This window comes from Salmo salar, chromosome ssa21, assembly GCF_905237065.1.
Source record: "Salmo salar chromosome ssa21, Ssal_v3.1, whole genome shotgun sequence".
Taxonomy (NCBI): Eukaryota; Metazoa; Chordata; class Actinopteri; order Salmoniformes; family Salmonidae; genus Salmo; species Salmo salar.
In genome coordinates, this window is record NC_059462.1 from 15102799 (window position 1) to 15174887 (window position 72089).

General features: G+C 42.3%; 1 protein-coding gene across 2 annotated transcripts; it reads right to left on the reverse strand.

Moving 5' to 3' along the window:
* Positions 1–2856: 2856 nt before the first annotated feature.
* Positions 2857–56508, reverse strand: LOC106581803 (potassium voltage-gated channel subfamily H member 7). Of its 2 annotated transcripts, XM_014164130.2 has the most exons (15): positions 56151–56508; positions 55462–55692; positions 45447–45602; positions 41633–42088; positions 41398–41418; positions 40660–40874; positions 35249–35674; positions 19652–20051; positions 19317–19516; positions 18036–18288; positions 9942–10147; positions 8064–8535; positions 6493–6649; positions 4748–4931; positions 2857–4535 (listed from the first exon to the last, which is right to left on the reverse strand). In XM_014164130.2, the coding sequence occupies exons 1-15, from the start codon at positions 56224–56226 to the stop codon at positions 4278–4280; spliced, it is 3711 nt and encodes a 1236-aa protein (XP_014019605.1). In that variant the 5' UTR covers positions 56227–56508; the 3' UTR covers positions 2857–4277. The 2 variants fall into 2 exon arrangements, with proteins under 2 accessions (XP_014019605.1, XP_045560587.1); XM_045704631.1 differs by lacking the exon at positions 41398–41418.
* Between the last annotated feature and the right edge of the window lie 15581 nt (positions 56509–72089).

A 72089-nucleotide genomic window follows, 5' to 3' on the forward strand; every position in this document is an offset into this window, starting at 1 on the left:
TCAATTGTCATTTCCACTTTACTTTACTGACTTTACTGTTCCTGTTGGGAAATGTTGTTGCAGTATCATGTACACGTTTAAAGTGGTGTTTAAATACAGTAGACAATACAAAATGAATAACAGTTACAGTAGATAGATACAGTATACATTGATGAAAGAAGACCAGCCTGCTGGCCTTACTGGGTGGATAGAAACATTAACCTGAGCTGTTTAGGAGGGATATCACATCTGGCACAAATTATTGTCTAGTTCTGTTTTTCCTGCCGGGGGGTGCCCTATACCTGCACCCAAAGGGGAGTTGTTCAAAGTCCAGGTACAGGGGGTGGCTTAGGTCTAAAAGGATTTTGTGAGCCTGATGAGGGCCCTGACCTTAAAGATCTCATCCAAGCCTGCCTGTTTGACTCCAAGTAGTTTGTTTGCTGTGGTGATAATCCTTCTTAGCATCTTTTTCTGTCTGACAGTGGCATTGCCAAACCAACAAACAATACAAAAAGTAAAAATTCTCTCATTGAAAGATTTCTAAAACAGAGTCAGTATAGTACAGTCAACATTAAAAGATCCCAGCTTTTTGAGAAAGTACAGTCTCTGCTGACCCTTTTTGTAGATCCGGTTTGTACATTTACTCCACTGAAGCTTATTGTCCAAGAGGACACCCAGATATCTCTATGTTCTGACCTCTGATAGATATTCAGTCAGTATAGTACAGTCAACATTAAAAGATCCCATTAAGTAAAAACAGCTCTTAATTGCCATTTCCACTCTAGTCAGTCAAGTTCGTAGAGTGTATGGGGCACGAGATAAAGCGCGTTGAAGTGCAGGCATGGAATCGATATTGCGCTCAACACTACAAAGTGTACCTTTTAATTGTTTTCTTGTGTTAATTGTGCAGTGGGACTGTCTGAGGAAGTGCTATGACGCGAAGGCAAAACAATAGTGTTAAGTATAAACCTACGTCCCGGAATACAAGCAAATTGGGATTACTTACGACTCGACTTTATCGCTTGAGAACCTTGCAAACCATGAGATGGAGGCGGATAGTGGGAGTTCAGAGATCGAATCTGACAAAAGTGAAGAGGAAGAACCTGCTTTGACAGGTGTGGGGAAGGCTTCTGAGCCTCACCCCAATGAGCAAGAAAATGCCCGAGATGACTCTGGCCCAGTGGGAGTGCATTTTGTGGAGAAAGTGGAGTCATGTCTTTTGGCCGACCCATTTGTGGCATCTGGCGGAGTGGAAAAGCAGTTGGCTGTTGTTAACACACTCAAAGTATCCAGAAGTGGATTTTTTGTATGTCTTCCCCCAAGAAGAAGCGGGCGCTCTGCCTCGCGCCCTCAGGACAAGAGCTGTATATTGCTTTGCTCTCAGGAGCAGAGTACCACTGAAAGGAATGAATTCCGGGGTGGCTTTGAGTGTGAAGATGGATCAACTGAAGTTGAGGATCCATGGAGTCTGTAATGCATGCAGTTTGGTGAGACGCAGACCTGGTGGCGAGCGTGAAACTGAGGAGACCACGTCTATCCTTTAGAGTTTTGATATTGAGTGCCTGATAAAGTCATGCTATGATATATGGAGTTATCCATTGAGAGCCTTTGTTCCAAATCCACTACGATGTTTCAGGTGCCAAGGCTATGGTCATGTAGCAGCAGTGTGTAGGATGAAGATGCTGAGGTGTGAGAAGTGTGCAGGAGGGCATCGGACAAAGGAGTGTGTAGGTTTGGAAGAAAAAGTAGTGTTTCAATTGTGGGAGGAGCCCATGTTGCTGGGGATCAGAAATGTCCTGTGTGAGTGAGACAGGTTGAGGTTGCCAGGGTTCGAGAAGGGCAGAAAGTGTCATATGCTGAGGCAGTGAGGAAAGTAGAGGATGATGGGCAAAGGGTGAGGGATCATGAGAGGATACCACTAAGTAGTAGACCAGGTCTGAATGACCCGAACAGTTTGTGTTTTATCAAGGTTGGTTTCTTGGCATTCATTGCTATGGTAATTAACTGTACTGCAAAGTGTGGAAAGGAAGTCGCAGAAGCTAAAAAGTAGCAGCAGCAGAAAAGTTATTGGAAGTGAAAGATTTTAAGGCAGAAGAGTTACAGGAGGTGTTGAAGGGAGGAGTCCTGTCCCCCCAGGCTGGTGGCCAGGAGTAGGAACGATTAGGGCAAAGTAGTGGGATAAGGGAGGTGTTTAGTAGTTTTGGTTTTATAGTTGCAGGGTTATGTGTGGTGCAATTTTTTTTCTTCTTCCCGTTCTTTTTCTTTTTTGTTTTGTCACAATGTGGAATGTACATTCCGAACTGAGAAAGGCAGCAATTCACCAAAAAACGTCTAGTCTGCCGGAAATTCACACGAAGAAGAATTTTGCCGGTATTTTTAATTGATTGGCTATACACCTGTTCTTGATTGTTTGAACTCTTGGAGCTTGCAAGTTCAGACTGGGGAATAATGTGTTTGAAGAGAAAGGTATGAATGCTGTCCATCTTTTGTAGACAAGTTTATAGCATGTTAAACTTTTATCTTTCGGTTTGTTTTTACCTGTCTTCTGAAAATATCCTAAACTTTTGATATCTTGGTCCTTTTGATTTTAAACCTCTGAAGTGCACTGAGCGACTTCAGTCTCCAATCCATTGACTGTGTTAAAACATCTGTCCTGGCCAATAAACAGTTCCATGGATTTTATGTTGCAGGCCTTTTGGTTGTTGTTTTGCCAAATAGGGCCTACCTGTGAGTTCCTTGAAAAACATTGCATTATGTTCTGAATTCCTGTGCATTAGCGCCATCAATATGAAGAGTTAAGGCTTTACACAGGATGGTTGATGTGCATTGATGACGACCATCCATGAAAAAATGATAAAAGACATGGTACACCTGACCTTGTATTAAATATACTTTTTATTTCTTGAAATAGGCAAGATAATTAGCTAAATCAATTGTACTCTATACATTGTGTCTGTAATCACTTCAGCGCAGAAACATTCCAATTATTTGTAGTGGAGTGTAAAAAGCATGACACGTTGAAAATCCATCAAAACATAATAAAAAAAAATAGACCAACTAATTGTTTCTCTTTCCCCCTAGTTTGTGTGAATCAGGCCAAATTTCTGCAAAAGCTTACTAAGGACTTTACCACGTATTTACTTTCCATGCAATACCTAGGCTACTCATTTCAGGAAATGTAAAAATAAACATTCATTAGTTGGAATATTGTGATTATACGTTTACTGTCTGCTACTCTGTTATATGTGTCCTTGTTTGGAAATGGACTAATGTGACACACTCGTTCTATAATTATAATACAGTAATCATGGAACCTAAATCCTTCCACTGCTTGAACATTTTAGTGCTTTGGACATGCAAGTATACTGTCTTGTCTTCATTCATTTATATTGAAGAGAGAGCAAGGGCATTTGTTATCCCATACTGTAAATACTACAGTACACCATTGATAATGGATGCTAAATGCATGCATGAGACAAAATAATTGCATTGCTGAATATTCAAGCAGCTTTTAGTGCAAAATACATTTCCCCCACGAAAAGATATGGTGGACCAAATCTTTAGAAAAAAGGTCAACCAATTGGACGTTCTTCAAAAGTAAATGCTTCAGTTTCATTTTATTGCTCCCATAGATTCAGGACAAACATATGGTACCACTAACATTTCAATTGCACCCCATCCTTTAATGTATTCCTTAATAAATAAAAATACATTTACATATTTGTACATGTCTTTCCTATAAGATTTTATTCATGTGCATTTACTATGAGAGCAGAATACATTGGAAAACAATGTGATTGAGTTGATGTTGAGAATGAGCAGAGTGAGGCTACATAAAGCTACTGATTTGATTTTTGGATTTAGTTATAGGCACAATACACCATCTATATTTCCTGGGCCTATTGATAAGCTAACATTATATCGCTCCATGTGCTACATAACATGTAATACTATGTATGCATAATCATTTAGTAAAATAAGCTGCAATCTAAAACAAAGTCTGAAGTATATGGACAATGCCTTTCTCATACAGCTACTTGTGGTTCAAATAAGCAGTGCAAATAAAAGAAACATACTACGGTGAAAATAAATGTACTGCCTTGTAAACCTACCAAAATCACACTTGCCTGTCAGAGGTCTGAATCAACGCTACCATGCAACGTAAACAATCTGTCATGCAAATCATTTCAGGAGGAAAACTACAAGATACTTCACATATTGCAACGCAATTAAGAGAGAATGAAACCCTGAGTCACACTTCAGAGAAGACAGGCAAAATGAAAATAAGAGATCTTGCTCTATGGCCTTGGAGGTCCTGGGTCTGAGACTGGCCTATGAAGTCCTGTGTTGGGAGATGAGTCTGATAGTGGAGAGGAGTCCTCAATAGGAAGAAAGAGAGATTTGGAATGCTGATGCCCTGCAGGTTTGTTCTGTGTGTGTCTTTGTACAAGCAGTACTGTAAGGCTGTCCTCTATTGGTGAATCATCCATGTAAGCCAAGCCTGACAGCGAGTCTTTGGATTCCTGATGACTCCTCTCCAAGTTGAGTTCAGGACTCTGATAATGTAAAAGAAATAACAGCAAACACACACACACACACACACACACATTTCAACGTAAGTGTGTGCTTTGACCATTAGAAAGTGCCTCAGAACCCTTGGAGCTGGTCATCACTTTTCAAAAATGATATCCATTCCGTGTTTAAAAAGTCTTAGTCCTTGATTTCCATTGTCTGTCTGTTCTGTGGAAATCAACAGTTCAGTACGTACTTGTGATGATGAATGGCTGAAGCAATGGGTGCTGGTCAAAGCAGCAATTGGCTGGACCCTAACAGCTGGCCTTTGATAGTCTGGACTAGCGGTCACAGTGCTGTAGGCAGGAGGTCCCAGTGTGGACTGCCTCTGCAGGAGCTGCAGGATGGTCTGAATATCTGATGTCATCTGGGACTCCAGCCTGCAAACACAGAATGCAGAAAATGAACGGCTACTCTTGGTTATAGGGACTGGAGGCTAATGGAAGACAAGTTCAACACCAATCAATAACCATACTGTCTCTAGGCTATCGTTGTTTTGTTTTTATTGTACAGTTGTTGTATGTGTCACATTCTAGCACTAGGGGGCGCTTGTGATCTATGTTGACATTACAGGATCATCATGGTTGTCAATTAAATCAAAAGGCTTGGGAACATGTTCTATCGGCTCTCTATGTCTAATAGTCCTACCGATTCTCTCTCTGGGAGTCATAATGAATCAGTAAGGGTGGGGTAACAATGTCTGGCTAACTCACATTACCGGTAGTCATAATGGATGCATATCCTCCTGCTGCTATATATAGAGCATTATCTGTGGTAATGCTGATGAATCATTGTAATTGCCCTTAGCAGCCATCCGACAATCAGAAATAGTGCCATTATGCACATGCTTGGTAAAATGCCTTCATCATTTCTTCAGCAGGCCGTCACTCTTGACACATACGGGAAGACGGATTCTCTGCCATTCAAATAACAGACAACCTTGTTTCGTTTAGTGTAATATAATGGCTGTGTTGAGGAGACCAGCAATTAGAAATTATTTTAGCGCTGCTCCCCCCCCTTTGAACGATGGTCATTAGGCTACCGCTGAAATAGAGCCTAAATGGTGGAGACATGTTGCTAAAACCACACAAAAGGTAGCTGCTAATGGTTGGGTAAAACCCAGGGTCAGAAAGAGTGCACTGGATAATGTGAGTCTTTTGGAGACAGAAAAATGGGCCACCCGGATGCAGGAGCCCTCCAATGCGTTGTCTCCTATTCTGTGATAATTTCTGCTAAAAATACGGTACCACCTGCTGTTTGACTGTCTACTCTTGGCAGCCTGCTGGCTGCAGGTGTGTTATCTCTCCACTCAACCTGTTTGTCTGCCTCAGGAAATGAAGGGGGTTCAAATGTACTGTATTAATGCACATGGAACAAGTAGTCCATTTACATGTAATGTTGACATGGATGGAAATGAAGCTAGCTCGCTAGCCCGAGGCTAGTACTTTTCAGACCAGGCTAGTAGAAAATGTGCCAAACTAGCCCGAGATCCAGATGAAATGTTGTCTTTTCCATTATCGCATAGCAGATTTCAGACCAGGCTACTTTTCAGACCAGGCTAGTAGAAAATGCAGTCTACTAGTGCCCAAAATACTTCTAGGAAAATTATACTCAAACTATATTTTGGTATTTGTTTCATTAATCCACTGTTGATACAGTCCCAATATGTTTTGCATGTCAACAATCAAGATTTCAAGATATAGAACTTTCAAAATACAGAAAGTGTCACAGTATGAGGCATTTTACAAATACTATGATAGTTTTTGTGTGGTATTTTCCTTTAAGTTCCATCACTGGATGTTATCAAATGTTGTCTCCCTTCTGGCTCTCACATCTTATTATTGGTCTTTATAGCTGGAGTGAAGCTAGATGTTCATGAATGTTTGACATTACATTGTAGATGTCAGAGACGGCCAAAGGAGTGCAGTACAGTAGGCCAACCTGTTCAAGTGCTCTTCGAGCTGATCTAAGCGTTGCTCCACCTCTCCGTATGTGATTTCACTGGCATCGCCGTCCTCGCCCCTCAGGTCCTGCAATTGTGCTGACTCATCCAGGTAGTCTCGGGGCTTCTTGCAGACCCATTTGTCATTGCACAGATCTGGCAAGGGAGGGAAATACACATCCTTTATAAGCTCACATGTGGGTCAGAGCACAGGTGCCTGGTAATCACTAAACCATCCAACCATTGAAAATAGAACAACACTATTCTATTCATCTTTGGGTGAAAAGCTTCTGTATGTTGTTCCTTGTGTTTGTAATTTATTAGCCTAGCTAGTGTTTCAGGAGACAATGGTTCTATGTCGTGGTGGGACATTCGGGCTAACTCTGGTGTTATCTCTGCTAAACACACTGCTAATACGTGCTGTATACACTGATTAATGCTGGTGTGGGTAAAAGCAGCCTTTTTTTATGATTTGAAACAACTGACAGGCTGATAATGAACTTTAATCACGTTTATCTGTTGTAGCAGGAGCCTTTGGGATGCCCAGACTGAAATACACACTCCTCTTTCTGTGGTCTCTATTGTAAACATCAGGCCATTCATAGAACAATGTGAGCCTATTGGAATAGTCATCATCGCGAATTCTACGTGTGACTTAGTCAGCGACACACTGTTGTGTGTGTTGTAAAGACGCGTGAGTAACATTGATTTTCTCCATCAGAGCATGGAAATCAATTGCTGTTCTCCTATAGACACTCATCTACAGTCACCCCAGGTAACGCTGTAGGCCTATTTCTTATAAGGTATTGAACTTCTGGGATGAGAACTAACTAGGACGTACCGTGCACATTTGGAGGGCGAACATCTGTGCGAAAGCAGTGCAGCAGCTTTCCCTAAAGTCTCTTAAAAAAGGCTGCCTGTGACTTAAGCTGGTGAAAGAAACTGTTCCACTGAGACTCGTTTTGGTACACATTTCAGCTCCATGCACATGGCTCTACTCAGGGATTTACAGTGGGGTGGGGTTTGATTGATAGGCCTATATTGTCTTTGTGTCTTCGCTCTTAGCCTCCTACACAGGTGCATTTACTGTCTCACTGTTTCTGGATACTTCGTCTTGCACCCACCCACTGACATGGTGGGGTGTTTTTGGCTGTACAGTACGTGGTACTTTTCGTCACCATGTAGCTGAGGCAATGACCAAATCAGAGGCCTATCTTAACAGTATGACTGTGACAAGACAATGATGGGGGGGGATAAGTGGATGATGTTCTATGATCCTCTTAAAAGGGATGTTTTACAGCGGTGGTCATCTCCCAACTGATATGAAGTCATCCCTCTTAGAACTCAGGGGCCCAATCAATGACCTTAACAGCACGTGGCCCAGGGACCGTACAGGCCGTACCGTACAGCTCCTTTGAAATCCACTAATGAACTGTAGATCATTCTAGAAAGTAGTATGAGTAGAAAGATCTGACGATTAATGTGGGGACATTTAGTTCCTGTGCTCCAACAATAGACTTGGGTGTTAATGTGTGAGCACAGAAAGGGTTACGATTGTATTGCTGCTCACCAATGTTATCGTCATAAGAGGGAGTTCTCTCCATGATGTCTCCAGGGGGATTGGAGTCGAGCCCCAGTGCAAGGTCTTCCACCGAGGGACACCCCTGGATGGCCGACCCCTTGGACATCTGCTCCTCCTTCCCTGATTGTTTCAGGTCAACTGAAGTTCTCTTTAGGCACAAGTAGGACTCCCTCTCCCTCCCGGAGTCATTTTCTGTTTCCTTGTTGCTTCCCCCTGTGGAATTGTAATCAAGACGAGGCAGTGGAACACACCGTGCTCTAGTATTACAGAGAGAAAGCACTGAACTCCTCTGGGACTGAGAGAGCTGCTCAGTGAAAAATGACAAGAGGAAGTGCTCGTGCAAAGTGTGGACACAGAACTCGCCTTTAGTTGGATGTGGTGTGAAGGAGATCCTTCTTGTGATCTTTGTGCTCTTAACGTCTTCCTCTGGATCTGAGTCACTAGCGTGAGAATACGCGGCCTGCAACGATGGAAACGTCAGAACATACAATCACTGAAACTAGGCCCACCTCGCTAATGTAATATCATGCAATAAATATTACATAATTTGCTACAGCAACATCTAATTAAAGCCACAATGTAGCATCTCTGTTTAATAGCGGTGGCCGTGAGCATAGTCAATGAATACTAAGTAATGTCAGTGTAGTCACATACCCTCAACATACACATTAACATAACGTCATAACGCATAATTGTCATCGTCATGCAATGACCTTTCCGAACATATAGTTAAGAAATACTTATGAATACAGGGAGTGAGCTTTTAAAATATTATTACAGATTATATAACGTTTTGTTTATCACAATCTCATATGGTAATTATAATATTTTTTTGTTATAGTCGGGCCTATTTCATTGTCAAAATATGCTACAGAATACTGTATGTTTATTGACCATACAGTTTCGACAGAGGACCCAACAGGCTAGTGTTATGACCATGTGCACTGTCTGACGTACAAAAACATAAGCGCAACATGTAAAGTGTTGGTCCCATGTTTCATGAGCTGAAATAAATGATTTTCCATATGCACAAAAAGCTTATTTCTCTCAAAATGTGTGCACAAATTTGTTTACATCCCTGATAGTGAGCATTTCTCCTTTGCCAAGATAATCCACCCACCTAACAGATGTGGCATATCAGGAAGCTGATTAAACAGTATGATCATTACACAGGTGCCCCTTGTGCTGGGGACAATAAAAGGCCACTCTAAAATGTGCAGTTTTCTCACACAACACAATGGAACAGATGTCTCATGTTTTGAAGGAGTGTGCAATTGGCATGTTGACTGCAGGAATGTCCAGGAATGCACAGAGATACCGTGATGAGATCCTGAGGCCCTTTGTCGTGCCATTCATCCACCACCATCATCTCATGTTTCAGCATGATAATGCACGACCTGTACACAGTTCCTGGAAGCTGAAAATGTCCCAGTTCTTCCATGGCCTGCATACACACCAGACCTGTCACCCATTGAGCATGTTTGGGATGCTCTGAATCGACAGCGTGTTCCAGTTCCCGCCAATATCCAGAAACTTCGCACAGCCATTGAAGAGGAGTGGAACAACATTCCACAGGCCACAATCAACAGCCTGATCAACTCTATGCGAGGGAGATGTGTCACGCTGCACGAGGCAAATGGTGGGCACACCAGGTACTGACTGGTTTTCTGATCCACGCTCCTACCTTCTTTTAAGGTATCTGTGACCAACAGATGCATATCTGTGTTCTCAGTCATTTGAAATCCATAAATTAGGGCCTAAATCATTAGTTTCAATTGACTGATTTCCTTATATAAACCGTTACTCAGTAAAATCGTTGAAATTGTTGCATGTTGCGTTTATGTTTTTTGTTCAGCGTCGATATACCTTGCCATTCTCGTCTCTGAGGTTGAATGTCAGCTCCAGATTTGTCAGGAAGAAATCGGCAAACTCAGGGTACATGTCAAGCACCTCTAAGAGATCATCTCTCTGTATGGTATGCAGGTCACAGTAACTCAGGGCTCTGACGTCCGCATTGGACTTTCCAGGTTTGGCATACAGATGGATCATTTCTCCAAAGATGTCATTCTTTCCTGGCGAGTAGAGAGAGAGAGAGAGAGAGAGAGAGAGAGAGAGAGAGAGAGAGAGAGAGATTGGAGATGAGGTTAGGTTCTTCTTAGAGAAAATTATCAGGAGAATACACCAGACATCAGGAGAGCTGGTTGGAGTCTCAGCGAATAAAGGATGGTCATATAATCTCAGAAGATTAGGAGAATTGCTCTGGTCTGTCTGTGTGTAGACTAATGGATTGGACTGATGTAGAGAAGGACGTCCTGTCTGGGTTTGCCTTTTGAGGATACGAATGCCTATCGAGTGCCTATTCTGTCTGTCTAACCGCCTGTTGTATATTTTTGTTAGTGTATCATCCACCCTTCACCAAATGTCATAATGTAAACACTTTTAAATGGACATGCATCCATAATTTCAAAGCTCCTTACATTGAATCACATCTCATTTAAAAGCCCATTTCATAGAGAATGTTAAAAACTGGATTATATGTAGTAACATCTGTAAGTCCGGTCCTGGAGTGTCTTAACAAAATTAAACCAAAAATATTTAGGCCTATTAGGGTGTGGTGCCTGGCCTTAAAGGGCATCTTAAGAGACCTTTCAGTGGTGTCAATTCTTAATAAATGTCAACCCCTGTGCAGCATTTTGTGTGAATGAGATGCAATAGGTTGGACTGCTGTGTGGCTTTAAGTGACTTATGAGGAGTGGTCTCCAGCCTTAGTGTTCCAACTCAGCAGGGACCAGACACCTCCAACATGGAAGCCTACACATAGCTCACACACCAGGGCTTTGTACCAGGGTTACAATAGAACAATAGTCTTCAATGGAATATTAGCATACAAACAATCGTCATTTTGGAGGGTTTTGGTTCTCAAAAGCATTCATTATACATACAAGTTGATTTCCCTATGGCTCATTGCAGTTTCACTTTCTTAAAAGTGTTCCCTGGGCAGATGTGCTCTAGTGGCAGAATTCATTTAATTGGCTTTTGGAACGTTGCTCTGATATATCAATGTATTGTTTCCAAATATGCGGATCTATGAGATATGCATCTTCCAGTGTAATTCATATTATTGGTTTTGTATTACACAGCAGCTTTGGCCTGGTTCTGGCCTTATTATGTCAGGTCTTTCATGTGATGAAAGATGCTCAATTTAATCTAGGCTTAGCCTGCAAAACCTGGTAGTCAGTGGGTTTCAAGTGTGATATTACTGTATGGAAAACAATTCCTTACTACTCTCATGTGTAGGCCATTTTAATAACTACTAACCAATATTACCTCAGTGCTTCCCCCTAAGATTTTTTCTTAGCAATGGAAGCTAATTTCCAATTGTACACATTTTGCCATGGCTTATGCCGTGTTCTTATGCTATCTGAGTGACTCAAACATTAGAACAAAAATCGATGGGGGCCCCATGCCATGACATTTTTGTAAATGTAGATTCTCCCTGACTGTTTAGTTTTGATTTAGGTGATTGTCGGTTCTCGAAGATAGTCTTATTTAAAATTATATTGCTCCATTAGATTTTGTAAATACTTTATATCTGGTTATAGTCGGTTAGGTTTACACAAACGTTTTACCATCACAAATGTGTAATATTTTATTTTTCCTTTTAAGTGGCGGCCACGATTTAGCAGTGGCGGTGTGCTGCTGCCAAATGCATATAGGTGAAACACTATACCTATAAAACAATACTGTTAAGAACTGTTGACAATCAGATAACAGAAGATAACATCTCCTCCTTCTATTGTTTCTTATGCCTCTGCTATGCCTCTGTTGTGTTCCTTCACTTTTGCAGCTATTAAAAGAGCAGTGGTGCAATGCAATGACAGCTGTTTCACTTTGCTCTTTGAAGTTGCCAAACAGTCTCACGCGGAGCCACTTAATATAAATGTCAGAGCCTCCATTCTGTCAGATGAACAATTCTAATGCAATAACGCTGTACCTACATATACAGAGCACATGTGTAAAAGAGACCGAGGTCTCAATATGTCTTCCCGGTTAAAATAAAAGGTTAAATCAAAGAAAATAAAAAATAAGACCTTAGGAATGGAGGTTTTACTATTATTGTTTAAGAATAATAAGAGAATAAGATAAGGCAGCTGGTATAAAATACATTCAGGTGTTCACGCTTACGAGTCCGGGTAGATGAGACAGAACACATTGTTGCAGTCAGTTGTCAGATTTGGACAAGAGAACTCCCACTGCAGGTCTGCTGCAGTGGGTCGGTGTTTAAATAACCAGCCATCTTTCCTCTGGGAGGTGACACTGTGTATCTCTGCCTGAGTTGACATCTAGCTCTACACATTGCCAAATATCATATGAGCACGAAACCCTACACTGGCTAGGACGGAATAATTCAAATCAATAATTAAATTCAACCCATCCAGCAAACATGCCAAAACATGCTTAAAAAGCTACCAATCCGCATTAGCTGTCTTCCAATCAGCATGTATAGAGCCTTGAGTTTTTCCTGCTCAGATCACATGGTAAGAAAAACCCCCTGCCCCTAACCAGGCTCCGAACTAACCTTTCCCCTGGTGGCACCAGCCCATAAAATCATTCACAATGATACTTAAATAGTTTGATTCAAGAAATACGTTGTTTCATCTAACACACAGGTGTCAAACTCAGTCCATTGAGGGCCATGTGCTGCGCGTTTTCACTCCCCCTTGTGCTTGATGGATCAATTCAAGTTCACTGATTAGTTAGGAACTCCCCTCACCTGGTTGTCTAGGTCTTAATTGGACACATATTGAAAGCAAATAACAAAAACCAGGAGACACTCCGCCCTCCATAAAATGCATTTGACACCTGTGATCTAACATGTCCAAGCAGCAGGAATGCATAATTCAAGATATTGTATTGATCGTCGCAATATGAGCCACATTACGATTCCCACTTCGTGGGTTAACCCTATTGGTGCGGGTGGGTGTTTGCCTTTCATGCCAGCGACCTGGGTTTGCTTTTCAGAACCCACCTTTTGCTGCATTGGTGTAAGAAGTGAAATGGTGGGCATGAGTCATAGGAAGGCACAGCCCGGACGTGTGAGGGGGTTGAGTATTCAATGCAGTGGAACTTGCCTCCCTGTTTGGAGTGGGCAGTGTAGTGATTCTTGCTATATATGCCACCTTACAATTCCCACCAAGTGAGTTGACCCTATTGGTGTGATGTGTAGGGTGTTTACCTTTCATGCCAGCAATGTGGGTTCGCTTCCTTGCTCCACTATGGCTACATTATTTTGATGAGCAACCAGTGATTTTCATGAATTTGGGGATGACAATTAGGCCACTGTTGCGATATCAAAATAGGGCTCCAGAATTTGACTCCTTTGTTCAATAGATTAATTTGCTTATATCTTTTTTTGTGTACTCACATCACATAGGCTAATTTTTTGGGGGAAATTCATCATCTGAGGAAGTGGAACGTGCTGACAATGTACATTGACACGGTCGCCAGGTGTACGGTGTTTCCTCCGACACATTGGTGTGGCTGGATTCCGGGTTAAGCGGACAATGTGTCAAGAAGCAGTGCGGCTTGGCTGGGTTGTGTTCCGGAGGATGCACGGCTCTCAACCTTCGCCTCCCCCGAGTCCGTAAGGGAGTTGCAGCGATGGGACAAGACTGTAACTGCCAATTGGATACCACGAAATTGGGGAGAAAAATGTGTAAAAAAAACGAAATAAAAAAATTCTACTTGAATGGGTAGTAGAATAGGCTAGAATAGAATCAGAACAACAGTTTTCAGCTGTGCTAACATAATTGCAAAAGGGTTTTCTAATGATCACTTAGCGTTTAAAATGATAAACTTGGATTAGCTAACACAACGTGCCATTGGAATATAGGAGTGATGGTTGCTGATAATGGGCCTCTGGACGCCTATGTAGATATTCCATAGAAAAAGCAGCCGTTTCCAGCTACAATAGTCATTTACAACATTAACAATGTCTACACTGTATTTCTGATCAATTTGATGTTATTTTAAATGGACAAAAATGTGCTTTTCTTTCAAAAACAAGGACATTTCTAAGTGACCCCAAACTTTTGAACACCAGTTTCTTCAAACAGTTGAAGTCGGAAGTTTACATACACCTTAGGCAAATACATTTGAACTCAGTTTTTCACAATTCCTGACATTTAATCCTAGTAAAAATGCCATGTCGTAGGTCAGTTAGGATCACCACTTTATTGTAAGAATGTGAAATGTCAGAATAATAGTAGAGAGAATGATTTATTTCAGCTTTTATTACATACACTCAATTAGTATTTGGTAGTATTGCCTTTAAATTGTTTAACTTGGGTCAAACGTTTCGGGTAGCCTTCCACAAGCTTCCCACAATAAGTTGGGTGAATTTTGGCCCATTCCTCCTGACAGAGCTGGTGTAACTGAGTCAGGTTTGTAGGCCTCCTTGCTCGCACATGCTTTTTCAGTTCTGCCCACAAATTTTCTATAGGATTGAGGTCAGGGCTTTGTGATGGCCACTCCAATACCTTGACTTTGTTGTCCTTAAGCCATTTTGCCACAACTTTGGAAGTACGCTTGGGGTCATTGTCCATTTGGAAGACCCATTTGCGACCAAGCTTTAACTTCCTGACTGATGTCTTGAGATGTTGCTTCAATATATCCACATAATTTTCCTCCCTCATGATGCCATCTATTTTGAGAAGTGCATCAGTCCCTCCTGCAGCAAAGCACACCCACAACATGATGCTGCCACCCCCGTGCTTCACAGTTGGGATGGTGTTCTTCGGCTTGCAAGCCTGCCCCTTTTTCCTCCAAACATAACGATAGTCATTATTGCCAAACAGTTCTATTTTTGTTTCATCAGACCAGAGGACATTTCTCCAAAAAGTACAATCTTTGTCCCCATGTGCAGTTGCAAACCGCAGTCTGGCATTTTTATGGCGGTTTTGGAGCAGTGGCTTCTTCCTTGCTGAGCGGACTTTCAGGTTATGTTAATATAGGACTCATTTTACTGTGGATATAGATACTTTTGAACCTGTTTCCTCCAGCATCTTCACAAGGTCCATTGCTGTTGTTCTGGGATTGATTTGCACTCTTCGCACCAAAGTACGTTCATCTCTACGAGACAGAACGCGTCTCCTTCCTGAGTGGTATGACAGCTGCATGGTCCCATGGTGTTTATACTTGCGTACTATTGTTTGTACAGATGAACGTGGTACCTTAAAGGCGTTTGGAAATTGCTCCCAAGGATGAACCAGACTTGTGGAGGTCTACAACTTTTTTCCTGAGGTCTTGGCTGATTTCTTTTGATTTTCCCATGATGTCAAGCAAAGAGGCACTGAGTTTGAAGGTAGGCCTTGAAATACATCCACAGGTACACCTCCAATTGACTTAAATAATGTCAATTAGCCTATCAGAAGCTTCTAAAGCCATGACATCATTTTCTGGAATTTTCCAAGCTGTTTAAAGGCACAGTCAACTTAGTGTATGTAAACTTCTGACCCACTGGAATTGTGATACAGTGAATTATAAGTGAAATAATCTGTCTGGAAACAATTATTGGAAAAATGACTTGTGTCATGCACAAAGTAGATGTCCTAACCGACTTGCCAAAACAATAGTTTGTTATCAAGAAATTTGTGGAACGAGTTTTAATGACTCCAACCCAAGTGTATGTAAACTTCTGACTTCAACTGTATATATATATATATATATATATATATATATATATATATATATATATATACTGCTCAAAAAAATAAAGGGAACACTTAAACAACACAACGTAACTCCAAGTCAATCACACTTCTGTGAAATCAAACTGTCCACTTAGGAAGCAACACTGATTGACAATACATTTCACATGCTGTTGTGCAAATGGAATAGACAACAGGTGGAAATTATAGGCAATTAGCAAGACACCCCCAATAAAGGAGTGGTTCTGCAGGTGGTAACCACAGACCACTTCTCAGTTCCTATGCTTCCTGGCTGATGTTTTGGTCACTTTTGAATGCTGCCAGTGCTTTCACTCTAATGGTAGCATGAGACGGAGTCTACAACCCACACAAGTGGCTCAGGTAGTGCAGCTCATCCAGGATGGCACATCAATGCGAGCTGTGGCAAGAAGGTTTGCTGTGTCTGTCAGCGTAGTGTCCAGAGTATGGAGGCGCTACCAGGAGACAGGCCAGTACATCAGGAGACGTGGAGGAGGCCGTAGGAGGGCAACAACCCAGCAGCAGGACCACTACCTCCGCCTTTGTGCAAGGAGGCACAGGAGGAGCACTGCCAGAGCCCTGCAAAATGACCTCCAGCAGGCCACAAATGTGCATGTGTCTGCTCAAATGGTCAGAAACAGACTCCATGAGGGTGGTATGAGGGCCCGACGTCCACAGGTGGGGGTTGTGCTTACAGCCCAACACCGTGCAGGACGTTTGGCATTTGCCAGAGAACACCAAGATTGGCAAATTCGCCACTGGCGCCCTGTGCTCTTCACAGATGAAAGCAGGTTCACACTGAGCACATGTGACAGACGTGACAGTCTGGAGACACCGTGGAGAACGTTCTGCTGCCTGCAACATCCTCCAGCATGACCGGTTTGGCGGTGGGTCAGTCATGGTGTAGGGTGGCATTTCTTTGGGGGGCCCCACAGCCCTCCATGTGCTCGCCAGAGGTAGCCTGACTGCCATTAGGTACCGAGATGAGATCCTCAGACCCCTTGTGAGACCATATGCTGGTGCGGTTGGCCCTGGGTTCCTCCTAATGCAAGACAATGCTAGACCTCATGTGGCTGGAGTGTGTCAGCAGTTCCTGCAAGAGGAAGGCATTGATGCTATGGACTGGCCCGCCCGTTCCCCAGACCTGAATCCAATTGAGCACATCTGGGACATCATGTCTCGCTCCATCCACCAATGCCACGTTGCACCACAGACTGTCCAGGAGTTGGCGGATGCTTTAGTCCAGGTCTGGGAGGAGATCCCTCAGGAGACCATCCGCCACCTCATCAGGAGCATGCCCAGGCGTTATAGGGAGGTCATACAGGCACGTGGAGGCCACACACACTACTGAGCCTCATTTTGACTTGTTTTAAGGACATTACATCAAAGTTGGATCAGCCTGTAGTGTGGTTTTCCACTTTAATTTTGAGTGTGACTCCAAATCCAGACCTCCATGGGTTGATAAATTGGATTTCCATGGATTATTTTTGTGTGATTTTGTTGTCAGCACATTCAACTATGTAAAGAAAAAAGTATTTAATAAGATTATTTCATTCAGATCTAGGATGTGTTATTTTAGTGTTCCCTTAATTTTTTGGAGCAGTGTATATATATACATATATATATATATATAACATTCTATCGGTTGCAAGAGTTGTGTATAATAATTGAAATTGAAAAATTCAAAGTTTTGAATCCGGCGTCGTTTTGCATAACAGTTCATAAACAACGTGCCATAGAATCAGTACATCAAAAATCTATTTTTAAATCTAAATGGCACAGCTTTCAATTTGTTGGTCCTTAAATGAAACTGCTTTGTTTAAAATGTAAATGTTTTATTTAACCTTTATTTAACTAGGCAAGTCAGTTAAGAAGAAATTCTTATTTACAATGACGGCCTACACCAGCCAAACCCGGACGACGCTGGACTAATTGTGCACCGCCCTATGGGACTCCCAATCATGGCCGGTTGTGATACAGAAAGCTGAGGCCCTCCTCTCTTCAACGGTTAAAAATAAAAAAACAGAACATTTTGAGTGAGCAGATAGAATTTGCAGCTCGCACAGATGCAACCAATTAAGATATGTACTCTCACAGCCAAGTCAAAGGGTTGCAAAATGTGACTAAATGGTCGCAGTCTGGAGCCCTGCCTAATAATAGCATATAATTTAATTTTTCCTGACCACATGACCAGGGAAAAAAAACCCAGTTTCTATAGTTCACATGCATTTACCCAGAATGGCTACCACAATGTCATCTTTCAGGATCTCTATGGAGCCCCGAGACAGGAAGTAAAGTGCAGTTAGGACGTCTCCGCTGTGGACCAGGGTGTCCCCTGGGGGGGCGTGGGTGGTCTGGAAGCGCATGGCCAGGGCTCTCAGGCAGCCCTTGGTGGCTCCGTGGAAGGCCTTGCAGCTCTCCAACAGAGCCTGGTTGAGGTGGAGGCAGATATCTGCCTGTAGACACTCAGGGAAGCCTTTTAACACCTACAGTGTTTGTAGAGAAATGAAACAATTATAGAATGCAACCACGATGGATTCACCTCAGGAGTCAGGAAACAGTGTTTCACATGTATGTTGTCATTGTTATTATCACCCTTCTCAAATGGTTAGTATTTCAATATGTTTTTATCTCCTGGAATTTAAAATAGGCTTCCGGTTGTGACAAAAACAATAACAGAATATACTTACCTCTACAATACATGCGAATGAATCTGGGCTAAACTATTCCCCTGTTGCCCCACTACAGTGTTTCAGTGATGCAAATGCACATACTATAAAACACACGCCGTTAGGACCTTTTTCACAATGAAAGATGCAGTAAGTTGTCCAAAGTTTTTCTACAGTATGCTGTACTTGAAAAGGAAAAAGCACCACTGTATCCTTCAAGCAAGCTCATGCATCCACATGCACACTTTTTAGTATTTTTTAAAAATCGTTTTGCCTGTATATCGTTGTATTTGTGTGACTGTCCTTGTCTATCAGTGTTTTGTTACTTGTCATGTTTTTGTGTTTTTTGTGGACCCCAGGAAGAGTAGCTGCTGCTTCTGTAAAAGCTAATGGGGATGCAAATAAAGCCAATCTGTGACATATGCCCTTGGCCTCAGCTCAAAGCACTCGGGTAATTGTAATCTGGCATGCATGTGGAAGCTCAGCTTTGGGCTGTTGGCACACAGGAGATGGTATGGAAACTCAAACACCTCACTCTAAAACTGAATAGAAAAGTGATGATGATGGATTATGGTGTTGCTGGTTGTCTACTGTCTACACATGGGCTAGTATGATATTATGATTTAAAAGCCAAACAAAAATGTAAAGCAATTAAGCTTAACATGGAAATGGTTTACATTCATACTTTCACATATGTACCTCCTGCTCTTACCAGCGTAGATGTTATTCCATTTGAAAAGCAGAAATGAAAAAAAAGTTTTTTTTTACATTTTGCATGAGGATCACATTGGCAAGCAATAGGATTGAACTATGTTGGTATGCTGAATTGAGGTTTTGCTGCTTACCGTGTTCATGTCGATGCCATTCGTGTAGGTCCAGGAGTGTTGGAAATACTCCTCCAGCCGCTGCTTTAGTGGGTTGGGGATCTGGTGGAAGCGGATGAACTCTCGAACCCGGAGCATCTGGGTGTGGTACCTGGCCGTGCCCGAATACAGCCGCTGGATGATAGCTGACACGTTACCGAAGATGCTGGCATACATGAGGGCTGCACAACACACAGACAAAAGTAAAAGTCACCAGTCCTTTGTGCTAGCTATTAGCACAATGAATCTTGTGAATGCTAGTTAATTCTAACATTCCGAGCAGCTTAGTATAAGGAAATAGGAAGTATCAGACTCACAGCCAATCAGCATGACACAGATGGAGAAGATCTTTTCTGAGTTGGTATTTGGGGAGACATTCCCAAAGCCCACGCTGGTTAGACTGCTGAACGTGAAGTAAAGTGCTGTGACGTATTTGTCCTTGATGGAGGGCCCAGAGCTAGGGTCACTGAAGTTATACCTCTTGCCAATGGATACCCCAAGATTGTCGAGCCAACCAATGTTGTGCTCCAGGTAAGGCTTCTCCACATTGCCAATGGCGTACCATATGCAAGCTAGCCAGTGAGCGATGAGTGCAAAGATGCACATGAGTAGTATGAGTACAGCCGCTCCGTACTCAGAGTAACGGTCCAGTTTCCGGGCAACACGCACCAATCGCAGAAGTCGGGCTGTCTTCAATAGGCCAATCAGAGTGGTGGTCTAAAGAGACAAGACATGGTACATAATTAGCAAGGTCTCCAGTAATAAGAGAGACATGATCAGACGTTGTGAAACATGTTCCTTGCATTCACCTTTTACCAAATATGAATAATACATTTTATGCAAAGTTGGTACTGATTTACTGTATTTGATATCACAAAGATGCATTGGAAATATATTTCAGCGCTCAGCCATTACCAAAAGATGTTTTACCAAAAAAGAGTCAACGTCACTTCATCAACATTAGTAATGACTTTTCTCTAGACTCCTCTCAACAGTACAATTCAAAGATTCTTAATCTTGGCAACTTTCTATATAATGGCTCTGGTCAATGTCAAACTAACACGGAACTGTGAAACAAAGAGCACGCAGATAAAATCTGCTTTATTGATGTCTGGGCAGGAGGAAAGTAACACAATGAACGAGTCCCAGGGAGGTTGCTGCTCGCTCTGTCTCATCAACAATGGCTCGAGCAACATTTATACAATTGTCACCTCCAAGGAGATCATTTATTTACCTGACAATTATAATATGGCCCTGGAAAGTGAGGCTAGTAGCTGCGTTTGGTTATTTTCAGAGGCTCTTTAACGGATAAAACTGACAGTGATTCTTATGTGCAGTCAAAAGGGTGGACACACCTACTCATTCAAGGGTTTATCTTTATTTTTTACTATTTTCTACATTGTAGAATAATAGTGAAAACATCAACTATTAAATAACACATACAGTTGAAGTCGGACGTTTGCATACTAAGGTTGGAGTCATTAAAACTCATTTTTCAACCACTCCACAAATTTCTTGTTAACAAACTATTGTTTTGGCAAGTCGGTTAGAACATCTACTCTGTGCATGACACAAGTCATTTGTCCAACAATTGTTAACAGACAGATTATTTCACTTATAATTCACTGTATCACAATTCCAGTGGGTCAGAAGTTCACATACACTAAATTGACTGTGCCTTTAAACAGCTTGGAAAATTCCAGAAAATTATGTCATGGCTTTAGAAGCTTCTGATAGGCTAACTGTCATCATTTGAGTTAAATGGAGGTGTACCTGTGGATGTATTTCAAGGCCTACCTTCAAGCTCATTGCCTCTTTGCTTGAAATCATGGGAAAATCAAAAGAAATCATCCAAGACCTAAGAAAAATAATTGTAGACCTCCACAAGTCTGGTTTATCCTTGGGAGCAATTTCCAAACGCCTTTAAGGTACCACGTTCATCTGTACAAACAATAGAATGCAAGTATAAACACCATGGGACCACACAGCCGGCATACCTCTCAGGAAGGAGACACGTTCTGTCTCCTGGAGATGAACGTACTTTGGTGCAAAAAGTGCAAATCAATCCCAGAACAACAGCAAAGGACCTTGTGAAGATGCTGGAGGAAACAGGTACAACAGTATCTATATCCACAGTAAAACGAGTCCTATATTGACATAACTTGAAAGGCCGCTCAGCAAGGAAGAAGCCACTGCTCCAAAACCGCCATCAAAAGCCAGACTACCGGCACGTGGGGACAAAGATCATACTTTTTGGAAAAATGTCCTCTGGTCTGATGAAACAAAAATAGAACTGTTTAGCCATAATGACCATTGTTATGTTTGGAGGAAAATGAGGGAGGCTTGCAAGCTGAAGAATACAATCCAAACTGTGAAGCACAGGGGTGGCAGCATCATGTTGTGGGGGTGCTTTGCTGCAGGGGGGACTGGTGCACTTCACAAAATTGATGGCATCATGAGGGAGGAAAATTATGTGGATATATTGAAGCAACATTTCAAGACATCAGTCAGGAAGTTAAAGCTTGGTCGCAAATGGGTCTTCCAAATGGACAATGACCCCAAGCATACTTCCAAAGTTGTGGCAAAATGGCTTAAGGACAACAAAGTCAAGGTATTGGAGTGGCCATCACAAAGCCCAGACCTTAATCCTATAGAACATTTGTGGGCAGAACTGAAAAAGCATGTGCGAGCAAAGAGGCCTACAAACCTGACTCAGTTATACCAGCTCTGTCAGGAGGAATGGGCCAAAATTCACCCAACTTATTGTGGGCAGCTTGTAGAAGGCTACCCGAAACGTTTGACCCAAGTTAAACAATTTAAAGGCAATGCTACCAAATACTAATTGAGTGTATGTGAACTTCTGACCCACTGAGAATGTGATGGAAAATTTTTTAAGCTGAACTAAATCTCTCTCTACCATTATTCTGACATTTCACATTCTTAAAATAAAGTGGTGATCCGGGTTGGCGCTCCCCTTGGCTTGTGCCATGGCGGAGATCTTTGTGGGCTATACTCGGCCTTGTCTCAGGATGGTAAGTTGGTGGTTGAAGGTATCCCTCTAGTGGTGTGGGGGCTGTGCTTTGGCAAAGTGGGTGGGGTTATATCCTGCCTGTTTGGCCCTGTCCGGGGGTATCGTTGGACGGGGCCACAGTGTCTCCCGACCCCTCCTGTCTCAACCTCCAGTATTTATGCTGCAGTAGTTTATGTGTCGGGGGGGCTAGGGTCAGTCTGTTATATCTGGAGTATTTCTCCTGTCTTATCTGGTGTCCTGTGTGAATTTAAGGATTCTCTCTCTCTCTCTCTTTCGCTCTCACTCTCTGTCTCTCTGTCTCTCTGTCTCTGTGTGTGTGGACCTGAGCCCTAGGACCATGCCTCAGTACTACCTGGCCAGATGACTCCTTGCTTACCCCAGTCCACCTGGCCTTGCTGCTGCTCCAGTTTCAAATGTTCTGCCTGTGGCTATGGAACCCTGACCTGTTAACCGGACGTGCTACCTGTCCCAAACCTGCTGTTTTCAACTCTCTAGAGACAGAAGGAGCGGTAGAGATACTCTGAATGATCGGCTAGGAAAAGCCAACTGACATTTACTCCTGAGGTTGCACCCTCAACAACCACTGTGATTAGTATTATTTGACCGTGCTGATCATCTATGAACATTTGAACATCTTGGCCATGTTCTGTCATAATCTCTACCCGGCACAGCCAGAAGAGGACTGGCCACCCCTCATAGCCTGGTTCCTCTCTAGGTTTCTTCCTATGTTCTGGCCTTTCTAGGGAGTTTTTCCTAGCCACTGTGCTTCTACACCTGCATTGCTTGCTGTTTGGGGTTTTAGGCTGGGTTTCTGTACAGCACTTTGTGACATCAGCTGATGTAAGAAGGGCTTTATAAATACATTTGATTGATTGATCCTAACTGACCTAAGACAGGTAATTTTTACTAGGATTAAATGTCAGGAATTGTGAAAAAACTGAGTTTAAATATATTTGGTGTATGTGTATGTAAACTTCCGACTTCAACTTTATAGATGTCACGTCCTGACCATAGTAAGATGTGATTTTCTATGGTAGAGTAGGTCAGGGCGTGACAGGGGGTGTTTTGTGTTTTTCTATGTTTTCTATTTCTATGTTTAAGTTCTAGTTTTTCTATTTCTATGTTTTTGTTTTTGGGGTTGATCTCCAATTGGAGGCAGCTGGTCTTCGTTACCTCTGATTGGAGATCTTATTTAAGTAGGGGTTTTTCTTCCTGGGTTTTGTGGGTAATTATATTTTGAGTAGTGTTTGTTTCTCGCTGCGTCAAGGGTTGTTGTTTTGTTTATTCAGTTATTTGTGTTTAGCAAAGTTTCACGGATTTAATAAAATGTGGAACTACAACCACGCTGCACTTTGGTCTGCTCCTTTCGACAGCCGTGACAATAGAACCATGTAGAAACCAAAAAAGTGTTAAATAAATCAAAATATATTTGAGATTCTTCAAAGTAGCCACCCTTTGCCTTGATGACAGTGTTGCACACTCTTGGCATTCTCTCAACCAGCTTCATGAGGTAGTCACCTGGAATGCATTTCAATTAACAGGTGTGCCTTGTTAAAAGTTAATTTGTGGAATTTCTTCCCTTCTTAATGCGTTTGAGCCAATCAGTTGTGTTGTGACAAGGTAGGGGTGGTATACAAAAGATAGCCCTATTTGGTAAAAGACCAAGTCCATATTATGGCAAGAACAGCTCAAATAAGCAAAGAGAAATGACAGTCCATCATTACTTTAAAACATGAAGGTCAGTCAATCTGGAAAATTTCAAGAACTTCTAACATTTCTTCAAGTGCTGTCGCAAAAACCATCAAGTGCTATGATGAAACTGCCTCTCATGAGGACTGCCACAGGAAAGGAAGACCCAGAGTTACCTCTGCTGCAGAGGATAAGTTCATTAGAGTTACTAGCCTCAGAAATTGCAGCCCAAATAAATGCTTCACAGAGTTCAAGTAACAGACATCTCAACATCAACTGTTCAGAGGAGACTACGTGAATCAGGCCTTCGTGGTCAATTTGCTGCAAAGAAACCACTACTGAAGGACACCAATGAGAAGAAGAGACTTGCTTGGGCCAAGAGACATGAGCAATGGACATTAGACCAAAGGAAATCTGTTCTTTGGTCTAATGAGTCCAAATTCACGATTTTTGGTTCCAACCGCTGTCTTCGCTAGACGCAGTGTAGGTGAACGGATGATCTCCGCATGTGTGGTTCATGGAGGAAGTGTGATGGTGTGGGGGTGCTTTTCTGGTGACACTGTCTGTGATTTATTTAGAATTCAAGGCACACTTAACCAGCATGGCTACCACAGCATTCTGCAGTGATACGCCATTCCATCTGGTTTGCGCTTAAAGTGACTATCATTTGTTTTTCAACAGGACAATGACCCAACATATCTCCAGGCTGTGTAAGGGCTATTTGACCAAGAAGGAGAGTGATAGAGTGCTGCATCAGATGACCTGGCCTCCTCAATCCCCCGACCTCAACCCAATTGAGATGGTTAGGGATGAGTTGGACCACAGAGTGATGGAAAGGCAGCCAACAAGTGCTCAGCTTATGCAGGAACTCTTTTAAGACTGTTGGAAAAGCATTCCACGTGAAGCTGGTTGAGAAAATGCCAAGCGTATACATAGCTGTCATCAAGGCAAAGGGTGGCTACTTTGAAGAATGTAAAATATATTTTATACATTTTTGGTCACTACATGATTCCATATGTGTTATTTCATAGTTTTAATTTTTTCACTATTATTCTACAATGTTGAAAATAGTAAAAATAAAGAAAAACCCTTGAATGAGTAGGTGTGTCCAAACGTTTGACTAGTGCTCTATGTGTGGCTGAGTCCGTGGTGTGGCTGAGGGAATGTATGTTTGTTGAATGGCCTTAGATTTCAGAGTTGAAGCTGCAGTGAGACATAGCTGCAGGGCATTATGTGAAACAGGTACAATTGAAAACATTGATAATTTCCTCCAATTCTATGGATTTTGCCATGTTCTTTTGCTGACAATTAATACCAAAATGTTTTTGGAATTTTCAGTTCCACTCACTGTCTAGCTGATTCTTTTATTTAAAATGATATAGGTCCATGATCTTTTCTACATACTTTATATCTGGTTTTTACACTGAAAACTTTTTGGCCGCTAGACTAATTTACCAATCTACATTTTTTTTAATCTGACATGGGCTAATTCCGTGGCTATCAATTACTGACATGAAAAGAAGAAAAACTGCTGATGCACTTGCAACAAGTTTTTTTGTTGTTGGGGGGGGGGGGCTTCAAAAGGGGTGCGGCTCGCAGGCCACCAGTTGCCCATGCCTGATCTAGCTCCACATAGGGCTTATGTAATCAACCTGGTCTGAGCTAATGTTAACGTTAGCTAGCACTAGGGGGTAAGGTTAGGTTTAAGGTTAAGGAGTTAGGTTAAAGGGTTGAAGTTAGGGTTAGGGAAAGGGCCTAGAGTTAGGGGAAAAGTTAGCTAACATGCTAAGTAGTTGCAAAGTAGCTATTTAAGTAGTAAGTAGCCTAGTTGCAAAGTTGTTCAAATGCTAAAGTTGTCTGTGATGAGATTCGAATGTGCAACCTTTGGTTTACTATAGACCCATCCATCCACCCTGACCAACCACCCTCCTTTGCCTTAAGTAACCTTCTATCTTATGTAACCATACCAAACATAACATATAATATTAATGTGAGTGTCCTGGATTTAAGTTTACTATGTTACGTCTAATCTATGAGACCACTATGATATAATAGCACAACAAGTCCTTTACCAACATAAAATAGACTCCATATTAACATGCCCTCTAAAGCCCAATTTTAATAACTCGTCAAGGAGTGCAAGTCAGGCCAAAATACACAATGCAACATGCAACAATTTCAAAGATTTTACTGAGTTACAGTTCATATGAGGAAATCAGTAAATTCAAATACATAAATTAGGCCCTAGTATATGGATTTCACATGACTGGGCAGGGGCGCAGCCATGGGAGGGCCTGGGAGGGCATGGGCCCACCCACTGGGGAGCCAGGCCCAGCCAGTCAGAATGAGGTTTTCCCCACAAAAGGGCTTTATTACAGAGAGAAATACTCCACAGTTTCATCAGCTTTTTGGGTGGCTGGACTCAGACGATCCAGCAGGTGAAGAAGCTAGATTGTGGAGGTCCTGGGCTGGTGTGGTTAAATGTGGTCTGCGGTTGTGAGGCCAGTTGGACGTACTGCCAAATTCTAAAAACCTGTTTTTACCAAACATTCTAAAAACCTGTTTTAACTTTGTCATTATGGGTTATTGCGTGTAGATTGATTTATTTAATCAATTTTAGAATAAGGCTGTAACGTAACAACATGTGGAATTAGTGAAGGGATCTAAATACTTTCCGAATGCACGGTGTGTGGATATATATACACTACCGTTCAAAAGTTTGGGGTCACTTAGAAATGTCCTTGTTTTTGAAAGAAAATAAAAACATTTTGTCCATTAAAATAACATCAAATTGATCAGAAATACAGTGTAGACATTGTTAATGTTGTAAATGACTATTGTAGCTGGAAACGGCAGATTTTTAATGGAATATCTACATAGGCGTCCAGAGGCAATTATGTTAGCACAGCTGAAAACTGTTGTTCTGATTAAAGAAGCAGTACAACTGGCCTACTTTAGACTAGTTGAGTATCTGGAGCATCAGCATTTGTGGGTTCGATTACAGGCTGAAAATGGCCAGAAACAAAGAACTTTCTTCTGAAACTCATCAGTCTATTCTTGTTCTGAGAAATGAAGGCTATTCCATGCGAGAAATTGCCATGAAACTGAAGATCTGGTACAACTGAAGATTTTGTACTACTCCCTTCACAGAACAGCGCAAACTGGCTCTAACCAGAATAGAAAGAGAAATGGGAGGCCCCGGTGCACAACAGAGCAAGAGGACAAGTACATTAGAGTGTCTAGTTTAACAGACGCCTCATAAGATCTCAACTGTCAGCTTCATTAAATAGTACCCGCAAAACACCAGTCTCAACGTCAACAGTGAAGAGGCGACTCCAGGATAAGAGTTCCTCTGTCCAGTGCCTGTGTTATTTTGCCCATCTTAATCTTTTCTTTTTATTGGCCAGTCTGATATATGGCTTTTTGCAACACTGCCTAGAATGACAGCATCCCGGAGTCGCCGCTTCACTGTTGACATTGAGACTGGTGTTTTGCGGGTACTCGTTTTTGGGGGTATCTGTACTTTATTTTACTATTTATATGTTTGACTACTTTTACTTTTACTATATTTTTACTACATTCCAAAATAAAATCTTGTACTTTTTACTCCATACATTTTCCCTGACAACCCAAAGTACTTGTTACATTTTGAATGCTTATCAGAACAGGAAAATTGTGAAATTCACGCACTTCATCAAGATAACATGTGGTCATCCCTACTGCTGTTCTGGCGGACTCACTAAACACAAATGCATCTTTTGTAAATAATGTCTGAGTGTTGGAGTGTGCCCCTGGCTTTCCATACATTCTTGAAACAAGAAAATGTTGCTGTCTGCTTTGCTTAATATAAGAAATATGCAATTATTTATACTTTTACTTTTGACAGTTAAGTATATTTTAGCAATTACATTTACTTAAAGTATATTTAAAACCAAATACTTTCACTCAAGTAGTATTTTACTGGGGGACTTTCACTTTTACCTTTTAATAGAAAGTTATTCAAGTATCTATACTTTTACTCAAGTATGACAATTGGGTACATTTTCCACCACTGCATATTGACATGGTATAAGTTATGGCAAAATGAGTATAAATGCAGGAAATTCGCTTTAAAACAGAAAAAATAAATATCCACCTCATGCCAAAATGGATAGAATTATCTGTAAAACTGCAACTTTTTTCTCTCTGCCCCATGGCAAAATGAGTAGAATTGCATTATATTTGTTATAAAATTGTTACATGTACTCTATGCCCGATGACAAAATGTGTAGAATAGGCCTTAAACACAGCGCGGGAGCCTGCTGGCTTGGTTATGAAGCTCCCTGATCATTCTGTTAGACACCAACATTGCTTCGAAAGGGTAAAGATGTGAATCCATTAACACTTGCAGGTTGTGATAAAATAGCTCAATAAAGCAAATTGATAAAAATGGTCACCAATTACCCCTAAACACAGGCTGTAGGTCTACTGAACAACCTGTTTCATAGGCATGGTGCAGTTTCATCCAACACATACAGTGCATGAAAACATCTGTAAAAAAAAGGTGAGACAACCTTGGTGGCATAGAAGACAATGGGGCTAAATTGAACAGTGAACGATTTTGTATTAAAAAAAATTGTGACATGCTGAAATGAAACAATGACTCGGCACCGGTTTTTATTTTGATTTGTTGTCAATATTCACTGACTGACTTTAAAAATATACAGTGAGGGAAAAAAGTACTTGATCCCCTGCTGATTTTGTACGTTTGCCCACTGACAAAGAAATGATCAGTCTATAATTTTAATGGTAGGTTTATTTGTACACTGAGAGATGTTATAAAATAAATGTTATAAAATGATTTGCATTTTAATGAGGGAAATAAGTATTTGACCCCTCTGCAAAACATGACTTAGTACTTGGTGGCAAAACCCTTGTTGGCAATCACAGAGGTCAGACGTTTCTTGTAGTTGGCCACCAGGTTTGCACACATCTCAGGAGGGATTTTGTCCCACTCCTCTTTGCAGATCTTCATTAAGTCATTAAGGTTTCGAGGCTGATGTTTGGCAACTCGAACCTTTAGCTCCCTCCACAGATTTTCTATGGGATTAAGGTCTGGAGACTGGCTAGGCCACTCCAGGACCTTAATGTGCTTCTTCTTGAGCCACTCCTTTGTTGCCTTGCCCGTGTGTTTTGGGTCATTGTCATGCTGGAATACCCATCCACGACCCATTTTCAATGCCCTGGCTGAGGGAAGGAGGTTCTCACCCAAGATTTGACGGTACATGGCCCCGTCCATCGTCCCTTTGATGCGGTGAAGTTGTCCTGTCCGCTTAGCAGAAAAACACCCGCAAAGCATAATGTTTCCACTTCCATGTTTGACGGTGGGGATGGTGTTCTTGGGGTCATAGGCAGCATTCCTCCTCCTCCAAACACGGCGAGTTGAGTTGATGCCAAAGAGCTCCGTTTTGGTCTCATCTGACCACAACACTTTCACCCAGTTGTCCTCTGAATCATTCAGATGTTCATTGGCAAACTTCAGACGGGCATGTATATGTGCTTTCTTGAGCAGGGGGACCTTGCGGGCGCTGCAGGATTTCAGTCCTTCACGGCGTAGTGTGTTACCAATTGTTTTCTTGGTGACTATGGTCCCAGCTGCCTTGAGATCATTGACAAGATCCTCCCGTGTAGTTCTGGGCTGATTCCTCACCATTCTCATGATCATTGCAACTCCAAGAGGTGAGGTCTTACATGGAACCCCAGGCCGAAGGAGGTTGACAGTTCTTTTGTGTTTCTTCTATTTGCGAATAATCGCACCAACTGTTGTCACCTTCTCACCAAACTGCTTGGCGATGGTCTTGTAGCCCATTCCAGCCTTGTGTAGGTCTACAATCTTGTCCCTGACATCCTTGGAGAGCTCTTTGGTCTTGGCCATGGTGGAGAGTTTGGAATCTGATTGATTGATTGCTTCTGTGGACAGGTGTCTTTTATACAGGTAACAAACTGAGATTAGGAGCACTCCCTTTAAGAGTGTGCTCCTAATCTCAGTTTGTTACCTGTATAAAAGACACCTAGGAGCCAGAAATCTTTTTGATTGAGAGCGGGTCAAATACTTATTTCCCTCATTAAAATGCAAATCAATTTATAACATTTTTGACATGCGTTTTTTCTGGATTTTTTTGTTGTTATTCTGTCTCTCACTGTTCAAATAAACCTACCATTAAAATTATAGACTGATAATTTCTTTGTCAGTGGGCAAACGTACAAAATCAGCAGGGGATCAAATACTTTTTTCCCCTCACTGTATATATACTTAACCTTTATATAAATAGGCAAGTCAGTTAAGAACAAATTGTTATTTACAATGACGGCCTACCCAGACGAAAACCTAACCCAGACGACACTGGGCCATTTGTGCACCGCCCTATGGGACTCCCAATCCCGGCCGGTTGTGATACAGCCTTGAATTAAACCAGGATCTGTAGTGACACCTCTAGCACTGAAATGCAGTGCCTTAGACTGCTGCACCACTCGGGAGCTGACTCAGTAGTAGAGGTGGAATAGGTGATTATGCTTTATAATGAATCGCAAGCTGTCTTTCTCTCTCTCTCGTGTTCTGGTGAGCCCATAGAAGCCTGTTCTATTCATTCTTATTTCTATGGGTGTGCCAACAGAGCATGATAAAGCACTGAAAGGATATTCCCTCATTAACAAACAAGCAAACATGCCGGCCTGCCCAGGGCTGGATTAATGCAGGGGCTTACAGGGAAGCCCCTGGACCAAAGCCCACAGGAGCCCACTCTCAATGTTCAAAATACACCAGAAAGCATAATTTAGCCACAGAGAATCAATAGTTTCAAAAAACATAACTGTGAATTAAGTTTTATCACAATCACATACATGTAACTGCTAAAATAAAGGAAACACCAACATAACGTGTTTAAATAGGGTGTTGGGCCACTACGAGCTGCCAGAACAGTTTCAATGTGCCTTGGCATAGATTCTACAAGTGGACCTAAACCATGGCAGGAAAATGCACCCAACACCATAACATATACTTTGTATCCCTCATTTACTTATTTCTTTTATTTTGGCAGTTACAGGTATGCCTACCGTCAGTAAGGCAGCAATTTGGGCAGAATGCCAGCCAAATATAGAACACCTTGTTGTGTTGTGGCCATAGACATATAATTCATAGAAGGGTTTTGGAACTTCTTACCCTGGTAATTTGATTGTTAAACTCATGGGTACACTACAGTAGCAATGGCTGCCATTCCTGACTTGAATGGGAACTGCTATCTATGGACTATATTTATATGGTTGGTTGCAGCTGTCAGTTTGCCTTTTAAAATGTTTTAAATACATACATTAACATTTTAGTAATTTAACAGACACTCTTATCTAGAGGGATTTGCTGTGACAACGTCAGATTATCATCTAGTCGACTCAGGAATTCGATCCAACAACCTTTTGGTTATTGGCCCAATGCTCTTAACCTCTAGGCTACAATCACGAGAAAAAAGTACAGTTTTTAAAGCAAATGCCTACTGCTGAAAAGAGAAGACTAATCTGCCTGTAGAACCAATAACAGAACAAAAGTACTCAACAACTCCCAATTTTGAGCGAACAACAGCATTGTTTTTAAAAGTAGCTCATCTTGAGATAAGCTATTGCCACGGGGAGCGCAGCGGCCATCACCGGTGAGTAGCCTATGGCTTCATCTTCATCACTGGGTGAGTCAGTGTGGCACTAAAAAGTTTATTTAGTAGCTTACTGTAGTATGTATATACAGTGCATTCTGAAAGTATTCAGACCCCTTGACCTTTTCCACATTTTGTTACGTTACAGTCTTATCCTAAAATGTATTAAATATTTTTTTTCCCTACACGCAATACTCCATAATGACTTATTTGGCTTCCAAAGCAAAAACAAGTTTGCACATTTATTTTTTTTAAAAGACTGAAATATCACATTTACATAGGAATTCAAACCCTTTACTCAGTACTTTGTTGAAGCACCTTTGGCAGCAATGACAGCTTCGAGTCTTCTTGGGTATGACGCTACAAGCTTGGTACACCTGTATTTGGGGAGTTTCTCCCATTCTTCTCGGCAGATCCTCTCAAGCTCTGTCAGGTTGGATGGGGAGCGTCGCTGCACAGCTATTTTCAGGTCTCTCCAGAGATATTCGATCGGGTTCAAGTGTGGGCTCTAACTGGGCCACTTATTGACTTTCAAAGACTTGTCCCAAAGCCACTCCTTTGTTGTCTTGGCTGTGTGTTTAGGATCGTTGTCCTGTGGGAAGGTCAACTTTCGCTCCAGTCTGAGGTCCTGAGCACTCTGGAGCAGGTTTTCATCAAGGATCTCTCTGTACTTTGCTCCGTTCATCTTTCCCTCGATCCTGACTAGTCTCCCAGTCCCTACCGCTGAAAAATATCCCCACAGCATGATGCTGCCACCACCATGCTTCACCGTAGGGATGGTGCCAGGTTTTCTCCAGATGTGACGCTTGGCATTCAGGCCATAAAGTTCAATCTTGGTTTCATCAGACCAGAGAATCTTGTTTCTCATGGTCTGAGTCCTTTAGGTGCCTTTAGGCAAACTCCAAGCAGGCTGTTGTGCATTTTACTAAGGAGTGGCTTCTGTCTGGCCACTATCATAAAGGCCTGATTGGTGGAGTGCTGCAGTGATGGTTGTCCTTTTGGAAGGTTCTCCCATCTCCACAGAGGAACTATGGAGCTCTGTCAGTATGACCATCGGGTTCTTGGTCACCTCCCTGACCAAGGCCCTTCTCCCCCGATTGGCCAGTTTGGCCGGGCAGCCAGCTCTAGGAAGAGTCTTGGTGGTTCCAAACTTCTTCCATTTAAGAAGGAAGGAGGCCACTGTGTTCTTGGGGACCTTCAATGCTGAAAACATTTTTGGTACCCTTCCCCAGATCTGTGCCTCCAAATTTCTAAAAACCTGTTTTCACTTTGTCATTATGGGGTATTGTGTGTAGGAAAACATTTATTGTATCCATTTTAGAATAAGGCTGTAACGTAACAAAATGTGGAAAAAGGGAATGGGTCTGAATACTTTCCGATGCACTGTATATATACTGAACAAAAATATAAGTGCAACATGTAAAGTGCTGGTCCTCGGTTTCATGAGCTGAAATAAAAGATCCCAGAAATGTTCCATACACACAAATAGCTTATTTCTCAAAAATATTGTGCACAAATTTGTTTACATCCCTGTTAGTGAGCATTTCTCCTTTGCCAAGCTCATCCATCCACCTGACAGATGTGGCATATCAAGAAGCTGAGTAAACAGCATGATCATTACACAGGTGCATCTTGTGCTGGGGACAATAAAAGGCCACTCTAAAATGTGCCGTTTTGTCACACAACCCAATGCCACAGATGTCTGAAGTTTTGAGAGAGCAAGCAATTGGCGAGTTCATTTCTCTACCATAAGCTGCCTACAATGTCGTTTTAGAGAATTAGGCAGTACATCCAACCGGCTTCACAACCGCAGACCACGTGTAACCACACCAGCCTAGGACCTCCACATCTGGCTTCTTCACCTGCAGTATCATCTGAGACCAGCCACTCGGACAGCTAATGAAACTGTGGGTTAACACAACCGAAGAACTTCTGCACAAACTTTCATAAACCGTCTCAAGGAAGCTCATCTGCTTTCTTGTTGTCCTTACCAGGGTTTTGACCTGACTGCAGTTCGCCGTTATAACCGACTTCAGTGGGCAAATGCTCACCTTCGTTGGCCAGTGGCATGCTGAAGAAGTGTGCTCTTCACGGATGAATCCCGGTTTCAACTCTACCTGTCAGATGGCACACAGCGTGTATGCCGTCGTGTGGGCGAGCGGTTTGCTGACGTCAACGTTGTGAACAGAGTGCCCCATGGTGGGGTTATGGGTTGGGCAGGCATAAGGTACGGACAATAAACACAATTGCATTTTATCGATGGCAATTTGAATGCACAGAGATACCGTGACGAGATCCTGATGCCCATTGTCATGCCATTCATCTGCCGCCATCACCTCATGTTTCAGCATGATAATGCACAGCCCCATGTCGATCTGTACACAATTCCTGGAAGTTGAAAATGTCCCAGTTCTTCCATGGCCTACATACAAGACAATGTCACCCATTGAGCATGTTTGTGATGCTCTGGATCGACGTGTACGACAGCGTGTTCCAGTTCCCGCCAATATCCAGCAACTTCACACCGCCATTGAAGAGGACTGGCACAACATCCCACAGGCCACAATCAATAGCCTGATCAATGCGAAGGAGATGTTGTGCTGCATGAGGAAAATGGTGGTCACACCAGATACTGAGTGGTTTTCTGATCCACGTCCCTACCTTTTTTTTTGCTTTTCCACGGCCCTACCTTTATATATATTCATTCATTTATTTCCTCCAATTATTGTCAAATCTGTGTGTCCCTTCATTGGCCTGGGCTATTGTTTTAATTCAAGACCAGATCATTTTTATTGATCTCAGTTTGTCAGTGTCAGAGCAGCCACTCATTTCATTCATTTGTGTGGTATAAAAAAGTATTCTACTAATGTCTTCTGCCATGTAAATGAAATGCATTTATAAAAAGCCCCCCAAAAAATCCCAACCCTGCTTCAAATTTTCCCCCATGTCTAGAAATCCTAAAAATGCCTCTGCTCAACAGTAGCCTATGTCACATCGCAAGTGTTATGGCTTTATTATAAAGGGGCTTTATCTTCAACCGTAAATTTACCATGCACCGATTTGCAACTTTGTGCGCAGATTTGTTTACAGAAAATTAGGGTGTGTCAGGAGGGGGGGGGGCATAAAAATCCTAAACCATGGGGCCTATGATTTCTTAATCCTGCCCTGGGCCTGCCTGCCAATGGGCCTTTCACATCTGTATGTCAGCTGTGCACACAGCACTGCTGGGCTCTGCTGGCTCGCTCCTCATTTAAATGCATCATTGAAGCCATTAATCCACGTAAATGGATTTTGGAACGACGGCCATTCAAAAAAAAACAACAACAACAACATGCAATTTAATACAGTAATCCTTTCAGAGCCGAGACAGAAAAATTCAGCCTTTAAGAAGTAGCCCACGGGCATAAGTCTGAGCTTAATAAATGGGAAAAGAGTGGAAGCACTGCTGAAGTGATATGCAATAAACCTCCCAGAGAGAAAAACACAGGGAAAGACATGCATTAGGGATGACTTACTTCATCTGATCCTGAACCGAAGATAAGCAGGTCAAAGGGGATCGCAGCCACCATGTCTATAAGGAACCAGCCTTTGAAATAGTGAATGGCGATCTTCCCTGGCTGGCTGACCACTTCCTCGTTCAGGTTCACATAGGTGGTCCGGAAGTTGATAACGATGTCAACGATGAACATGATGTCCACCATGAAATCCACCACGTTCAGGGGATTGCAGGAGTATCCACACTCGCGCCTCATTTGCTCCTCGCGGTCATTGAGTAGGAAAGCAGCAGAGTAGGGTGTGAGGATGGCTGTATAGATGACCAGCAGCAGGATGAGCCAGTCCCACATAGCTTTGAACGGGCTGTAGTGGAGGATGGTGAATCTGTCCATGCGTGGAGTCTGGAGCTTGTATTCTGGAAGGACATCAGCACCCAGTGACAGTACCTGTAGTAGCAGAGAGAAGAGGGGACAGCAATCACCAAGAGCACTAATTTAAACAAATTCGGACAAAAAGTTTTACTCTGTAGATTTGAGTGTCGAACATTTCTCTAAGTGGCAATATAATAATCTATCCGAGGCAGCTTTTAACTCCCTTATCTCAGTAGCTGGCTATTGCCGGAGCAATCGAGGTAATGTGCCTGCCTCAAGGACTTGACAGCCGCTATGATTCAGCTAACCTGAGAGTAAGTGAGGTACAGTCCAACTCTATTAGGACAAGTCCTCTCCTCTCATTTGACAGACAGGACGATTGCCACCGTCTTGGGATGTGAATAATATGATTTCCAATATCAAATGTGTTCCACAGGATCACAAGTCTGGGTAACAGTCTTTTTAGCTAACATCCCACTCCTGTCTTTGGCAAATTACAAGGAGTGGATTGTAATTGCTGAACAGAGACGGCAACCAGGCTACAGAATCACTGCCTTACCGTCTAACATTCTGGTAGTAAATTCATGTATAGATTTTTGGGGGTAGAACATTTTGAAAATGCAATTTGATTTAATGATAGAATTGAGGGAGGATAATCAGGTTACATATCCTAGCAATATATCTTTTGAAAATAGTACCTTTTACAAAAGCTTTTTACATTTGCAGTGCTCTATTCATAGCAATGGTAGAGCTACAACAGACAGTGTCCATTATTCAACAGCTTCTGGGTTAGCTTCTCTCCATGGTTGGACTCTGACTCTGGGGCTTATTATGGCTATCTAAACAATGTTGTACTCTATTTAAGCAATAATGCCCTTTGGGGTGTGGTATATGGCCAATATACCATGTCTAAGGGCTGTTCTTAAGGACGACGCAACGCGGAGTGCTTGGACATAGCCCTTAGCTTAGATATATTGGCCATGTATCACAAATCCCCGAGGTGCCTTATTGCTATTATAAACTGGTTACCAACATAATTAGAGCAGTAAAAATAAATATTTGGTCATTTCCGTGGTATACTGTAATGACTGTTTGATAACGCTCTCCGTAGCCGATTTGAGCAAGACCTTTAAACCGGTCAACATCCACAAAGCCACGTGGCCAGATGGAATACCAGGACATGTACTCAAAGCATGTGCAGACCAACTGGCAAGTGTCTTCATCGACATTTTCAACTTCTCCCTGACTGAGTCTGTAATACCTACATGTTTCAAGCAGACCACCATAGTCCCTGTGCCCAAGGAAGTGAAGGTAACCTGCCTAAATGATTACCGCCCTGGAGCACTCACGTCGGTAGCCACATGAAGTGCTTTGAAAGGCTGGTCATGGCTCACATCAACGGCATCCTCCTGGATACCCTAGACCCACTCCAATTCGCATATTGCCCCAACAGATCCACAGATGACGCAATCTTAATCACACTCCCACTGCCCTTTCCCACCTGGACAAAAGGAACACCTATGTGAGAATGCTGTTCATTGACTACAGCTCAGCGTTCAACACCATAGTACACATGAAGCTCATCAATAAGCTAAGGACCCTGGGACTAAACACCTCCCTCTGCAACTGGATCCTGGACATCCTGACGGGGCGCCTCCAGGTGGTAAGGATAGGCAACAACATGTCTGCCTCGTTGATCCTCAACACTGGGGCCCCTCAGGGGTGTGTACTTAGTCCCCTCCTGTACTCCCTGTTCACCCATGACTGCGTGGCCAAACACGACTCCAACACCATCATTAAGTTTGCTGACGACACAACAGTGATAGGCCTGATCACCGACAATGATGAGACAGCCTATAGGGAGGAGGTCAGAGACCTGGCAGTGTGGTGCCAGGACCAGAACCTCTCCCTCAATGTGAGCAAGACAAAGGAGCTGATCGCGAACCACAGGAAAAGGTGGGCCGAACAGGCCCCCATTAACATCAACGGGGCTGTAGTGGAGCGAGTTTCTACATCAACAACGAACTATCATGGTCCAAACACACCAAGAAAGTTGTGAAGAGTGCATGACAAAACCTTTTCCCCCTCAGGAGACTGAAAAGATTTGGCATGGGTCCCCAGATCCTCAGAAAGTTCTACAGCTGCACTATCGAGAGCATCCTGACCGGTTGCATCAACGCCTGGTATGGCAACTGCTCGGCATCTGACCATAAGGCACTACAGAGGGTGGTGCGTATGGCCCAGTACATCACTGGGGCCCATTTTCCTGCCATCCAGGACCTATATAATAGGCGGTGTTAGAGGAAAGCCCATAAAATTGTCAGAGACTCCAGTCACCCAAGTCATAGACTGTTTTCTCTGCTACCGCATGGCAAGCGGTACCGGAGCACCAAGTCTAGGACCAAAAGGCTCCTTAACAGCTTCTACGCCCCCAAGCCATAAGACTGCTGAACAATTAATCAAATGGCCACCGGACTATTACATTGACCCCCCCCCCCCCATTTGTTTTGTACACTGCTGCTACTCGCTGTTCGTTATCTATGCATAGTCACTTCACCCCTACCTACATGTACAAATTACCTCAACCAATCTGTACCCTTGAACACTGACTCAGTACCGGTACCCCACTATTTTTTACTTTAGTTTATTTGGTAAATATTTTCTTAACTCTTCTTGAACTGCACTGTTGGTTAACTTCATCGGGGTAGGGGGCAGTATTTTGACGTTCGGATGAAAAGCGTGTCCGTAGTAAACTGCCTGCTACTCAGGCCCAGAAGGTAGGATATGCATGTTATATAGAAAACACTCTGAGGTTTCTAAAACTGTTTGAATGATGTCTGTGAGTATAACAGAACTCATATGGCAGGCAAAAACTTGAGAAAAAAATGCAACCAGCAAGTGGGAAATCTGAGGTTGTAGTTTTTCAAGTGATTCCCTATCCAGTATACAGTGTCTGTGGGGTCATTTTGCACTTCCTACGGCTTCCACTAGATGTCAACAGTCTTTAGAACGTTGTTTCATGCTTCTACTGTGAATGGGGAGAGAATAAGAGCCATTGGAATCAGATGACTGAGAAAATGACATGAGCTCAGACAGGCGCGCGCCCGTGAGAGTTAGGTGTGTTCCTTTTTATTTCTGAAGACAATGGAATTGTCCGGTTGGAATATTATCCAAGATTTATGATAAAAACATCCTAAAGATTGATGCTATCCATCGTTTGACATGTTTCTACGAACTGTAATATAACTTTTTTGACTTTTCGTCTGAACTTACTGCGCGAGCACAGTGCATTTGGATTACTCGACTGAACGTGCGAACAAAAAGGAGGTATTTGGACATAAAGGATGGACTTTATCGAAACAAAACAAACATTTATTGTGGAACTGGGATTCCTGGGAGTTCATTTCGATGAAGATCATCAAAGGTAAGTGAATATTTATAATGTTATTTGTGACTTCTGTTGACTCCAAAATGGTGAGTATCTGTATGGCTTGTTTTGACGTCTGAGCGCTGTACTCAGATTATTGCAAAGTGTGCCTTCGCCGTAAAACTTTTTTGAAATCTGACACAGCGGTTGCATTAAGGAGAAGTGTATCTATAATTCTTTGAATAACAGTTGTATATTTTATCAACATTTATGATGAGTATTTCTGTAAATTGATGTGCTCATTCACCGTAAGTTTTGGGAGGCAAAACATTTCTGAACATTACACGCCAATGTAAAATGTTTTTTTTTTATATATAAATATGAACTTTATCGAGCAAAACATACATGTATTGTGTAACATGAAGTCCTATGAGTGCCATCTGATGAAGATCATCAAAGGTTAGTGATTCATTTTAGCTGTATTTATGGATTTTGTGACGCCTCTCCTTGCTTGGAAAATGGCTGTGTGGTTTTTCTTGTCTAGGCGCTGTCCTAACATAATCTAATGTTATGCTTTCGCCGTAAAGCCTTTTTGAAATCGGACACTGTAGTTGGATTAACGAGAAGTGTATCTTTAAAATGGGATATAATAGTTGTATGTTTGAGAAATTTGAATTATGAGATTTTTGTTGTTTTGAATTTGGCGCCCTGCTATTTCACTGGCTGTTGGCGAGTGTGTCCCGCATGTGGGACGCTAGCATCCCACATACCCCAGAGAGGTTAAGGGCTTGTAAGTCAGCATTTCACGGTAAGGTCTACACTTGTTGTATTCGGCGAGTGTGACAAATAAAGTTTGATTTGATACGATCTGATATACCATGGCTGTCAGCCAATCAGCATTCAGGGCTCAAACCACCCAGTTTATAATGGCCAGTTAGTATGTGGCCTTCCTCTCCTTTGGATCTTAATGAGCTCTGACAGGCTGCAAAGAGAGACCTTCTATCTGATGATAGTGCTGGAGAAATGATGAGGACAGAGGGCTTTGTTTTATGTTGCCTCGGTACATCTACAAGATGAATTATGGATTCTCCCATGCATCTCGACATCTACCGTATCTAATGTGGAAAAACCCACCCACCGAATGGCCAATTCAAGGTAGTGCAACCCAGAAAATTCAGCGCGTTCAGTCGGATGATGGCTGTACTTATGAGTGAGAATGGCTTGTCTCTTCTATAGAATGTCATTGTCAGGAGGAGTGCTCTGTTTTTCGCCTGTCAAAGAAGGTCTGGTTGTACGGGAAAGCTTGGTGTTCTACCCTACAGCCTGTGCTGAGGTTTGACACTGACGTTAATGAGAGGACAGTCACTATACAGCACTATACAGCGCTAAGGAACAAGCAGGAGAGATTCTACTGCATACTGTATTACACTGCTGGACTTGTTTTTCCACGGAGCAAATCTAACACCGGCTATTCATTGATGAGATTGTTTCTCCAATTCATTGCATTAGCACCCATGTCAAACAGTGTGGAAAAAAGCAGCCATTAGTGCAGACATAATGAATAATATAGGCAGCAATGTGTCTGGCATTCATTTGGTAAATGTCTCATTTTGTGGCCCGTACGCATAATGTGACATGAAAGTTGTACGAAAAAAAGAGTCAAATGTGCTTTCCAGACAGCCAATTGTCTCACCTGTGTGACTTTTTCAGTGACGTTGTGCGTTCTGTCCTTAACCTTGGGTGCTATGATAGTGTTTTCTGACGATGGGGGAGAGTGTGCCTTATTTTCGTTATTCCGCTCCGCGAAGTTGAGCGCAATCAGCGGGATCTTGTTGATGGTGCTGTACTTGTTGATGTTGGATTCAGAGGTGGAGCCAAGCAAACTGGACTTGAGATGATTGAACGGACCTGGAACGGAAAGACAACCCAAAGACATGGACTGTAGAGAGATGGTAATACAGTATAGCACAGCTCTAGTAAAGGACATTGAGTAGTACCTGGACAGAGGTCAAAACTGTAGCAGTGAGCCAAACATCACACATTTGATGATGGTTGGCGTTGGTGATCAGGGAAACTGATGGGAAGCAGACAGAGCATAGTGACCACTGATCCCCCCCCCCCCTCTCAGAAAGCAAAATAGCTTTCTTTCATGCAAGTGTTGGGTTGGGTGGGGATGGCAATATTAGCAGTCAGTGGAGGCAGCAGGCTTTCATTCAGGGGGTGTTGATCAATCATCCAAAGACATTTAAAATAGCTGACATGACAAAAACACTCAACTGTCTAAGTCACAACACATTCTCAAGTGCAGCGCTTCGTTGAGTGTAGAATTTCAGGGAGAAATCATCATCACTCGTGGTCAATTGGCTTGACTAGGATACATGCGTCAAACAGTCCAATGCACGACAAGCATGGTCAGGGAACACATCGTTACCTCTGATATAGCGACCATTGTCTAAAAGCAGCATCATAGTGGCGAAGGGAAGAGAGAAGATAGAAATAGTACTGTGGATGCAGATAATGTTGGCATGGATACGTAATAGTATACCGTAATACACAATTCCTGAGCAAGGAGTACTCACAAGACACAAAGATGACAATAGCTCTGTCCCCATTCAAAATCTAGGGACCACAAAGCTTTCGCTAGACATTTCATCGTCCTACTTTACCTTCACTTGCGTGTCGGTCCCTGAACATGCTCTTGGAGTTGTTGAAGCCTTCTATGTCTTGGACGGAGGAGGCTCGCCTCATGCTGCTCCCGCTGATGCTGCCTCTGGAGATGGTGTGTGCGAGGCAGGTGGTGGACTGGTGCGCCTCCGTCTGGTACAGCCTGTCCCACGGGTGCTGCTTGGGAGAGGAGTGGTCCAGGGGTCCGGGTCCATGCACACTGGCCTGGGAGGAGTGGTGGCTGGAGCTGATGAGGGCCCGTGTGTCGTTGGCATCGGTGGGGCTGCAGTTGTCCTCGGTCGGGGGCGACTGGAAGTTGGTCAGAGCCACAGAGTCCTCGTTCTGTTTGGGGGAGGGGGAGTCCACCATGACGGCATCTGGGTCTTCTTGTGGAAGAGACTGTTTGTTGGAGACCAGACTAAAGGCAGCCTGGCGGAATCGGAAGAATCGTCCCTTTCCTAAACAACAGAAAATGTTGGACGTGTTTATTCCTGCACCAAACAATCAAATGATAAGAAAGTATGATTTTGACTGTATACCATAACATGTAAAAGATCTAAAGCATAAGCAATAGCAACAATTATTTAGTCAATTCAGTCACATTTTCAATGAATGCAAATCTCATTACTGTTCTTTGAGCTGGAAGGTGCACTTTCATTTATCTGATTGTGTGGAATTCTATAATGATGTGTTCATGATCAAAGAGAGGAAGCAGAAAGCCGGAGAATCAACCTCTAATCCAATGGCATTCAATGGTACGTGACTGAATAACCTTGATCTGCCCTTTACCCATAGTGCATAGTGTGTATACTGCTGTAATGCCTGTCATAGTGTTCTTTCTTATTTGATGATTAATGAATTAAACCGTTGATAAATTGACACTATGTATTGACGTACACCGTAGGGTATCATAATATATCATACCACATTCAAGGTTATAAGTGAAAACACTTAACGGAAAATGAATCTCCTTCCTTAATTTAACAGAGGTGGTATGTTCAGTATCTCACGTGTGCCTTATGTGTGTCCACTGTGCAGTAACGTCTTCAGAGTGACACACAGGCACATATAAACCCGTGAGGGAACTGTAGTTTGGGTTCATTAACAATAGAAGTGGTGAAAGTGAGCCCCAGGCTCACTCATAAATATGAGGCAGCCATCGTTCAGCACCCTCCTTGCATCATGTCACTGCCATCTGCTTCCATTCCCCAACCACATGTACTTATGTTACAACCCTAATACACAATAAAGCCATCACACTCAACAGGGCCCCTGGACAGGCCTCTGAAATAGCCCCTAACGGCAGGAAGTCTGCAATTTAGACCCGTTTTTTTTTATGGACATAGGAATACATGTCTCAGCATCTCTACTGTTGGTGTCTTTGATTTACAATCATATGAGATGCCAGAGGAAAGTAGAAGGATGCGTATTTCAGGTGAACTCCAAGTTCCAGTAGTATAGAGTTATGGTTGCAAAGTTCTGCTTTTCCAAAATTCTCAGGTCTTCAGGAATTCCCAGATGGAAGACTCCCGGAATCAGATGGAAATCCGGAACCAACCAAGATATTGGGGAAGAAATGTGCGAAAGTTACCAGAATTTGGCAAGCCTACGTTCAGTTTTTTTGGTTGTAGCCTACTGGATTTATTACTTCTTTCCTCCTCTCACTTATTTAATCTGTATATAAATGACATCAATGTGTAAACCCAGCATCACCAGACATGGCCTCCTTCACGAGCTGACACATGCTTTGTTTTCATTCCCCTGCAATGGCTTGGTATGAATGCAGATAGAAGCTGTTGATTTATGAATGGTAGGGCAGAGAGCACTTGATCCTCACTGAGCCTTCTGAATTAATAATGTCTTTTAGTGTTTTACTCCTGCTTATGTCAAAATGTACTTATGTAGAACACAGTTCCTGTGTGTTCTGTAGAAATGTCAAAGGAACAGGATATAGAAGCAATACAGAAGCAAGAAGACAGGGAATTCAATTTAGAATATGCTTTTTTCGTTTCAGCCCCACTACTGTAGAGTATGTATTTCCATTGGGAAGAAAGAGAAAGCATGTGGAGGTCTTGCTCTTTTATACCGTTAAGCCTTCTAGGCATCATTTACTCTAAACACATTCATTTTCCATTCCATACAGCAGCTATTAATCCGTCGCAATAACTCAGTATGAAATTAGAATGAAATGGTTCAGAGAGGCAGAAAAGCTATTGGTTGCACCCAGAGAATTTAGCTGACAATGAAGTCCTGAATTCAAATAATGTATTGTGGTTTATGTGAATCTATACCACCGTCATTTCCCTATAAATAGCACGGAGGAAAGATTCATTTTCTTACGGTCCAATGCATCTCTTTTCTCTGTAATTTTGTACTTCTTTTTGCTGAGAAGGGGGTTCTGTGTGCAGACTGTGAAGAAGGGATTATTCTCTCCTTTGCTCATACTATTGTGCTAGTTGCTATGATACCTGGAGACAGTATGCATGGGTTCATAATTAGTCCCCCAAAATCACTTTGCAAGAGAAGCATATTTGTGTGAGGCCAATAACAGCAAGCCGATGCCTGTGGTGAGGAAGCTGCTGATCGATCACACGACATGCTTATCTTTTCCTTCTTTCTGTGGCGTTTGTTCCCCTCAGTAAAGACCTTTAGTATGAAAAATCAAACAATCAGCTCTGATCAGTGGTGTTACGAACACACACACACACACACACACACACACACACACACACACACACACACACACACACACACACACACACACACACACACACACACACACACACACACACACACACACAGATAATGCACACACAGATGACACACACAACACGCACACGACACACACAGAGGACACGTGCACCCCCCACAGCCTTGGGTGCAGTGTAGTGTTCAGGATTCCTACTGAACCGTGCGGATGGCTCTGCCTTGCTCAGTGAGAGGAGATGCTCGGCACCTCCAAAATCAGGAGCAAGCAGAGACGTCTTGTTGACATTTACACCCTCTGACACACAGCAGTGGAGGAGATGGTAAAGAGACACAGCCCCCAGTTCAAATACCACTGCTTTGTTCCCTATCTAAAAATAAGCACAGACGAAGCAAAATAAAGAGATGGCAAAATTCCACAATGACGGAGGCCAAATAAATGGTGAAATAAAAATCTATTCAGTTTACTTGTGAAGAGAAACACAATCTAGTGTGCTGTCTTCCAGATGATAAAATAACTGACCAGTAAACATCAGTTTTAAAAGTTCATATTCTGTTAACTCATACCCAAATAATGGAAATGCCTCGCCCTATACTCATACTCGCGGCCAAAGCATAAATTGGTGGGGAAAAAAAACACTTAAAAACCCCACCTCAAACTTGTCATAGAAATCTGGAAACACTGGACATTTACTTTAAGCTACATTTGTTCCAGGGACTTGGGTTGAATTTCTACAACTTGCCTAATTAGCCTCTTGCAGATGTAGATGAGGATGAGCATGAATAATTGCAATTAGTAGTATCCATATGTGTAATTGCCCTTCTATAGAAGAGGAGTGTGTCTTTGGGAACTGGAAGGAAGGCACTTCTATTAGTGGACTACAAAGTCAGTTAGGACTTCCTATGGGATGAGCTCCCCCTGATCTAGCTGTGGTCTTACATCATTACACAGGCTGTGTCCTAAATGGCATCCTATTCCATATTTAGTGCACATTTTATAGGAAATAGGGTGCAATTTTGGGTGAAACATTACATTTCATTACAAAAAAGGTAATACTGCATATCCACATTACCAGTAGACATATACAGGGCAGGAATCCGGATACTCACTGGAATCAGTTCTTTCCGGGGATGAGTGATTCAGCTTCTCTGTCGAGTCACTGCTTCCTTCCTCAAGTACGTAATCAAAGTTTAGAATGAACAACATCACTACGCCTTCCTCGTTCTTCACCGGGATTATGTGAGTGTAGCACTGGAAGTCCGTCCCTGTAAGAAATAATAAACCTGTCATGTCTAAAAGCTAATGCTCCTCATCATCTCCTTCCACAGTTGAGCTCCACTACAGTATAACTTCTAATCCATTCTAAGATGGATGCCTGTTACTCTACCTGAGAACGCTCCAATTTAATAATAATGTAGTGTTGGAACCCATGGAACCCTCTGCTCTCTGAGCAGAGGAAAATCGTGTCCTGCAAAAAAAGAATTTTGACCCCTAGATGGCAATACTTAGAGAGATGATTATTATTCCAATTATTATTTTTCCTCTAGCAATATTGATATCGTAATGCCATGTTGCTAGCACCTCTCTTAGTGCTAAGTGTTCATCATGAATTCCCTAGCTTTATGTCAGTAAGGCAGTTTGCTGATTCAACATGGACACAGACTGGTCAAGAGGGCACCTTATAGGTAGCGTGCTTTATCCTGGATACAGCACACATGCCAGAGCTTCACATTGCACACACAATGTGCCCAAATGGCACCCTAGACCCTTTATAGTGCACTACGTTTGACTAGGATTCATTGGGCTCTGGTCAAAAGCAGTGCTCTACTGTATACAGCGAAAAGGGTACAATTTACAATGGACACATAGGAGGACAGGACTATGCTTGGAACAGAGTCAACTCCCAAGGTTTCTACTGGGTCATACCAGACCCACTACCGCTGAGCTGCCTTCTCAAGAGGAGGAAAAATCCACTATCAAGATCTTGGCTGCGTCCCCCAGTCAAAAGTAGCGCACTAGGGAATAGGCCACCATTTGAGACAAAGTCCCTTTCTTGTGCCCATAAGATGGCAATATCTGGGATGCACTGAATGGATTATAGAAGGATCAGTACCTTGGGTTGAATTTCTCCAGGCAGAATGAAGCGAGAAAAACAACTGACCCCCACCCAGTGAATGTGTGTTCTACGGAAACGGAAGCATTTAGGCTACAACACAGTATATGCAAAACATTGAATGCAACATTTAATCAAAGCTTAATAATCTCATCACCAAATCAGTATTATGTTAGGTAATAGTATTACTAAATATGTTGTACTTGAATTATCACACAAACCCCTAAAACTATTAGAATATCCACACCAGAACTTAATAGGGTCAAGAGAGTTTTAACAGATTGCAAATGATTTCAGCACTGCTGGAGACACTACATACAAAACAACAACAATCTGCCAGCCTGAACGCTTGTCATGCTATAGCTGAGCCATGCTGTAATAATATAGGAAGAAAAAGTTGACAACGCCATCAGCACCTTTTTAAGTGAGATTGACTGTTCTCTTCCAGTTACCTCAACTTGGCTGAATTCGGTGTCAATTAGTTATAACACATATGCTAAAGCTGCACTACTACCTAATTACCAGCAAAAATGATGATACAGGAAAAATGGGTTTTGGTTCCTTAGGGTCCTCCAATCTATTTAGAGCCGGTGCAATATGTTAGGCCAGCTTCCCTGAGGCCTCGGTAGGGCATCAATGTCAGTAGAATTGTGTTGCTCGCTTATTTCAAAGGATACCAAACAAGCTTCTCAGAAAGCATCGTAAACAGAAATACATACTGAAATGTTAAGGGTCCTTCCATATAAACAAGTAGAAACTATATATGTTTGTGCGGCTATATCATTTCAATAGGAGGCATTCCTTCAAAAAGAAGGGAGGACCAAGGCACTCTTCATATAATTCATTAAAATGCCTTTATTTGTATGGCATGTTCAATGGAAACAAAGATTAAAAACGCTGACGTGTTGTTTCGGCCGCATGGCCTTCGTCAGGGGAGTACAAAGATATGATAACGCAAGGTCCTCTTTTTGAACAGCTTTTTCTAAATCAACCCTAGTAAGCAATACTATGCACATTAAAAAGTGAAATACTGCAGATACCGTACCTTATCAAAAATGCAAATCAAAGTTTGACCCATCAGAACCCCTAGAAACCTTGAATATGACTGGGCAAGGTGGTAAGAATAGGAGAGCCATCTATTTTATAGTACACTAGACCCCAGAAAACACGGACCACCGCAGTCCTTATCGCAAACAAAATCATTTCAGAAGCGCACGTTGTCGTCAGCAAATGGAGGGGCCAGGAGGTTGAGGGTGGTCTCATGGTCTAAAAATTAATATAGCCTTGGTACTGATGATGCCGATTTATCTGGTGGCTAAATCTGTCATTAGATCAACTGATGATTTTCCAGCCCTAATCTCCTAGTGCAGCCTCCATACCCCTATATCTCCATAACCCTATATCTCCCACTGCATTATAATGCCATCAGCATTATCATTGAATTGTAAAAAACGGGTTCAGACTAATTCAGAGTCATGCAGAGTAGAAGCATCAATGCCAAAGAGAAATAAATCCTTTCATCAGTGGGACTCCATTTCTCCCAGAGTCTCACTGCCCTCATAAAACAAGCCACACATCTGCTGCCCTTCCAGGAAGAACACCCGATGTGCCATAATAAGCAATACGCAAAGAAGATCAAAAGATGCTCATCCGTCCCTATGCAAATGTGTCTCTCACCGTCTACCAGCCAGGCCAGCAGAGGACACATTACCAGTGTTCATAGTAATCTCCTCCAGAGCTGGATCTCACATCCACACTGCCAGTCACATTCATCAGCAGTAGGCTGTCTGTCTGATTAAACACAACAATCCTCCGTTGGACTGCATTTCCGCGTCAGACTTAAATAGGAGCCCCAGCGGAATGACCGTTCTTCACAACAATATTTTATGTCCAAAACTGTGAAAAACAGTTACATTTACATTTACATTGGATTTGTATTTTGTACATTTAGCAGACACTTTTATCCAGAGCGACTTAAAGTCAGTGCATTCAACTTACAGTAAGTAGTTCGGTAAGACAACCACGTAATCACAATTATTGTAATTGTGGTGAACTGGTAATAAGAGAAGCGCCTTCGTCTGGTATGGGTTATAATGTCCGTTGTATGAAACTCCTCACTCATCTCCTCCGATATCAATACTGCTCATTGTCATTGCTTTAAAATCATTAATCATTCATCAATTTTAGTTAACTGCATTTAGGTTTCCCCACAATTACATGACGGAAATTACCCCCATTCATCTCCTTAGACATCTATCTCAGCAATAAATGATTCAGTGTATACACGGATCTTGTATCGGTTAGTTGGCATACATTAATGTTTCACACTGCGTCACGTTTTAGATCTGTGGAAACTAGCTGCTGTGTGACCAGAGTGAAGAAAATGCTGCAGGAAAGAGGAGACCCAGAATGATTCTGTGGCAGCATGTTTGGGAATTGATTTAACTTACCAGATGGGAAAACAATACCCCGCTAAAAGGCTGAGCTATTTGGGTCCCTATTTGGGTGACTCCTCATCCTGTCTCCTGCTGAAAGTCACCTACTCAGGTGTATAATAGCCAACGTTCTCTTTTTTTACCTCCACCGGGGTGATGAATGGCACAATCCGAATCATCATGTTAGATACTTCTGATGATCTGATGACATATCCAGCCTAGTCATGTGATCTCAAGATTATTCTATCACAACACAAGATGGTTTAACGTTATAATATAATGTTAACATACACACAAATGCACACACACATGCTTACTCTAGAAATAAGTTACAAGCAAATAGAACTCGGAGTAAAACAGGCCAATCATTTCCTAGTCCTGGTTTCATGTGGTCAGGAGACTATTCACACCTTTCATTGTCATTAGGAAGGATTGTTATGGCAGACAGACTCTGGTGTGTTGATTGAATAGAGAATTCCCCAGTTCATTCCCTCTGCCAGTACACGGATCACATCAGACCACGTGCATGATTGTGGAAAGCTGCCAGGATAAACAGTGTTGCGTACACTATGTGCATCTCTCAGGTTGGTGGTAAATCACACTGAAAAGCACTGGGTGATGTGCAATAAGAGCATTTAGGGGTGCATTTGACCTATGGTTTAAGACATGTTATTCAGTGCTATACATATCCTAAACAATTGCGTTATCAGTTGCGTTACCGAGTTGTATACACTAGGCACAAATGGCAAACAACGGACTGAAACAAGGAGGGACTTTCTGAACGTGTCCAATACGAAATATAGTGTGCACTAATGAACACAACCCAGTTACCGCCTCCTCCCTGTGTGAGTTGTAGATCATTTGCAGGCAGGTTGGGATAACTGAAAGTGGCAGGTTCAGGAGAACACAAAGGTCTAATAGTGTACATTAGTGTCTCTCCTAGTGATTGGAGGTCTATCATTAATTTCAGTCGGTGGGCTCAAGTTTCCCTTCAAGTGTCAATCTAGCAGCCCCTTCAGCCCCTAAGGAGCTGCCTCAGCCCCCAAGCATGATCACTGTCTTCAGACTGGCAGAAGGTCAAATGAGATTTCCAGCGTTTTTACCATGGTCCCATTGAATGTCAGATTCCAGGCCACAGAGAAATGCTGATCTTACTGATATTGTGGCCTTTAAGGATAATACACCTGTCATGGAAAAAAAGCTTTTATCAAGCTGAGTATGAATGCAGAAGCTCAGCGAGCAAAGCAATTGTGTGATTCCTAAGATGCACAGATATGAGGTTTAGGAAAATAATGTGGTAACTGAAAGATTTGATAGTCTTACAATTTCACATTTTCCCAAAGGTCTGCAGAAACAAAACTGATAAGGGAAATTGATTCTTAATTTAATATATATTCAATGTGTTGACAATAGTAAGTGAAGTCTAAATTGTGACAGATCAGATATATCTGAATTCGTGTTACTTTGCATACTATACACATGATGACCGTACATCACCTTGGCATTGCAAACTATAATTTTCCTTCCAATGCTTTTCAAGTATGGATAAAAATAGATATCATTCCTTACCAATGACTGCACAAGGTCAATGTCTTGCCAGTCCTGTAGAAGTATTGTGCCTGTGTGAATACATAGATACAGCGCTGTACTGATATCAGTTCCCATTTCAAGATGATGGAAATTTCATTAGATTCTATTTCCACCATCAATAATTGAAAAGATGGCTGCACATCGAGCCATTATTGATTGCTAAAGGTCTACAGCTGTGTGATCTCCGTCTTGGAATACTTCTCTGTACAGAAGCATTCTGACGAGAAAGAGAAGTCTTAAAGTACTTTTATAAGGGTGGGTTTAGGACAGTTAGCTATGAGTAGTACTTCCTTTAAACATAGGACCTTCAGTACTCACTCAAACTATTTAGGATCTTTATAGGTACGTTACATTAATGAAAACAAAAGTGATATAGGCACACGTTTTTGTTATTTTGCTCAGCAGACGCGTCTTAAGGTTAAATGCTAGTGCGACGAGGGGAGAAACATTCCCATATTAAAAACATTCAACACTGATCTTCATTTTTTTGGGTTCGCTATGAATCCCAACATTTAGAGAGAAAAACAGCAGTTCCAGATGGAGCAGGCTATACATGAGTCATGACACTCTCCACGGTTATCGTGCTAATACAATGTGACATGGTTGTTGCAGGGCTGTGTTGCGGAGGCCATACACAACCGCACCGGGGCATAGCCAATCAAGAGGGGAATATGTAAGGGGAGGGAAGGCATACTAACCCTTTGTTTGGAGTCTGTTGGCCATGTGGCCATATCTCGCCTCCGTTAAGACTGCCCTAAGCTAGTCATCATGGCCTACTTTCATCTTTAATCAGTGTCCTCTAAGTCATCAAGATGAACACCAATTTCAAGTGCATCTTGCTGTATGTGTTTTGCTAGCAAGCCAGCTAGCTGATATTTGTCATCCAATGGGCTGAAATAGCTAATTGCTGGCAAAAGCTAATTGGAAGTAAAACAGATGGTTTGGTGGCTGTTGGATTGGATTCAAGAGGGTCCCCCATGAAATGGAGATATGAATTCATATGTGGACATGTAGGGCGACTGGCCAAGGCGTGTGTTCGTGATGTTCAGTGCTCCATCTGCTACCTACTGTACTCAGTGTTAATTAGCTTTTTGTCAGATGATAATTACAGAGAGCCTGTCAAGAACAGCTTTTATATCAGGCCCATTTGATCGAAGACTTCTGCAAAATCTACTAATCTAATTCAAACCTGATATGTTTTAATTTAATCCGATCATTATTCTGATAGGATGGCTTCTTTCTAATAAACGTCTGACCTTGGCAAACGCTAAATGTGTTTTGCGACATACTGGGAGTAACCAAAGAGGCTAAGATCAATAAAAAATGCATGCACCTCTTTTTTGAGCGCATCCATCCAGGTCTCCCGAAGCAGCCAACTGTGAGTGCCCCTGTGTCCCCCCCGTCGCCCCCACCCTCCCCATCACCCTGCAGCGGGGGAGACGGCCCTCCAGCTCCTCAAAGGGGAGTCACCTTTGAAACCCTGCACCCACGCATACCTCAGCAGCACGGCTAGCTATGCTGGGACTGTTATATATTTAACTTCAGCGTGCTGCTCAGTGTCAAGCTTCCCTTTGTACTCACTCATTCAGTCCCAAAGTACTATTACACCCGTCGGAATAGGATCGTTTTACAAAGCCCAGCAAAGGAAGGCATTTATCTCATTGATTAGGAATCTTCTTTGAGAGGGAAGACGTTGTGATTTCGGATTCATCTCCTCTCACAACTATATACTGTTCAACACCGAGATGAGCGATAATGTGCCTGTGGCGACGGTTTTGGATGTGTATCTCACTGCGGTCTCGATTGTCCTTTTTCGAAGCATACGCATGAACAGCTTCACTTTTCAGCTTTTTTTTGCGGGGGCAAAGAGCTAGAGATGTGTTGCTGATGATGTCGTCACCGGGCATTTCAAGACCCCCCCCCCCTCCTGGGAACATGACACAGTATGAAAACCAAATTAGAGATCCTTATATTAAGCATGACTATTCCCATATGCAGTTTTATACTAACATGTCGGCATGACTATGATTCATTTGATAGTATCGCGCTCCTGTAGACGGTGAGTGAGCAAGCAAGAGGGAGCACCTGAGGTCTAACACCATCGAGTTGTGAGTCATGATTTAATATTGGCCAGGCACACTTCCTCCATTTCCTGTGCCGTGAGACTATCGCCTATTCATCCTTATGCTCAACTATTTCTCTATGTTGTCAACACTGGTTCAGCCCTATTGTGGCTAATGTCATTTCCACTCGGTGAAATGTGATAGGCTTTAGCTAAATGCTTTAGCAAAAATGGGGTCGACAAACAACTCGCGTCGATAGGCCCATTGCTCTCAAGGATGTCATGAATCTTGCATTTGTGTTCCCGTCTACGGGAGCCTGTGGATTGTGCCCTTCCATGGCCCTGTAATGCATTTACGCGGTAAGCCGCTCACTCCCAGTCACCGCAGTGTCATCCTTGACATCTTTATTCATGAGCCCTGCGCCTCACTCTAGACTCCTCTGAGAAGTATTAAGAGACCTGTCTCGAGGCACGGGAGGGAGGGAGAGCGAGTGTAATGATTAAGTTTGAATGTGTCGCATGGCTTTTACTCTGCTCCCATTCCTTATTAACCATGATTGACACATTGAGTTTATACAGAACTACACGGAGACTAAAGTGACTTTAAAACCCTGCTCTTCAGAGAGGTACTCCTCACCAATGGCTCCCTAGGGTACTTTGTGTTATTGTCTTTCTCCAGGATTCTAAAACAATCTATTCGACTTACTCGAGGAACATCTGGCTCTGATTCCCACGTGATTAGCAGAAATATGCCTAGGCTGATGACTGCTGCTGCTGGAAGATAAAAAATGGAACTATTTTGATTTTTCGGTGAATCTACAGTCATTTTTCACTATGCACATATATAGTGAACAAGCAGAGAATAAGTTGGGTTAAACGTTCTTTATTGCCGTGAGCCGGGGGAACAAAAAAATATGACCTGCCTTCCTGTCATCATATACTATCCCTTGAAAAGAGGAGCGACACTGCAATGACTTTGAGGGGTGAATTATACTGACCAAAAAGCGCACTGCCTGACAATGGCAGGAGGTGGCATTACATTTTTAGATGTATGTCATTGAGCAGCAACTTCCTTTTAATTCACTGCGACTACACAGTACTGCTGCCTGCACTGAACACGGTTCATATCATGTCTAGAGTCAAGCTAAAAAAGCACTGAACCCATGTGGGGATAGTGGCCCAAGAAAATGGTACCCAAAGAGGACTGAAGGTCCTCGCCAGAACAGTCAAACAAGGATAGACGAGATAATAACCACATCTGCTTTTTGGATTACATCTAGAGGAGTCAAGGACCTTGAACGTATGCTGGAATAACAATGCCTCATAGACATAATGCACAGTACCTGGTGTCACCCCTCACAGGGATGAAGCTCAATACGGTAGCTCACATGTCCTTTCCTTGCTCAGTTCATGTGCTCAGGAAAAGCCATAGAATTAGGAATTCGAATAGGATCTCTATGGGAAAAACTCGGAACCGACAGTTAAATCTAATTGAGAGGAAAACAGAAACGCCCACCTTTTGAAGCTGGGGCGGCATCCCAAATGGCACCCTATTCCCATAAGGATCTGGTCCAAAGTAGTGCAGTATGTAGGGAATAGGGCACTATTTGGGATTCAGCCCTGGTTCCAGTCTGATGACGGTACATTGATTACTGGATTAATTGTTTTTGTTCACTCTCATAGATTTCTCTACAAGGGTTGTGACTGGGCATGGCCCGTCTCGCCACTGTTGAGATATTTTACAGGATGGTATGCAAATACTGCAGTAATTCATTGATTTATCGTCATTGTGAAACAAGACTACATTGATTCGCTGTTAGCTATTTGTATCGTCATTACAATCGTCTGGAACAGCCTTGGAGGAAGGCGGGTGAGTCGCGGCATATTGTGCTCTAGACCTGAGTGAACTGAGACAGCACTTTCCTTTCCTCTGTCAGTCACAGACAACACACTACTCCCTACCGTGCCATGGCAGCTGACCAAGCCCCATTGACCTTGTCAGAGTCAAGATCCACTCTCTCTGCTGCATGTGTCTTAGTGACAACTAGGACCAAGAGAAGGTACAAACTACCATATTGCCACTGACAGTCTCTACTATACATACAATTGGAAATTGATAATATGCTGGTTCATGCTCCTAGATGCTGTATATCACTATAATACCTCTCCGATGCCAAGGTCTTCAATAAATTGGAATGTTCAGCTTTCTGGCATTGTCTGCCAAGCAACTGATTACACCTCCATTATGCAATGGCATTTAAAAAAAATAAAAAATCAAGCCAGATATCACTGTCAAAGGTTATCTTGCTTCCTCGCTTAGAGTATAATAACATTTACTGAAACTCTCACATCATACCTCATCAAAACAATGATATCCATAATGGTTTAAGACCTACATTGTTATTGTTGGTAGCTAAATACAATATTTTCCAAAGTAGCGTTGTTCAGTAAATGCAAAGGAAGATCCACATTCTACATAGATAGGGGAAATGGCTATTGATAGTCCTTTCCTATAAATGTTAATTGCTTATAAATGTTGTTTGCTCCATCCACATGAATAGCGACGTTTATTGCACAGGTCAATGGAGACACTTTCTTAATTGAAGGAAAAGCTCTCATTACTTCTCATTGTCAAGTGCACTGTCAAAACTGTATAACCTCATCTCTACTGTGTTCACCGATTCTCTCATATCTGCACATGTAATCAAAACAAGGTTGCATCTCAAATGGCACCATATTCCCTTTGTAGTGCGCTAGAACCCAAAGGGCTCTAGTCAAAAGTAGTGCACTATAAAGAGAACAGAGTGCCATTTGGGACTCACATCGAGGTGGACGTCTTGCGGTGGGACTGTAACTTATGACAGCATGTCACACCTAGTGTATAAAGGCCACCTCTCTGTTGCTGGCCCGGCTGACTGACTCACCATCTTTGCGATGATATGTGATTTCCACCTTGCGCTCCTCTGAGCCCATCAGAGCCTGGTCCACCTGGCTGATGGCATGTGTGTCAGTGTGCTCGCCGTGGAGGAATTCACAGGTGCACGGCTTCTGCATGACGTCTGGTCTGGAGTAGCCAGTCATCTCACAGAAGCCATCGTTACAGTAGATGATTGCACAGTTCTGCACCCGGGCATTGGCTATGACAAATTTCCTATCTGCAAGAAAAAGGAAACAAAAACTCACAATGCTATCAAACCAATTGGTTTGTAGTGTCTAGATTTGAGGTTTATGAACATTTTAAGAGTATTTGTAAATTGAAGACAGTCCAGTATTTGATATCATTAATACAAATGTGGCATAATTTGAAATAACTGTCGAGAAGTTGTCAAATAGCACTTGATTTATGAGAACATCCATTGACTTAGACTAAAGCATAACAGAATACATTCTTGACACTGCTTGATGTGTTCCTCTAACGCATTCTTTAAATGAACAAACCCATTCTTAATTGGAGGAATATGAACGTTAATTCATACGATCCAACAGCTTTTAAAACCTAACTTTATGCCCACTCTATACCCACTTTTACAAACAGACTAACATAACACACGCGCCACAACGCGAAGAACAACACTTTAGATTAGCACGAGGATACCAGGGATGTTATACTTACTCTGTCCCTCGAATTTCCGTATTATTATCCCAAGAAATGTATTTTGTGGCGCAACGTGACCTCTTCGTACAGGCATGATTATTCCGTGCTCTTGTGTAAAGGCGCTTTCGCAATGAGACCCTGAAGTTACTGTTGTTGCCTCTTGCTGATATTTCCTTTGTCACAAATCATTCTCGGCGCACTCACCTTGCACTTTAAATGACCTTTCCCAAATTCACTTGAATACACTTCAGCCAGCATGCATACCAGAGCATTTGAATGACTCCTTGCCGATACTACGGAATCGGGGAGGATTTCTGCTTTGGTCAGATATAGTTTGTAAACCATTTCTAGTTGAAGATGGATGCGATGTTGACGTTCTCTGTGGCGATGTGGTGGACAAGAATAGAGGACAGGGGCTGATATGCCAGGGGGAGTGACGTTACCCCCCTAAGGGCTTAGTGCACAGCGCTACCACCTCGGGTAAGGTTAATTTGCAGTGCTGAGAAACTACAGTCAAGCAATCTCGACCTGTACATACAGTATGTCGTGTTCAGTGCGTAGGGAATATGTGCGCTATGAGTTAGATATTTTGTCCTTGCTATCTGTGATCCTTGGGACGTCGTCCCTGCCAATTTTGAAGTTGAAATGTAACATGGTTAAGGTTGGAATTAGGGTAAGGTTAGGGTAAGAGTAGGGTTTAGGGTAGGACGTCCTAAGGACCCCTGATAGCGCTAACCTTGGCATCTTTGAGCCACGTGGTTTTTATTTACGTAGAGTATATATGTTATATCATCCACTGACAGTATAGGCTATATATTCACGAAAAAGGCTTTGCTCGGTGAGTTCACAGGTACAAAAATAATGAAGCCACAACGAGAAATTAAAGATGTACTTTATCCACAGTATGTGTCATGCCATTACTGGGCAGCTTGAGCTTTACATTTCGAAATGACAACATGAAAGCGTTCTGTAACAGCTCGTGAGAAGCCTATGCTGTTATAGCACACGAGGACTTGTCCATGGTGCTGAAGTTTCAGACGCTAGATTTCCTTATATAAAATACTCTTTAACACTGTTTTTGGCGTTTTTATTTTATTTACATTGTTATGTCTTATTGTGTAGCAAAACAATTCAAATGTACTCAATGAGTGTTACATTTGAACTCGTGAAATCCCTAAATGACCAATCGGCAGCTCTGCTAATCTCTGTGTAAACAAATGCAAATGTGTGCAGAATGAAAAGCCCTTCTTACTGTCCTGCAACATCTGTCCTTATATTTCAGTAGGAACGCACCACCCATCTTCTCCAGTAAAACAACATATTCAATAGATGGCATGTGTACTGCACTGTCCCCTTCTTTTTTTATGCCTCCTTTCATTATAAGCGTTTACTTGTGGTGTGTAAAATCTTGCATCATATTTTGTCTTCCAGCGTTCTTTTTAGAGGGCTATTTTAATCTCATTCTGGTATGTATATCCGAGTATTTGAACTGCATGCAAATGCACAATATAGCACATGCAAGACATCTACAAGTAGCTGACAAAATCATGTCAACACTTGCTTCCACACAGGTGTTGATCCTGCGTTAATTAAGCAAATAACATCCCATCATGCTTAGGGTCATGTATAAAACTGCTGGGAAGGCCATTATTTTGGCTAGCATGGCTATGCCCCCTATAGGATGACAATGCCTCCATCCACAGGGCACGAGTGGTCACTGAATGGTTTGATTATCATGAACATCATGTAAACCAAATGCCATGGCCGTCTCAGTAACCAGTCAACCCAATTGAACACTTATGGGAGATTCTGGAGCGGCGCTTGAGACAGAGTTTTCCACCACCATCAACAAAACACAAAATTATGGAATTTCTTGTCGAAGAATGGCATTCCATCCTTCCAATAGAGTTCCAGACACTTGTAGAATCTATGCCAAGGTGCATTGAAGCTGTTCTGGCTCGTGGTGGCCCAGCGCCCTATTTAAGCCACTTCATGTTGGATGTTTCCTTTATTTTGTCTGTTACCTGTATATTATCTTGTAAACGATATGCAGCTGCGTACACTATTAGTTATTGTAATGCTATTGGTCACGTTAACAGCTGAGCACTCCTTTTTCCCAAGACCGGTAAAAGGCACAGCTTCTTTGTGAAACTTAGTTTCTCAGGCATTTAAAAACAAATGTAATCCGTGACAGTTCTTCACAAGTCTCAATTAAGCCATATTTTGGCTTCTGGCAAAACATATTTATAGACCCAGAGTGAATGTATGTGTATTTTTGCTTTGACCTGATGTGTTGTGATCTCTGCAAGGCGTGGTGGTTCTGCTGTGGCTAAGCAGAGCTGTTGGTGTGGCTTACAGGAAAACACAGCCTCCCTCTGGCTTTAAAGCTGTATCTGTGGGCTTTTATTCAATCACAGTTGCATTAAGGGAATCGCGAGGCCTCACCCATTACTCATTCTACAGTTACACTGGGACCCTGCAGATATGTACCAGGCCTGGTCATCATTCACCCACAATCAAGTTATGAGTTATAAAATAATAAAATGGCGTGTGTTTTGATGTCATCCGTACTGTTGTACAATTAAAGCTGAATTTGTTATGTTGAAACGGATTCATTCTTAGAACAGTGCAAGACACTACAAAATGACTTGTATTTACTCTAGAGATGGGGCCAGAATATGACTAATGCACATATCTTAGTCACGGGTGTGTTTGATTTATATGATCAAATATGCTGAGTGTTCACGGCAGAGGAGAACCGACGGGTGGGTGAGGGGTAATATTTACTGATCTCGTTTGAGTGTTCTACACAAAGCAAGCAGTCTCCCACCGACGCCCTAGTGCCCATGGGTATGGACATTACAGACCCTCCAATCTGGCCCCTTATCTCTCAGCAGTCAGCATCCTGAGTGTGAAAGACAGGAAATAGCTCCAGCAGTGCCTATGACGGCTGGCGCTCACTTTGATTGCAAACCATGACATGGTAAGGGCACCTACTTACCAGCGGTGGTTTGATGTCTCTAATGGCTGCTGGTTACTGAAGTCCTAATTAGTCGTATATAAACAGGTTAATCTGGGATTGGTACATGCATTATTTTTAAATCCCAGATTGCCCCATTAACTAAGTTACTGTCATTAAAAGAATATGATGCATATGATGCATTGCAGAAGAAAATGTACTGTCTGTACTGTCTATACTGCTTGAGAGATGTCAGAGACTAACAGTACTACGGGAGTAGAGGTATTGGGGTTTATAACATTGACAAACAGATACCGCCAGTGAGCGAAATTACATGACTATTCTCCCTTGTGTGATGCTGCACACACATCCCTAGGTCCTCGTCTATGACATTGCAGGGAGTGGTTACTCTGATCTATTGTTCCCATGTGGATCACTATGCAGTCTGGAGTAGTCTGACATTAAGACTGGCATTAAAAGCCCCACTAACAGCCTGTAGTGGAAGGCTGCATAGGAATATGGTTAGCATCATTCAGCTAAGGACATTGATCATCAGCCCGACGGGTGCTCTTTAAACCTTGAAAGTGAGCAAAGCGATGTAAACCTCCTGATAATAAAGTAAAGACTGTACCCAGCACTGTTCATGCTTGTTCTATTTATATTTGTAGGACTTTTAAGACCGGTATACAGTGAGCTTAATGGATAATGTACCTTCAACAGTAGATCATCAAACAGGATCCCATGTATACTGTATATTAGTTTTTATGGATGTGTTCTGGATATTGCATGGCTGTTTTGATATTAAGCATTTTCCCCCATGACAGACTGTCACTGTTCATTCATTTTCCCCTTAATCTCAGAGAATTTAGAGCAATTTGAAAACAGCAGCCAGTGCCTAATCCAGCTCTCACGGCAGGCAGGGAGGCAGGGACTGCATCTCTGTCCCCTGCAGTGTCCGCCCCTGCTGCTCTCCTGTCTCTCTCTCTCACACACACACAATCTCCACTGATTAGGGCGACCCTGGTAACACAGCACAGCAGAGGGCTTACTCATTGTCCATATAAACCATTACTGTCCCATCTTGGAGAATAATCTACCGGCGCAAAACACAAAATAGAGTGCTGTGCTTATACCCCACATCCTGCAAGCAGCCAAAACCATCTGCAATGAATGAGATAAAAAGAAAAACAGAATGAACAACAAGAGCTGACTCACACCTGTGGCCATTTCATGTGACTAAAAGCATCCTCAAATCTCCTAGAGGTTGAGGTTTAGCATGTAACATGCAGGGTTTACACAAATTACTATTCCTGTAGCTGATACTATGCCAGTTGTAACAACAGATTCTTGTCGGAAATGGCAGAGTCAAGCAGGACAACAACTGGATACAAGGCCATGGAAACAGATCACACTAAACAGAGTTAAAAATATATAGTTTATTACAATGTTATAAATAAGTAATTACAGTTTCAATGACTCAATCCCGGGGTAGGTATTGAAGGCCGACCACAAATTGTTGCCTGTTGCACAAGAATCTTGCTGAGAGTAGGCAAGTTGTGGCTAGGTAAAGTTTCAAGTTGTATTATACAAAGTTTCAAAGTTTAGCCACCTGCACAGGAAACAACAGGTGTAAAACAGTAGAGTGAAATTATTACCTTGAGAGCTCTATCACAGCAATGCAGTGATAATTACAATAAAGATAATAGAATAAAATAAAAACCGAACAAGAACTATGATGCGAGTTAGAAACATGAAAATGCAAGTACATTTGAAGTCGGAAGTTTACATACACCTTAGCCAAATACATTTAAACTCAGTTTTTCACAATTCCTGACATTTAATCAGAGTAAAAATGTCCTGTCTTAGGTCAGTTAGGATCACCACTTTATTTTAAGAATGTGAAATGTCAAAATAATAGTAGAGAGAATTATTTATTTCAGCTTTTATTTATTTCATCACATTCCCAGTGGGTCAGAAGTTTACATGCACTCAATAAGTATTTGGTAGCATTGCCTTTAAATTGTTAAACTTGGGTCAAACGTTTTCGTTAGCCATCTACAAGCTTCCCACAATAAGTTTGGGGAATTTTGGCCCATTCCTCCTGACAGAGCTGGTGTAACTGAGTCAGGATTGTAGGCCTCCTTGCTTGCACACCCTTTTTCAGTTCTGCCCACACATTTTCTATGGGATTGAGGTCAGGGCTTTGTGATGGCCATTCCAATACCTTGACTTTGTTCTCCTTAAGCCATTTTGCCACAACTTTGGAAGTATGCTTGGGGTCATTGTCCATTTGGAAGACCCATTTGCGACCAATCTTTAACTTCCTGACTGACGTCTTGAGATGTTGCTTTAATATATCCACATAATTTTACTTCCACATGATGCCATCTATTTTGTGAAGTGCACCAGTCCCCCCTGCAGCAAAGCACCCCCTCAACATGATGCTGCTACCCCCGTGCTTCACGGTTGGGATGGTGTTCTTCGGCTTGCAAGCTTCCCCCTTTTTCCTCCTAACATAACAATGGTCATTATGGCCAAACAGTTCTATTTTTGTTTCATCAGACCAGAGGACATTTCTCCAAAAGTACGATCTTTGTCCCCGTGTGCAGTTGCAAACTGTAGTCTGGCTTTTTTATGGCAGTTTTGGAGCAGTAGCTTCTTCCTTGCTGAGCGGCCTTTCAGGTTATGTCGATAATGGACTTGTTTTACTGTGGATATAGATACTTTTGTACCTGTTTCCTCCAGCATCTTCACAAGGTCTGGTGCTGTTGTTCTGGGATTGATTTGCATTTCTCGCACCAAAGTACGTTCATCTCTAGGAGACAGAACGCGTCTCCTTCCTGAGTGGTATGACGGCTGCGTGGTCCCATGGTGTTTATACTTGCGTACTATTGTTTGTACAGATGAACATGGTACTTTCAGGCGTTTGGAAATTGCTCCCAAGGATGAACCAGACTTGTGGAGGTCTACAATTTTTTTCTTCTGAGGTCTTGGCTGATTTCTTTTGATTTTCCAATGATGTCAAGCAAAGAGGCAGTGAGCTTGAAGGTAGGCCTTGAAATACATCCACAGGTACACCTCCAATTGACTCAAATGATGTCAGTTAGCCTATCAGAAGCTTCTAAAGCCATGACATCATTTTCTGGAATTTTCCAAGCTGTTTAAAGGCACAGTCAACATAGTGTATGAAAACTTCTGACCCACTGGAATTGTGATACAGTGAATTATGATGAAATAATCCGTCAGTAAACAATTGTTGGAAAAATGACTTGTAGAAGTAGATGTCCTAACCGACTTGCCAAAACTATAGTTTGTTAACAAGAAATTTGTTTTGGGGAAGGGGGTTTTGGGGGGCAAGTGTTTAAATTGTGCAGTATTTAGCAATCATGATAAGAGTCTGGTAGCAGCAGTTGTGATGTGTGGGTAACAAGAATGTATACGTGGGTGTGTACGTGAGTGAGTGCATGTGTTCTAAGGTAAAGAGAATCAAAGCAGGTGGTCAGTCCAGTTCAGGTGTTCAACAGTCTGATGGCTTGTAGATAGAAACTGCCTCCGAGGCTGTTGGTGTCAGACCTCATGCTCCGATACGTCTGCCTGTCAGTAAGGGAGAGAATAGGTTGTGGCTGGGGTGTGTGGGGTCCTTGATGATGCTGCGGGCCTTCATCAGGTACCGTTTCGAGTAGATGTCTTGGATGGGTGGGAGCACGGTGATGTACTCTGCTGAATGGCATTGCAGTCATGGACGGAGCAGTTCCCGTACCAGGCCATGATGCAAGCGGTCAGGATGCTCTCGATGGTGCAGCGGTAGTTTTTGGAGAGGACCCGGGATGGTATGCCAAATTTCTTCAGCCACTTTAGGAAGTAGAGACCCTGTTGAGCCCTCTTGAGAAGAGTGGTGGTGTTGTTGTTCCATGTCAAGTCCTCTGATGTGGACGCTGAGGAACTTAAAACTGCTGACTCTCTCGATTGCAGTCCCGTTGATGTGGATCGGGGCATGTTCCCTCATCTGCTTCCTGAAATAAAGAATCAACTCCTTTGTTTGCTGACATTGAGGGAGATGTTGTCCTGGCACCACAATAACAGTACATCTACCTCCTCCCTATAGGCTGACTCGTCGTTTTTGGTTATCAGGCCAAGAACCATGGTGTCGTCAGCAAACTTTGAGTTGGTGTCGTGCAAAGCCACACAGTCGTGGGTGAACAGGGAGTACAGCATAGGGCTGTGTTAATAGTCGGTGTGGAGGATGTGGAGCCAATCCTCACTCACCAATCTACACTGAACAAAAATATAAAACGCAACATGCAACATTTGACGATTTTACTGAGTTAAGGAAACCAGTAAATTGAAATATATTCATTAGGCCCTTATCTATGGATTTCACATGACCGGGAATACAGATATGCATCTGTTGGTCACAGATACCTTAAAAAAAAGGTAGGGGCGTGGATCAGAAAACCAGTCAGAATCTGATGTGACCACCATTTGCCTCATGCAGCGCGACACATCTCCCTCGCATAGAGTTGATCAGACTGTTGATTGTGGACTGTGGAATGATGTCACACTCTTCAATGGCTGTGCGTAGTTGTTGGATATTGGTGGGAACTGGAACACGCTTTCGTACAGGTCGATCCAGAGCATCCCAAACATGCTCAATGGGTGACATGTCTGGTGTGTATGCAGGCCATGGCAGAGCTGGGACATTTTCAGCTTCCAGGAATTGTGTACAGATCCTTGCGACATGGGGCCGTGCATTATCATGCTGAAACATGAGGTGATAGCGGCAGATGAATGACACAACAATAGACCTCAGGATCTCGTCACGGTATCTCTGTGCATTCAAATTGTGTTCATTGTCTGTAGCTTATGCCTGCCTATACAATAACCCCACTAAGGGGCACTCTGTTGAAAACGTTTATATCAGCAAACCGCTCACCCTGCGGTCTGCGGTTCTGAGGCAGGTTGGACGTACAGCCAAATTCTCTAAAATGACGATGGAGGTGGCTTATGGTAGAGAAATATACATTAAGTTCTCTGGCAACAGGTCTGGTGGAAATTCCTTCGGTCAGAATGCCAATTGCACACTCCCTCAAAACTTGAGACATCTGTGGTATTGTATTGTGACAAAACTGCCTTTTATTGTCCGCAGCACAAGGTGCACCTGTGTAATGATCATGCTGTTCAATCAGCTTCTTGATATGCCACACCTGTCAGGTGTATGGATTATCTTGGCAAAGGAGAAATGCTCACGAACAGGGATGTAAACAAATTTGTGCACAACATTTGAGAGAAATACGTTTTTTGTGCGTATGGAACACTTCGGGAATCTTTTATATCAGCTCATGAAACATGGCTCATTTAAACGCTGCGTTTATATTTTTGTTCAGTATAGTTAAAAGGATTTCAAACACTTAATATACTGAGTATACCAAACATTAGGAACACCTTCCTAATATTGAGTTGCACAATAAGTTCTTCGGTAAGGCACAGCAAACGGTTCAGAAGCCACACAATGCTTACTGGTGAATAACACAGCAAACAGAACAAATGTGAGAAGCCACACAAGGCTGCAATAGTTAGTGACGCAAAGCTACATTCAATACAAAATGTTAGCCTTCCCCTTTAAAGAGTATACATATCAGAATACAAACAATTCAGTAGGTTGGCTTTACCTTGTTGGGCTCAAAGCGGCCACAGCAAGATACAACCAATGACTTTACTTTAAAAAGAGCCACTACGCCGAAATCACTCTATTCTAATAGTTTGCTTAATTTCAGTTTGTGACAAAACAAGTATAGCCTAGAGAATCGTTGTCCCATCTAAACTGCTGTGAAATATATTTTCCATAACGAAAAATATTGTATTTTCAGCTGTTATACAAAACTGAAAGTAAAAGACCCAAACACGAAACTTAAGAACGGGAAGCATAGACATAACTCAAATAGAACAGATCTACCGCTTCTTAGACTGATGACAGTATATAACACACATTTCTATGTGAATTTGGTCAGGTCACTCAAAAGTTCTATATTTATAGCTTTGGCCGTCAACAATACAACTCAACCTTACAGCAACTGGCATTGCAACTTGATATGGCTTGGCTTGTACCCAAAGCACACCATTATGCTCCTCAATTATAGGGAGGGGCACAGGTGTGCTCAATCAGCTCATTACCTGAAGCAAACAGACAAACACAATCAAACCCAGAGCACATTCAACACAATAGAAAACACTGAAGAACTCTACCAGTAACAGGAAATATCCACCCTGTTAGAAACATCTTGGGCAACATTTTAAAGTTTATACTGTGTGAACTGAGTTTTAAGGACACATCTGCTTTCAAAAAGAAAACGATGAGCTCATTCATCGATTGTCAAGTCCTAAACTGAGTTAGATTGAGGTGGTACAGTAGTAGATGATGCATCACTAAGGCATAATGAGAATGCATACTGCAGTGAAAACCTCCCAATTATCCTGCTCAGTCCACAGCTTGCTTTGAGACCTCGCCTTGCTTCCTATTTTCCCATTCATTTGCAGGGTGAAAAATGTGGCACCATGTGTCCCTAGTGCCTCTATGTGTAGGAAACTGCTGCTGGGTCCCGTGAGAATAGAGCAGCACGCAGGCAGGCAGGGTACACTGTAGGCCAGGAGTGATAATTCACCCTGATGTCACCAACAAATAGGGCAATGACCTACGGTGAACCGCTGGCGTTGTCTACTGTCACTGTCCAAGCTGGGACTGCAGGCTCATCTCTCTAAGCTACACATCCTTCTATTATCTCCAGTGTAACACTATGTAACAGTATTAGTTGGCTGGTGGCACTCATCCAGGACTCACACTCTAGAAATACACAGCACTTAGAAAACATAAGCAGGAACTTAAATGCTTGGTGACAGCCAATTGAATTCAGTTTGAATAATATTTTGGTCTTTAGAGTATTTTTGACATGATTCAGCTGGATGACCATTCAGCAAATTAATGAAACCGTATAATGATGAAACAAAAGGCACGTGCTTACGTAGGACGTCTCGTTTAGTGTCTGCATTACTGGCTTAAATTGGACCCAATCAAATAATCAGGGAAGAGATATAAATCCATCTCGTTTGAGAATTCACTTTAAAACCTTTCATCATTTCCAAATGGTCTTGTAATAGTTTCACACTGAGCTGATCCAGCTATAAGTGCCCCTATTTATCGGATGGAAATGGCTTTCCAGGCCTCTAATAACACCAGATTGTTGATCATTTACCCAGGGGCATAGCTCTGCCATTTTCAATGGAATGCTAAAGGTACCATCCTTGAGCTGTTTTCCAAAGTACCAATTTTCTATCATAAATAATTAATTTGTTTTGCACAATGAAAATCTTGCCTCAAAACCATTACGGTAGGAGACAAAGAGAAGACAAAAAAAGGGCATATGATTAGAGAGAAAGAGAGGTGGAGCAGGAAGTATTTTATATGGAAAATATTCTGAATATAATATTTCAACTATATTCATATGAAACCACTTATAAAGGCACCACCTATAAAAGCACATGCATTTTATTTATCTGCAGTAGCATTAGAACACAGCTGATAGAACAGGTATGATGTTACACAGACAGGTTAGGAGTATTATTTCATCCTGCCACTCACTAAACCAGCCATTATAAAACCAGCTGGACATATTAATTGTGGATGAAAGCAACTGTTAGTTTTCTGTCTTTTTCTCTTTGGGAGATTTCTTGATATGGCTGTCACAGGATATGGAATAGCTCAAAACTATTAGCATCCTTTTGGGAGTTTAGAAGGGAACCAGTTCATTACCACTGTTGTCAAACTGTTGGCAGGCCTCAATGGAGTGATTACCTCATTGCTGCTAGATCCATCCGGTCTGCTTGATCAGACGTTTCCATGGAAACTGCTGTACCCCAATGGATCCCTGCCTGCCTTTTTTTTCAATGTAAATTGACTTCCCATAGTTCTAAGGCATCTCTTCATAACACATTGGCCAGACTTCATATCTGTCCTGCAAATATGGAGGCTTGGGATCAGAATGAAACAACTGTAATGCCAACTATTTTCAAGTCATTTGAACTGTGGGAAACTCAGCTGCTGGCAGCATTGAAATGTAGCTTGCTATTGCAGTTTGATACAACAGAAAGCAACAACCAGGTGAAAGCGTATCCCCTTACATCATACAGCTCTCTTTGTGTCTTTACCACGTAAGTGCATTACACTGTATTCGGCAAGCCCCTCTCCTCCAGCTCGGTCTGCTTGACACAGCCCACACTGGGGTCTCTCTTTGTGGGTTGTCTGTCTGCACAGCAGAGCTTCTCTGGAGGACTGCCAACACATAAAGCCCTTCTCTACCCTCTCAAATTATGTTATGCTTCAATTAAGCAGCCACATTTACGTCAGTCTCTTTCCTTAAGCTATCTTTCCACATTCACATTCACCAAAAAAATGTATTATGTGAAACCCATCTTTTAACTGACATTATCTTGCACTTGAGTAGAATATGTTGAGGAAAAAAGACATCAGTTTACAGCTATGTATGTACAGAGGGGAAACTGCTACACCTCAAATAACAGTAATTGAACATTTATGGTCAAATATATCCTGGCAAGGGCAATTCCTTTGCAAGGGGAAAATATTATAATTATTCAGTAATATGGCTAGCCTACAGTAAGCGTCTTTAATCAACACCCTGGATTCACTTGGAGTTTTTCCTCTACTGTAAATTGTCCCCTGAGATACTGTATATCAGACCTCAGCATGGCATTAGTCACGGAAAGGTCATCCATACTAATTGGAAATTCATGCTGCATAATTTAAGGTGTTCCAGGAATGATGAGGAACTCTCATTTGATGCAATCTAATTCACTAGGTACCCTTTATTAAATGACAATGAGCAGCGTAATTACTTAATAACTCATATTCCAAGACCAGGCAAAAGATCAGTTTGTTAAATGTACACAGCCCCTATTCAGACATCAGTTGTTGGAACAGCCCACTGGAAGCTCCGTTATTGTTTTCATTTTAGCTGCCTCATATACCATCACTACCGGCACAGTGATGAAATTGTAATTCAACCTGATTTCGTATATATATATATATATATATATATATATATAAAAATTATTGCCTCAGAGAACAATTTATTATTGCTATCTTTAAAAGAATGTTACCTCACACTCCAACGTTCTCAACCTACTTACCTATATGCATAACTGGTTCTATGTTCCTTATAACGTGCTTATATATGTCGATATATGCTTGTTTTTGTTTACGTTTATTTAGATCTAGTTTTTTGATAAGCATAAGTAAGTAAGTAAGCCCTTGTCCAAGCCGGAATGGCCCAAAGGGCAGAAGCTTATGTCCTATAGGTGCCTTGAGGCAGCTTGATGTTCAAGTACACCCTCTGTCACAGGGACTTGTTTTTGTGTGATTGTGTTTCATTTATAAGGCATCGTTTTAACCTATTTAGTTGGGTTTCATAATATTTCGTTGGATTTTTTGATTCAACAATATCCATCTATGACAATCTTAACGTTTGGCATGGCCGAACAGTAAGGTTAGATTGGATGAAGATGCTCTTTCAAATGTTAACTTTTTGTGATGCGACATGTAATACTCTTTTGGAGAGTGTGGAGTAGACTATCAATGTTGAACGTCCTGATTTATGAAAAGTTGTATGCTGCCCTCTTGTGGAAGATATGAGCGTATACATTTAGAATTATTAAGATCAGGTACTCTGATCATGGACATATTTACATCGCGGCAACAATGACTTAAAATCCAGACTGAACTGAAAGAACTAACTGACTTATAGAATATAACTTTGCTCAAAGGGATCCGTCGTATCCTACATTAAAGGCGGGCTGAACATCTTTGTATAGATTTTTAGTCAGCTCATATCCATGAGTATACACATGTGCATGTACATTTTACATGTTTAAAGATGAAATGTCACAATTATTGATCATAACATCTTCAGAAATGAGCAATTTGGACAGCTTTTTGGGCACATTCTTACCACAATTCTCCTCTTTATATATCTGGCACTCCTGGCTTTTTTGGTTGTGCATTCTACAGTGCCTTGAGAAAGTATTAACACCCCTTTACTTTCTGCATTTTATGTTACAGCCTGAATTGAAATTTGGATTAAATTGAGATTTTTTCTTGTCACTGACCTACCCAATAATGTCAAAGTGGAATTATGTTTTTGAAATGTTTACAAATTGATAAAAAAAATTAAAAGCTGAAACGTCTTGAGTCAATAAGAATTTAACCCCTTTGTTATGGTAAGCCTAAATAAGTTCAGGAGTAAAAATGTGCTTAACAAGTCACATAATAAGTTGCATAGACTCACTCTGTGTGCAATCGTAGTATTTAACATGATTTCTTAATGACTACCTCATCTCACTACCCCACACATACAATTATCTGTAAGGTCCCTCAGTCGAGGGACCTTACAGATAATTGTATTCAACTACAAAGACGAGAGAGGTTTTCCAACGCCTCGAAAAGAAGGTCACCTATTGGTAGAATTTTTAAGACACTGAATATCCCTTCGAGTTTCGTGAAGTTATTAATTACACTTTAGTTGGTGTATCAACAAATCGAGTCACTACAAAGATACAAGCATTCTTCCTAACTCAGTTGCTGGAGAGGAAGGAAACTTCTCAGGGATTTCACCATGAGGCCAATGGTGACTTTAAAACAGTTTCAGAGTTTAATGGCTGTGATGGGACAAAACTGAGGATGGATCAACAACATTGTAGTTACTCCACAACACTAACCTAATTTACAGAGCAAAAAGAAGGAAGCCTGTACAGAATAAAAAATATTCCAAAACATGCATACTGTTTGCAACATGGCACTAAAGTAATACTGCAAAAAATCTGGCAAAGAAATTAACTTTCTGTCCTGAATACAAAATGTTATATGTTTGTGACAAATCCAACACATTACTGCCCCACCTACCCTGAATGACAGGTCGCCACTGACTGTACGTCACTATGAACATTTCTGTAAGGACAGACGCTTGGAGACGAGAAGCAAGTACAGGGAATGAACATTTAATTAATAAACAGACATGAAATAGGACAGGACAGCATCTGGACATGAAAAACATAAGACATTAATGCTGACCTGGGGAAGAAACAGAGGAACAGACAGATACAGGGAAGGTAATCAAAACGTGAAGGAGTACAGGTGAGTCCAATGACGCGCTGATGCGCGTAATGAATGTGACAGGTGTGCGCAATGATGGGCAGCCTGGCGCCAGGGAGAGGGAGCGGGAGCAGGCGCGACCCCCCCCCCCCCAGGGGCGCCATCCGGCATCCCACCTGGGCGAGCCTAACGGGCCGGCCGAGGCACGAGAGCCTGACGAGCCGGCTAAGGCGTGGGAGCCTGACTATCCAGCTGAGGCATGAAAGCCTGACGATCCCGCTGAGGCATGAAAGCCTGACGATCCCGCTGAGGCGTAGAAGCCTGACGAGCCGGCTGAGGCGTTGGGAGCCTGATGAGCCGGCTGAGGAGTAGAAGCCTGACGAGCCGGCTGAGGCGTGGGGGCCTGATGAGCCGGCTGAGGCGTAGAAGCCTGACGAGCCGGCTGAGGCGTGGGGGCCTGATGAGCCGGCTGAGGCGTGGGAGCCTGACGATCCGGCTGAGGCGTGAGAGCCTGACGAGCCGACTGAGGCGTGGGAGCCTGTCGAGCCAACAAAGGCAAGAAAACCTCTTGAACCAGCTAAGGCATAGAGTGAGTCTATGCAACTTATTATGTGACTTGTTAAGCACAAAGGCCCAACGAGCCAGCTGAGGCACCCCCTGTTCCATTAGCACGGCACCCGGACCCAGCGTCACCAACAAAAACAGAAACTCCCCGACTCTTCAAATTGTGGTGTCAGCATTCTGTACGGACAGATTCTTGGAGATGAGAAGCAAGTACAGGGAGTGAACATTTAATTAATAAACAGACATGAAACAGGACAGGACAGCATCTGGACATGAAAAACATAATGACATTAATGCTGACATGGGGAAGAAACAGAGGAACAGACAGATATAGGGAAGGCAATCAAAACGTGAAGGAGTACAGGTGAGTCCAATGAAGCGCTGCTGTCCGTAATGAAGGTGACCGGTGTGCGTGATGATGGGCAGCCTGTCGCCCTCGAGCACCAGGGAGGGGGAGCGGGAGCAGGCGTGACAATTTCATACAGTTATGGCAAAGTGTAATTGTCCAATAAGTCCCCATTGAGCTGTTTGGCGGCCATATTGGAAAAAGGCTTCTGTGTTTCATTTGGTGACAATCCAAAAACATAGCTGCCTCATTTTATTTGTTTTTATTAACCCATCCCTCTTCGTAGGACAAAAATAACTTTTTACGTTTTTACAGCTTTGTTGTTACATTTGACAGACATGGTACTTTTATATACAGCATTCCCTTGACAAACATTACCGATCATAAGCTCCTGAATCCCACCCATCAGCTACTCTCAGCCCATCCCACCTATCACCGTAGACCACCCTCATTTGGTTTCCATGTGCCATATATTTTTCAACTGTGCTGTGATGTTTTTTAATCTTTCTAGTTACATAGTATCCACAGACTGTGAACTGAAGATGAAAACCTTTCCTACGAGTTTTATTATATTGTTGATTTATTGATTAAGGCTTTCCAAATCGCCCTAAACTGCTATTTGTAGGTTTAATTTTAAAAGAATGTTGTGATTTTTTTTTTTACCATTCCTGAACCTGTGACCAGAAACAAACTACATAGGGGCTATACCAGAATAGATTATCTAGTTATTCTGTCTCCCCGTGGCAAAATCTGCAGACCTGAGATGTTTGTATGCCCTATCTATATAGCATTCTGTTGGTGGAAATAATTTTTTTAATTGAAGATCTGGAAGTGTTGAATCAAGTGTTGTTTTTTTGTATAGTTTCATATACCATGTGCTATGGAATCGTTACACTGAATCTCTTCCCAGCTATTTTGCAACCTGTATGGTGC

Coding starts and splice junctions, on each gene's coding strand:
- LOC106581803 (XM_014164130.2), bottom strand. CDS start 56,226: ATGCCTGTACGAAGAGGTCACGTTGCGCCACAAAATACATTTCTTGGG. Junction 55,693..56,150: donor ACGGAAATTCGAGGGACAGA/GTAAGTATAACA, acceptor TTTTTCTTGCAG/ATAGGAAATTTGTCATAGCC. Junction 8,536..9,941: donor TCAGAGACGAGAATGGCAAG/GTATATCGACGC, acceptor CCATCGTTGCAG/GCCGCGTATTCTCACGCTAG.